The sequence below is a fragment of the Dinoponera quadriceps genome, unplaced genomic scaffold (genome assembly GCF_001313825.1).
Source record: "Dinoponera quadriceps isolate SergipeBrazil2010 unplaced genomic scaffold, ASM131382v1 scaffold586, whole genome shotgun sequence".
Classification (NCBI taxonomy): Eukaryota; Metazoa; Arthropoda; class Insecta; order Hymenoptera; family Formicidae; genus Dinoponera; species Dinoponera quadriceps.
This window is the reverse complement of record NW_014554764.1, coordinates 2,697,162-2,760,552: the sequence shown is the minus strand read 5'-3', so window position 1 is coordinate 2,760,552 and position 63,391 is coordinate 2,697,162. Positions and strand designations below refer to the sequence as shown.

At 42.4% G+C, this 63,391-nt stretch overlaps 1 protein-coding gene and 1 pseudogene across 1 annotated transcript; both read right to left on the bottom strand.

Annotated features, from left to right (window-relative positions):
- Positions 1-2,928: 2,928 nt before the first annotated feature.
- LOC106741667 (hemicentin-1-like) lies at positions 2,929-35,075 on the bottom strand. The gene is made up of 7 exons (XM_014613901.1): positions 34,988-35,075; positions 24,512-24,785; positions 8,702-8,886; positions 8,041-8,254; positions 5,388-5,574; positions 3,918-4,039; positions 2,929-3,284 (listed from the first exon to the last, which is right to left on the bottom strand). The coding sequence occupies exons 2-7, from the start codon at positions 24,663-24,665 to the stop codon at positions 3,148-3,150; spliced, it is 999 nt and encodes a 332-aa protein (XP_014469387.1). The 5' UTR covers positions 24,666-24,785; positions 34,988-35,075; the 3' UTR covers positions 2,929-3,147.
- Positions 35,076-58,480: 23,405 nt separating this feature from the next.
- The window catches only part of LOC106741563, a 6,142-nt pseudogene continuing 1,231 nt past the window's right edge, over positions 58,481-63,391 (bottom strand).

The following is a 63,391-nucleotide window of genomic DNA, read 5'->3' as shown; positions in this document are numbered from 1 at the left end:
GCAAACCACTATATGATTTGCTCACCATTAACATTTTGCATCTTCCTCCTTATAATGTTGGGTAAAAATTTCATTTATCATATCCAATGGTGATTTTAAATACTTCATTTTACAATTCACTTATGAAATTTTGTGAGTGAATTGAATCATATATTATATTAACACATATTTTGTAAATATTTTATAATATTTTATATTCTTCTATCCTTTTTTCATAAAAATATAAATTGTCATTATGTAAATCTCGATGAAAATTCTTTATTCCAATGTTTCTGTTTTTATGTGAATATAATCAATATTTTTCATGATAAATTATATAAACGTTTCAGTTTTTGCCAATGTTAGAAGCTCTTTAATTATAATGCAAGTTATGTTATTTAACGTATTTTTATTTATTATCCTTATGTTAACTAATACTTTACGAATATTTATGCACATTGGTAATTTTTCATGATATTGGAGAATATATATGTTATAATGTACAGAATATACACACATGTAATATGCAAAAGTATTTATACATACATAATTGAGAATTTTTTTTTTTTTTAAACGTTTTACTTATGAAATATTCGTTTCTAGACTTTTTACTTACCTGGTGACATGTTCCACATGTTATGGACATTACCTATAATAGGTAATGTCATGACTCCCGGTATACGATTGATAAGTCGACCCTTTCTTCCAAATTGGACAATATAATAATATAAAAGCGCGAGAAACAGGCATGTTAGTAGAAAAGCGATAATCATTGTTTGTTGAAATAATGACCGATTTGAAAATTCTTTTGTCCACCTTTTCGTTCTTGACTGCTACTGTACAATACGAGAAATAAAATAACTAATTAATGAGTGTATTAGAAGCGGTAAGCCGGATTCTGTATAAAAAAGTGACTGAATGAAGTAAACCATTTTCCTTTATACAATGTCCGGTCTTCCCTTTCTCATGCGTTTATTAGCTCAGACAAAATAATTAAATCCTTACTAACTATTGCGAATTTTACAAAATGATACATGACTTTTCTGTTCAGTTTCACTTGATCTACTTGCACACCATGGAAACTGAGATTAGTTTGGGACATCCTGTATATACAGGATGGCCCACGTAAAGTATTACAACCCAAAAACTCTAAAAATATTTGTTGTATCAAAAAGTTGTTTATGAGAAAGTTTCATGTATTCGAGGGATCTTTCTAACTGTATAAACCAAAATTCTCTTCCGTTTCCTCTGGAAAAGAAGCGAGAGATAGCTTCGTAATTTCAAATAGAATCTCCTATAAAATGTGACATATTTGGATTCTACGGGAAAAAACAAATAAACTTTATCGGGAACATTTTTTTGAAAAATGCTTCTATCAAAAGTTAACATAAACATTTTAACTTTAAAGTAGAGTATATTCAAGCTAATAACTAAAAAAGTATTATCTAAAGACTACGTTGAAACAAGTACCATTTATGTCAACGAATGTAGTCAATTATGACGATATATAATATTTAGAATAAATGAAAATGGGTCATTCCAAATGGACGTATATATAATTTCACAACTCACGAATATATAACATAAGAAAGCTGGAAAGGTCTCGCAGCAACTTTCGGCACGTGAATGTATCGTATTTGAAGATATTCGAAGATTGTAAATGCGCGCTTTTTACCCTTTCACTTTTCACATGTCTGATATTGAATACACATCGATTGAAACTGGTACAAACCAGCATCTTACTCATAGTCTTACATAAACTTATATCTTATATAAAGTCGCTGTTGCTACGTGGCCAAGGCTAAAGTACTGTCGATTGTTATAAAATGCGCAGTAGAAAGTGGCAAGCGTTAATCACTCACCGATAGTGCTATCTGTTTTGCTATAAGTCGGTACGGAGAGCCTTTAAGTTTCTGCGCAAGACACTTGTTCATTCTATGCCTAACTACAAAGAACTTCCATAACTTACTTGTTTGAGATTTTGCATGGAGAAGCGCTGCTTGCGGATTACAGTCACTAACAAAAAAATACGGTATATATATGTGTGTGTGTGTGTACGCGCACCGGGAACGGAGTTACGGTAATGTAACGTTGAGATCCATGCGCATCCACTTTAGATGCGTCCGACTCGCACACGGCCGATGTACTCTTCTTGGTAACTTGATAGACAGATTTTACGGCGCGCTCCGTTATTTATAATATTGATGATGATGGATATCGAGCTGAAACTTTTAACGCGGTATTAACTTTTAACAAGCCACTCGCTCGCTTCGAACTTTGTTCCGGACGGCAACAAGACTTTTATTAAATCGTCGGAAGTTCCTTCGAGCGATCCCTCAACGTAAAAGGGATCGTTTAAAAATACGACAACGTAGCGCCAACACACACCTTTGCACGACATCACTATTTTCTGTATAACACGTCACGCAGTATATCAATTCTTACAGTAATATTCTGTATAGAAATATCGTGAGAACTATATCTTTCGTTTCGACGAAGCCTTTTCTCACAATAAAAAATACACGTGCGTTTATACATTAGTAAAGATAATCGTAGTGTTCGTATTTTGCCAAAAACTGATAAAATAGAGATCTCGGATAGACTCGCGAGGAAATCTGAGTGAAATGGTTCTCTATTATTGGTACCTATATCCTGGTACGGTCAAACAGAGCTTACGAAGTTTGCGCAAACTTCGTGCACATCAGTCGGTAAAGGAAAATTCTCGCTTTGCAGGCAATTTTCCATCGGAATGCACACGCATAATTTTCACAGATATGAAAATCTTTTTTATTGTAAAAATGCGAACGCCATTGATACACAAGTGCAAAGTCGTTAAACGTTTATTGATTGCATTGTTAGTTAGACATCGGAGACTAATAAAACACAAATGCAATATTTATTTGAACATGGATAGTCATTTTATTTATAGCGTTGTAATACTGACATAAATTCATTCAGTGCTCACAGTGTTTCGTATGGTTCATAGTGACGTCGTTTATGAATGAAGGACGAATGAATCGAAAATTGTTATCTTGTATGATAATCGGCGAATCGCTTTGAAGTACGTTATCGCGCGGATATCGATAACGGTAATATCGGATCGACGTTGACGTGATACTCTCGCGTGCGATACATGAACGCACGAGCGCGACGATGAAAAATAAGTTTTCACAGGGAGTAATAACTTCGCCACATGTGAAGGAGGAAATTGACGGACACCGCGTAGAACTCGGCGAAACCCGCGTGATGATTGGCAGCGCGCGCCGCGTTCCACTGATCGTGATGAACTGCGGCTTGTTTTTCACCTGAGAAAAGAGACAAACCGACCAATAATTAATTAAACAATGTAAGCGAATGAGCATATAAAGAACGATGAAACAGATTCCATAAGCTTGTAAGAAAGATGTTTTACTTTTTAGGATCTTTTAGGATCATATTAATAGACGTTACTTGAAATGGCAATATGGCCGTATGGCATTTGAAGATGAATTTAAAATAGTCTTGCATATAACATCGGACTATGATCGATCTTATACATAACATTGGATTCTATTTGGTATCTGTCGCGAAATTTGCAAAATGGTACATGACTTTGATGCGTGATACGTCGCAAGAAGTCCACTTTGAAAGATTTACAACTCGCGCCAGAATTCCAGATAGAATTTTACCAGCGACGAGACAAAGGAGGAAAAATAAAATGAAGAAATGAGTTGAAGAAAATCGATATTACGTTTATAGGTGTACATATTTACACACGTGTATACGTACACGCGCGCAAAATCGACCGACGAAATCCGTTGCATCTCGAATTACAGGGTCATCTAAAGCGAGAGAAGGGGAGTCACGAATTTTACAGACAACACGCATTCCCAAACGTCGGAGTACATAACACCATTTATCCTCGCTAATTCCGTTGGGTGATTTTTTATTTAATTTACCATTTAGGACGTGAATGTGCACCGCGGTCGTGCTGAATTGGCTCACTGAGCACGTATATTCCCCGCTGTCAGTCTTTTTCGCTCGTTCGATGTGCAGCTTTGTTATCACGTCCTCGTTCGACCTGCAAAAAGCCGAGTCGCTGTATATTACGCAATATGTCGTCGCAAATGGTGTTCTTTCGCGCGCGTCGTCCGCAGTATCGGGTCCTTATATGTTACATTTTCACGAATATGGAATATGCAATTGCGCGTGAAAATACGTAAACTTCGGGCGGTCGAGTATGTATTTCGCAGCTGTCTCTTTACGTGTTTGTGCATTTGCAGGCGCATATGTGTAAGAAACGTAGAACGTGGAACAAAAATAGACAATTTTCCTGAAACATTTGGTTTGAGAGATTCAATTAATATTGATCATGTGTAAATGTTAAAATAACACATTTTACCCTTTAATATCGATTAATATATATTATGGATGTTGATTTTGTGGAATATTTTTGGTGATATATTTTATACATTAATATTTACAGACAAGTTGTGTGAAATATTTTCAGTAACGATCGTCGTTAAAAAATTTAGATGATAATACATGTAACGAAATACATGTATAGCTAAAGCATGGAAGTGATGTAACATGTAACGTAGACGGCTCAAGTTTCAGAATTTGAAATCCCATCCAATAGTAAGCATATCTTTCACATATAATATTGATTGAGTCGATTAAATAAATTTTTTTAGCGCAAAAATAATATTTGTTACATTTAACACACATATATGTATATTGTATAAATGTCAATTTAACATAAAATTTGCTTTCAAATAACATAAGAGTGTCATATAATTCTTATGTTAATTTTTGACATTATTTTTGGCATTCTTGTTACTTTTTAACATATTCACTTTACGTTAAATTAACACAAAAACATGGGTAGACTGTTTGCGACATGTGAAATGTGATAAATTCAATCAAATAATTTTTAATGTGTACGAGATAGGATAGGCTCGCTCAAATAAATCCTGATAGCAATAAGCGTGTGAAAAATTAGTTCAGAAAGTCGAAAGTGCGGAGAAACGATTATCGACTCGAGCTTTACTCCACTCATGTTTTTCACCGTATGTGAAATTACGAGGTTCATGTGAAAGAGACAATCCGGCCGGGCGTTGAAAAGAAAGATAAATCCTCAATTGCGCGCGCGTGTGTACGTTCCTCGGCATCTCAAGAAAGATCAATCGCGGCAGGTGCATTCCACAAAGCGTATCGAGGCTCGTCAACGCGTACACCCTCCGGGCTTCGACGGTAATGCCGGCGTTGCAGAGAATAAGAGCGACGCTATGTCGCCGCGCTTATGTGTAGACAACGCCCACGTAAACGTACACACACACTTACGGCGCGCGAGCACATGCAAATCGCGGCCGTACATCCATCGTCGGGAAGCTCTCTTCGATCCATCGCCGCTTACGATTTATGCTCACCCATTAACTTGATAAACGTTGACGTGATCCGGCAACATCTCACCATTTTTCCGCCAGACAGGATACGGTACCCTCGAGTCGGGACAGGATGGTCGGACGACGCACGATAGCTCGATACCGCTTCCGGTCTTGTAGTATCGGTCCCGCAGCTCATGTCTGGCCTCGTCGACGATTCTAATATCCGGCGCTGTAAAATCACAAATGTGTCGTATAAACCGATGAGAAAAGATACCTCTCTTCTTTTATTCTTCTCTATTTCTCTCTTATAAGGATGAGGGGCCCGATATCAAATCTCGACGACGAGCGCGGCGTAACGCACATTTTCGGCCGGAACTTTACTTGCAGCCGTTCTCTCTCCCTCTTTCCCTCCCTCTGTCGCTCCACATTTCGCGTTTACGTAGCCGACATTCGTAATTAAGCCGGTGTAAGAGAATAGTTTCCGTCGTGAAGTTGCCGAAAGCGCGCATACGGCGATATTGGCGCGTACAGGTATATTCGTTGACGCGAGGTAAGTCAGGTGAAATAAAGTTCCGCCGTAGCGAGCGCGCCGCTACGTGACGCAACTGCGGCTGACTTGTTTTCGAGAGCGCGGGACGCCGCAAGATTTTCTCGCAGTAATTGAATCGTCGACGAGGACGGAATTTAAATTCGCCACCGTTCCGGTTTTAGGCGCGACAGCGGCCGGCGCGCGCGATTCGCGACGTGCGCGCCCGCGCGGAATTACGACCACCGCGAGACGGAAAACGATGCGTGTCGCGACGCTGCCGGACTACGCATAAGCCCGGCAATCTGCGACTTGAAAAGCTCCGCCGGGTCGCATGCGTAAAACACGTAGATCTGAATTGCTTAAAGGGAAAAAATGTAACTAGGACGCTACTTTGACGGGATGAACCGCGATTTCTGTCATTTAATTTCATCTTTCCGCGTATAAAACGCGACGTATACATTAAGAAAAGAAGCAGTTGAATGCTGAAAAAAATCATAGTTACTTTCAGTCTCAATTATACTTTCTTTTTATGCTTTCAATCATAAAAATAGTAACAGCGATACGCAGGTACGATTTATCGATACTCTTGCCTGATGTCCGACTTTCAACGTTGATGATATCATGGCAAAACCGACTTATTATTCGATCGTGACGCGATGTCGGCGCAAATAAGTTAGCCGATTCTTGCCTGGACATATAAGAAGTATCGCCCGCGGAAAACAACACGCCGCATCCGGATTTGGCTAAGCGGAATTTATAATAAAAATTGAAGGCATAAGCCATGAGAAATTGACAAATCACAGTCGAATATCAGGAGAATCGATGCCGGTTGGGTGGGATATTTAATTTTCTAATGGCGGATGATAGAGTGAGGACCTGCAAAAGTGATAAATAGAAAGTCCACTTTCCGGAATTGCATGGAGTGAATCAGTTGACATAAAAAGTAATGTCACAAAATAATTTGTTCAGTGGACTGTGCTTGAAAAAATGTTTATTTAAGCAAAGTTTCGCCGATTCTATCATTTTTTTCTCAGTATACACACATACACATTCCGATTACGTCAAACGGACACGTACGTGACACACGAGAGATGGCTGTTAAATTAAATTAATAAAGAGATCAATGAGAAAAGTTTATATGAATCGATAAAAAAATTATAAAATAAATAGGTCAATTGAATGGATGAATTATAAAAAAAAACGCTAGAACGATTAATAAATCGTAAAATATGACCGAAAATATTTCTTTAGACACGTCACAAAATAATTACTCAAGAGTAATATTATTTATTCGGTCCGGGACTTTAATTTTGCCACGTTGACTAATGCTTGCACCGTCGCACTACATCGCCCGCGTGCGCAAGCGAGTCAGGTAATACATACCGCACTGTCCGCGATAACATCCGTAAATGTTTATTTCTCGTTACGCGGGTGTATCGCCAGATATTTCGCAAGAGCAGCGGCAGAACGCTGCGTTCCCGGTAAACGAGCGTAACTTCCGCCGCTGCTGAGGCCGTCGTCGCCATCTTTTGATGTAAGTCGTGGCTGATGAAGGTGGATGATGGATCGATGAGTCGCAGGTTTGTTCATTCGATAGAAGGCGCACCAAGCTATGCACAGTCGTCTGATTAAAGTTTATCATACTTTTGAAGAAATAGTAATAATAATGCGTGTAAAGTTGTCACTGACTATAGCAACGCTTACTAAAGAAATGGTTATCCTAACTTAATTTTTTCACTTCTTATGCGACTATAGTTACAAAAACGAAAAATTCCTTTTCAGTGTGTTAATCAGTCGACTGTACGATGACTAGAAAAGCTTATCGAGCAACTGGAACGAAATGGAGCTCACGGTTTATTGTACGACCGATAAAATTTTACAATATCCGCAAAACACGCAATTATCTCTTAAGCGGGGTCTACAATGAGAATTTAAGCTCTAAGAAATTCTCATTGTAGACCCGGCTTTAATCGCGTTTGTGCGCGATTAGGAGTCACATTCTGCGCGCATGTATTACCACTACGTTTTCCTCATTATAGGCGTAATGTTCTCGTATCGATCGAACCACTTTTCCATGTCCGTACGTATCTTCCTTTCCTGCCTAGCATATTTTTTCTCTTATTGTGCCTTTTTCTCTCGTTCCGTATCGTAAAAACACGGCATTACCCAGAACGGTGACGTTCGTGACCAGCATCCGCGGCGGGTGTGTGTTCACCTGGCAGACGTACACCCCGTGATCCTCTCTCCGCACGCTGGAGATGGCCAATCTCCAGTTGTTCGGATACTGAAATCTCACGCTGTACCTCGAGTCCGATATGTGAGTGGTATTATCGAGAGTCAGGAGAGATGCCCAGTCGGCGTTGCGTCGTAGCCACATGACCTGTGAGCCGCGAAAGTACCTGTCAATCTCGCAATCGCTGTGCCAAACACACTGCGTTGTGTATACCTTACCATTGTAACTACAGTTACTTGTACGATTTCCGATATTTGTGTATATATGTAAATCATGTAACTCTCAATTTAGGGAGTGGTAAAGCATACATGACGCTGACTGAACATTGTCACGTATAGAATGAGACAATAACTATTATCAACTTTGAAAAATAAACATTTTTTTACTAACGACTAAATAAAGATTAAACAAAGTTACATTTACAGGTATTCAACGTGACGGCCATTGATATCAATTCATGTTAGATTGATTTTTCTATCATTTCTCATATTTTAAAACTATTCAGGATGATAATAGTTATGAACTGCACGTACAGTCAAAAGTGAATGGTCGGAAGCTAACTGATCCGATATCACCGTGAGTGATTCATCGTACCTTCTTGCCGGAAAGCATGGCCACGCGACAGTCGAGGAGAGCTGTCGCGCCGAGATGCAACTGCACGTTCTGCGAGCCGTTGATACCCTGGCCGTCTGCATTCTCGAAGTACGGGTTCCAATCTGTGACACGGTGGTGCCGCAAACGCGGGACTCGCAAAGGAGGCAGATTGGCGGTTATCTCCTCTGTAACGTATCGGCAAACGAATTATCGGGACTCCGTTGCACGGTCCCGCGCTACACTTTTCTACATTTTCTATTTAGAGCGGATCGAGTGTGCGATTACCGTCTGAAGCGAGCGAGGTGGTGGTGGGGGCAGAGGGAAAAAAAGAGAAAAGAGGAAGAAGAAAAGATTCCCTCATCTCTTCCCTTCCGTTACGCACGACAGTTGTGTGAAATTATGAAAGTATTTTTTTCTCCCAACGAGAAACGGGACGGCGCGCGATAACATTAGCATTTTGAAACGTTTACGTTATCATTGGCGTGGCTCACTCTTACGAACCGATTGCCTTTTAACTGACGAGGGGGTTTGCATTGTTAGCCATGTAGGAAGCGCGGATAAAGATCCGATCTATGTTTCTCACGATACAATCTTGCCAAGATTTTCACGTAAGCCGCCGACATCCAGTTTGAATGGCGCGGCAGTAATGGGATTCTCGCGAAAACGCGAGATTCGTGTTGAAAAGCGCGAAAACCGGGAGCACGTCGTGTACATAAGTTTGAGTAAATTGCATGTACGCCCCGCTGATCGTTTTATGCATCTATCGTCTCTCGCGCGACTCTTTTGCTCCACGCCCGAGACAAACATATTACGCATTCAAATTTCAAATACCTGTAAGAATGGTGGCATGTATACTTTTTTCTTCACTCGATCGCGCCTTACCGTCGATGAAAGTGTTGCAGTTTCGAGAATTTCAATCCGGTAATTAGATAAATCGCGATATTTACATTTTGAAAAAGAATTAGCCATAGATGTTAAAATCTAATTGTGTCAGCCAAGACGTATTTTCGAAATAGGAACAGCTAATGTCGTTGCTACCGCAGCTAAATTTATTAACTGCTTGAGTTTAGGCACTACAGCAATATATAAAAAAATATTAACTAGAGCGTACAATAGTGTTAAAATTCATTTTATATAAAAGGAGTGGCTTCGGTCAAATTGGCTGAAATTGAAATATGTTTTTTTAGTTTAGGTGATGCTGATCAAAAGTTTCCTTGGGAAAAAGTCTTTTTTTGCTTTTTTTCAACGAAATCTGTTTTTAAGATGTTAGTATATTGAAAAACACTTAAGAATCAACTCAACTTATAACTACCATAAGATGTAGATATGCAAATGCGCATAGACCATTTTCACGCTGCTCGATCAATTACAATTGCCATCGATAACTAATATCGCATAGCAATAGCGTAAAGTTGGGGCAGTTGCTCGTATTCATCCTGTATGTATATATACAAAGAAATATCTAACACTATATAAGTATTAAGTCACTTTTTTGAGTGTATTTCTTCTGTTGACTTTATTCTTATACTAACCGGATGAGTTGTAGGAAGAAGTATTCAATTGTCGCGACAAAATTTTGCCCGCTATAACTTTCTACACGCTAATAAAAAAAGAAAATACCACAAATCCCTTGTATATATGACACGTTGTAAACTTTATTATCGGAATACACGTCTCGCCATCGTGAAATCTCTCAAAGTACAAGCTTAAAACGATATCGCGCGTGCATGCGCGCGCAAAATATCGTCCATACATCGCGTCTGATGAGATTATCGGATGTTTAGTTTTAATCACAATGAGAAAAGAGAATTTCATTTCGAGGATTACTCTTTCTCCTCTTTTTCCTTCTCCTTCTTCTCCCATTACTCTTCATCGTGACATATTTATTCCCGCGCGATATATGACACTTGTGAATTTACAACGCGTTTGTTTTAAAGCACGATTTTGTCACACTGCTTGTAAAATCACAAGAGCTCGCAGCATTCGGGAGGAAATGCAACTGTTTTAGAGTCAACGAGGGAAGCAATATCTCTTTTCGAGTAACGTAGGAAAGCCGAAGTTTGAAATAATCATGATTGTCGAACGAGAAACGCTCGAGCTCGAATTGGGAGCGAATATGCTTTAATTAAAAAATGGAAAGAATGGAATGATGACAAGGAACGTCGTAAAACAAACGATATTCGGCCAAATAACGGATATGAATATCCTCCTTTTCTCTCTCTCTCTCTCTCTCTGTCTCTTTATCTGTTACTTATTAAATGGCATTAGATATTCCAAATAGACGAATACTCGTGTTCAGTTCTTAAATGCGTTAAGGATCAGATAAAGGAGAAAAATTCCCTCTTTCTCTCTCTTTCTCTCTTTCTACCCGATCCCCTCCCCTTCGAAAACCGAGCAAACACAAAAGAATAAAGGGGTGCGAGATAAAGCTGCAGACGGTTAACCTTCTGACCCTTTATTTCGCAACGCTTGGTAACCGCACGGAGGTTTCGTCGCAGGTTGCGAAACACTCAGAAATTTTACGGATACTTGAAACACAAAAGGTACAATTATGCTGTAATGGTGAGCAGGTGGCTTCGCTGCAACGAACGACACGGCGTTGGAAAGTTGCGGGCCAAGGTACTTGCGGCGTATTTTATTCTGGCGACGTTTCCCCATCGCGCTTTATGTATTGTTTCATAGCTCACGTGAACTTAACATTTTCACAGAGAACACGTCCATTAAGGGCAGTAACGGGGGAAATATCGGTCACTCGAACACTATGTGCGAAAATTGCCCATCGTTGGATGAAGGTTAACACGTTGACTGCTGAGCTGATTTCCATTATATCTTTAGCGATTTAATCATCAATCTACCAGATGATTAATTTATTCTTTAAATGTAAATAAATAACAAGTAATAAATAACAGTAAATAAATATAATGCAGAGCACATGTAGCTCTTAATTCGTTTCATTGGCTTTTATTGGCCGTACACTTTGTACATGCAATTAATTATATTTTATATTTTATACACAGAGGAAAAAGATTTCTTTGGATTTAATATACGTGTTTGTTTGACTAACTCTAAACTATATCTTTTATCATTAAATCATGCAAAAGTTAGGCTTAGGTTGTGCTGTAAACTGACATATTTGAGTTTACAATGAACGAATCGAATGTGTTTTCTTGAAGAAAACAGAATTTTTGGTTCTAAGAATAAAATTTCCAAGTTATCGTCAATCAAAACGCATTTGGTTTGTTCATTGTCACGTTAATTCAATCAATCTATCTTCTCCATACAGCAATATCATAATGCCGGTCATCGGTGATCCCAACAGCATTCAATGTGTTAAGGAAAATGTGCGGTGTTTCAGTTTCTTCTTCCTGCGCGTAAAAATCCATCTATCATTTTCGCCTTCGAGAGCGATAATCGGCAGTTTGAGTCCCGCAAGGAACGAGAAGGATGCGAAATGAGCGATGCTCTGGAAAATTTCTTCTTGCAGCAAATCGCAAAAACATCGAAACGGCGTAACGCGACGTGGCACGACGATTTCTTACCGGCGAACCCTGAAAAATCACTTGGCGAAGAGTCTTTCGTGAACGACCTAACATGTATCCTGGCAAGAGCGCGTTACGGTACTTTCTTACGGTCCTGAAGTCCACCCGGGTCAATCCCTGATTTTCTTCATGGCTGTCGAAAGCCCGGATATCTGATACGAGCTTACGTGAAGAGGAGATTGTGCTATGATTTTATACAAGATACTCGCATCTCATTTAATCATTCATTTACTCTCAATAAAAGAAACGTCGGGCCGGTAAGAGCCGATCGTGGTTGTTAGTGCAAATATAAATTCAAATCATAGGTGAATGATGTGTTTGACAATGTGATAACGCACTTTTCGACTCAGCTACGGTTATTCTTTTTTTCTAATTTTACATATGTATAGGTCGTGTTTTGATTGATATATCGTTAAAATTTGAAGATCCCTAAAAAATAAATTTACGGACTGACTATCTTAATGCAACAGAAATATTTACAAATCGGATCGAAGTAAACTAAACACCATTTCCCGTCAACGTATCAAAGATGATAAATACAGAATCAACGTTGAATGAAAATAATAATTAAGAGGTAGGTAATAAGGATATTAATAATTAGGATACACGATAGTTTGACATGGAGAGACGTGATTCCCCTTCCATCACGTTTGTTTACATATATACATGTTCTGTGCTCTGTATGCACGCAGTCGATATTGCATACATTTGCAAATTACGATTATGATAAACGTTTCTTCGTTGTCACGCGTCTTCACAGTCAGAACTTCTACGGCTGATTTAATTTGTTCCAGTCGACGAAGGGAACTATCCATCCGTTATTGATTCGATTATGCGGAAGCGTTCAGGGAGAGGACTAAATGTCTTCGGCAACGTCGTCTCTACCTTTGTCTCTTTCAGTCTTCATGGCTCTCGCGCCTTAATCAAATGAGCGAATTAAGGGATCAGAGCTTAAAGAATGCTGTTTTAATCGCTCGCCCTTACCGAGTTTCACAGTTGTTCTGCGAAAGGAAATGACTCGATTCATCACAGGATCTTCAAATGAGTAGCGTCGTCATTATACATTTAATCGAATTATTATTACGTCGCGTGTACAGTTCGATTGATTAATTATGAAATTCTTGTAGCGCTTGCGATACACCGTTAATGGTCGAAGAGCGTTAAGCGGGAAATAATATTCGCTTAATGAGCGACTGCAAATAATTCGCTCGGGCTAATTTAACGTGTCTTTGTTAATTTGTGCGAAATATATTTTATTATCGATGTACGAATTATTATTATACTGTCGCGTGCATCGCGTATTTCGCGTATTTTGATGTCGCTCTGATACCACAAACGGAATTTATTTACGCATCTTTACGATTTTATTGTCATAGGCTCTCTGTGAAACGTCGGAAACGTCGGTTGAAATGTGGCGGAGATGTATCGATGGTCCGATGGATTAAGAGAACGCAGCAAATGTACATTTCGATGGCCGCGCAGTACTATCAATTTATTAATATTCGATCAAGGCAGCGTGAGATCGAGCTTAACGGAGTGGAGAATTAAATATCTCTCGCATAATACTTGCGATATTTTAGATTCCTCTCTCTTCTGTCTTTTCTTTCCCCTCCGATGATTTTCTTTCGTTCATCCGTACGCACGATTTTTAACCAGTACAAATAGTTGCCAAGTTGAAACACGAATAAAAAATTGTCACCGCAATGAAACGGTAAATTCGCAGAAGGGAATTGATGTTGATTCAGCAGTTGCACACGAAAGATACAAAAGTGTTTTCACTAATTCATAGCGTTGAAATCATATCATCGTGTATTGAAAAATTTATAAGCTGATTAATTCGCCGGAGGAGAAGAAAGAGAAGGAGACAAACGTCTCGTGCGCAAACGAACCTCTTTAGCAGGAATTAATGCAATATATAAGCATTGAACTTGTAACTGTCGATATCTTTTTCTCATCGAGCTATAAAGCATTCTTACGCGCTTATGATCGTCCATTCGCATCTGTGTTCTCATTTTCGTGCACCCGCTGCATCCCGCAGCCCCGGAGAGGAGGAGTCCTTTGTTTTTATTTCTGCCCTGCTCGCCTCGCCTGATCTCCAGACAATAACCACGTTGAAAAACGAGCGAATAGAAGGATTCCGATTGAATTGAGCTTTGAAATTGTTGCTGCGGGAGTCGCTGCGCAAAAGCCCCACCGTATGTACGCTGGTGTGCGGAGCATTCGCCGAAGCATCGTGCGATACTTGTTTCTGCCTTATATATTAAAACGTTTGAAAATCTCAGGACCCGCCGTCAGCTTGGTTATTCACGTGGTTTGAACTGAAGATCGCATTCCGACCGCCGATTTTAGCGGACTTCCTCCTTTTCTTCCTTTGCCTCCGATATTTCGTCGATTAATACATTCCATATGCGATATCGTACGTGCGGAAACAAATATTTCACCTGCTATTCGATGTGCGTTCGATTTAACGCGCACCGACGACGATTGCTCGAAATTTAGGTGGGCACAACAAGCGTGGTAGCGAGATAACGCGCGCGCGTGAATAGGGAGTAGTTCGCGGCGGAAAACGGCGAGCTTTTGCGAGAGAGAGAATCTGAGTGATTTACGTTCTCTTTTCCACGCGGGTGCGAGCACTTACGGGGAATAATTCGTGCCTTTTCGTTTTTAATTGTACCCGGGCGCGCTCTCGGCGGGGAAGGGGGGGAGGCGAAGTTCTAACAATTGGCGGTGCTTGCAAGTGCGTGGCCGCTCGCTCGCTTACTCGCGCAGCGCGCAATGCAACGGGTGTTAAGCCGGTTCGCTGAGATTTTAGTGCCACTAAAACGACTGCTGCGAGCGCGCGTTCCGCGTATAATCCGGTTCGTAAACGTGAATCGGCAGCTGCGCTGGTTGGAACGAATCGACGCTTCTGTGCGCCGAGCCGAGTTTACGTGTAAAAGCGGCGCGTTTTCCGCGGCCGCGTTCGATACGTGACGTTAATTATTTGTGACGTAATAAAAACGCATAAAATACAAACGAACGGATGGTGATCCTCTGGAATCTGGCCGCAGCCGGACGATACGGAGGAAGAGTGAGAGTGAGAGAGAGAGAGAGAGAGAGGGAGAAAAAAGGTGATTTTCTTCTTTGACGGTTCCCGGAAAATTTCGTGTTATCCAGTTGAAGTATTTTACGTGTCGTAATCGTTACGTCTGAAAATAAATTGCTCCACAGGGAGGCGGATGAGCGGGGTAGTCGGATAGGTAGCGTTGCGTTACGAGGTTTCCGGTAATTATAACATACGATAACGTCCGAGCCTTTGAGAGCACGATTTTAGTTATTTGTCGTGCGACCGCAGTTGACCACGGCTTAGCGACTGCGTTAAATTAACACTGCAATTACACAGCATCGCGCGTAATAGTCAACAAATATCGCAAATTACGGTAATACCGCTTTCCGCCGCTCTCCTTGCCACGTGTGACTCTTGAATTATGAAGCGCTCAAACTCAGGAGTCGAAGAATTCATTCAAACGTGCAATTTTAAAAGAGTTGGCTTGTGATAATACCGAATATATTGTAGATCGTGTTTAGATTAATGCTGTTAAAATTTGAAGAATTATTAAAAAATAAATTTACAGCCTCATTACTTTGACCCGAGTGACTCGCAACTTATATTATTCCAATTCGCCCTCAAGATCACGTTATGGTTCGTACGCACGCGCAAGATCGATTAGCCGTATTGTTAATTCACTGGCCGACTGATGCAATCGAAGAAAATCGTGAAAAGAGACGTCAATCGCTTTGTTCTCACGAGCCGATTGCGAAATGATTAACGATGCGAAACGGGGTGACGTTCAACACGACGGTACACGACGCAACAACGGTCGTCCATAGCGGTCGAGCTTGTTCGCAAGCACTTCTGCGTACAGCGAAGAAATTAACTTGCGAGATTGCGAAACGGTTCGCTGCATAGCAGCGAACGAGTGGGTGGCACCGTGTGCAAACAACATTAAAAAAGCATTATAGACTGCTCCACGTTCGAAGATACGGTAATACTTCGATGCATCATGGTGCGCTTTTGTGCACCGTTTCTATCTCCCTCTCTTTCCCTCTCCGCCTGTTTGTCGTTGTAAGTATCGAACTCTGTATGCGTCACAACGATAAAACTGATCCTTAAAATGCGCAAGATGCGCATAACTGCGACGTCTTACGAGGAGGAACGAGAAAGGTCGCACACGCGTTCCTGAGAGCGCGGTGTTAATTAAAAGCGCGTCCATTAGGCATTCGGTGGTTGGCGTGTAATGAAAAAAGTTCGAAATCACCATACGCTCAGCGTCCATTAACACTGATGAGAAGCGGTTAAAGCCATGAGCATAGAAAATCTGTCCCTTCCCGGTACGCTTTTCAGATCGAAGTATTTACGAAGATGTTTCACCGCCGATCCGCAGGCAATTCTTATCGATTATCGCGATACCTTCGCACGGATCTTCCCCGGGAGGGAAACTTGCTTGGCAGCCGTTAATTGCGACGAGGCTGTCTTAATTGGAACGCGGGTAACGAACAAACGAACGAGGGAGCGAGCAAACGCGTCGTTTAAAGTGACCGAATTTAAATTTTACAATTATCCGGGGGGAGAATCGGGTCCCCGAGCGGCGATCTCCGGGTTTCATCAGCGTTCGAATAATACGGATACGTGAGGCTCCCGTGAACCTGTGAGATAATAAGATCAGTGAAAACGTTTGGTGCCCGCGTTACTAATTTGACGCGCTTGTACCAACTCGTTTACGTGGCCCTATTTGCATGCTCTAAAAATTACCGTCATTCCCGCGTTTCGTCTCCGCTTCGAGACACCCCTCGTCAGTCGTCGGATAACCACATCGCGAGAGAATAATTTCTCGCGCTATGAGCTTAGTTTTCGTGAATGAATTTGACTTCTTCTTTTTCTCCTTTCTTCGAATGTATCCTCGTACAGAAGACTTCGTTAATGCAGTCCCATTTGCTTTAGTGACATCGAAAATCTCCAATCAGACGCGCCATTTCTGAATATTCATACATCATAATTGCCGTTTCGGCGCATCATTACCAATTTACCGATTAATCAATAGTCATGATGCATGAATATTTGAACATAATACACTAAGAGAGAAATCCCACAGAAATTATAATCATTTTTGGCCTCAGTTATGCCTTCTTCCGGTTTTAACTTAAAAAATGGTAATAGCAATATGCATGTGAAGTTATTATCATTGACACTATAATAACGCTTACTGGAAAAATGGTTTTACTGAATATAATTTTTTCACTTACATAATTATAAACATAAAAAATTTATTTTCCAGTGGTACGCCTGATTGGAAATTTGCGAATCGCCTAAAGAGTGGAACTACATTAATGGAATATTTTGTACATGTGTGACGCAGTGTATACAAAGTGAAGTGCTCCGAACGATACCTGATCTAAAGTATCACTCATCATTATCGATAACAATCGTTCGCAACTACCAATAGTTGTCCGGCTCATCGACTTCACCCGCGACGGTATCTCGTGAAAAAATACTCGTGCTATCCTTGTCGGAGGGTTTATTCAATAAAGGACCAGCGCAATAAAATAATAAGTGTTCGACCGTTTCACGTTTCTAATCAGATCATCGGAAGAACCATTGACCCTATTCATGTGAAAGGAAAGGCACGCGCGTACCACCAACCCATCATGCGTCTCGCATATACTTGGAGAAAAGAAGTCCATAATCCCTTCGGTCTGCCGCACTCTTTCTCCATCCCGTGTTCCTTTCCATCGCTCATGCGAATCCGAGGCACCAGCGCGCGAGCGGCCGTTTCGGCCGGGTTCCCCGACGATCGAGGTCACAGAGCACCAACGTAATAAATATACATCCAGAAGACCATTTGTTTCCGTACATTGCCTTATGGCAGAGATGCCACGGCATTGCCGAAGATGCTCCACCATCCGTCTTGTCGCTCGTTTTTCATCGGCCAGTTTCGCCGGCCCTGTTGATGCTTCCGCAATCCTCCCGTGTCGGGATGAGAGACGTTCGGACGGAGTTTCCCGAATACTTTGTGCTCAAGAACCGCCGCCCGTGAATCCAATTTGCGTAATAAGTCGGACGATCGTTCGGCCAGCCGTGAAACTCGCGTAAAGACCCTCCTCCGCGCATAGAAACGGAACTGCGTGCACGCTCTTGTTTTTTATACTATTTTATATGACCCATTTGCGTTGATCGCGCGTTTTTATATCGCTGCACATTTTATTTGGCTATTTTTTTGATTATCCATTCGGAAATTAAAGTTTTGTCGAATTTATTTGACAATGGACAAGCTGTGAGCTTTTTGCTTGAAGAAAACTGGATTTCCGGTTATGAGAACCGCATTAGTTCAAAAAGCAGAAATTCCGTTACCTTCGACCAAAACGCGTTTAGTTTGTTCATTGTCGGGTAAATTCAACCAAGATTTTCTTTCCGCATATCTATTTTCTTTTAAATCAAGCTTAATATCAGTTTTCAATTGTCACCTCTCCTATTACTTAGTTGGTTAAAATGTATATCATGACTATGTATTAATTGTACGATAAATGCTTAATAAGATAATAGTAATAATTATTAATTGTCATTATATATATTATTATTATTTTACGTCGATGTATTTGCCGCAATTCGTGATGTCGCATTTCCCGATATATTTTTTATTAGATTAAAAATGAACTAACGACGGTAAGTGAGACGGCACGCGAAAAATTCGGAGCGTGCTCGATCTTCCTCAATGAGAGAAGCCCGACTCGCTGCAAAACTACCGCGAATCGTCCCAAGTAAAACGTCGGTTACGCGCGACAAGATCTCGTGTCAGGGAACTTCGCGATACCAACAACCAGACTCTTCCTCCTCCTAGTCAGTCTTCCCTTCCTTCCTGCTTGCCTTCGTCACGAAGGATGCTGAAGTTGCGAAAGTTGTAATTGCGCTCTTAAGTAACGGAAGGATATGAGCTATCAGTCAGAGCGAAAACCAATATCACAAAAGTGCCTAGCGTGGTTGATTAAAGCGACAAGTGATCCGATTTGCAACGGCAACGAGTAGTCCCGGTGTGACCTCCATTCCCTTTCCCGAACCTGACGGAAGATACCCGCGGACAGGTGTAACGCCACGCCAATTCCGCCGCGACCGACGACACGCCGGCGACCCGCAACGACGAAACTTCGCGTGTAATCCACGCACGGCAACCTCCCGCCGCCTAACCGATGCGCGATATTAAACCCAACGTGGGCGCGTAATTCCTTCATCCTCGCCCTTCCCTCCCGCTCTCCTTTACAACATGCGTTTCACCCTCGTTCCTCCGGCCGCGTTACCTTGACGCGCAACGCGCTCAAGTATTTATGCAGTTTCATTTCTCTTATACAACTTGCACCGTCAGAATTAGCCGCTGTAATTGGATCGCCATTTCCGGGAACATCTCCCGCGTACGAATGTTATGGAAACGAACGGAAGGTGGAGCTAATTTTCGTGTAATTTAATTACCGTTTTATCCGCTGCGAGGTATCGCGTTTAAAATTGTCCGTCTCCTTCCGTCTTTCTTATTTCCCCCCTCCCCACTCTCTCTCTCTCTCTCTCTTTCTCTTTTTCGTTCATGCTCGCTGACTCTTTAGAAAAGATAGAATAGAATGTGGAATTTTTAATGTAAAACTCATTAACTTAAAATCACAAATAAGACACAATTAATTTTGCACGAAGTGTAAATATCAGACGGTATTTCCACTCACGGCTTCGTATTATCACTTTTGCAAAAATCATAGAAATCTTTCGATTGAAATTATAACTGAAATGATAAATATATATATATTTAGCGTTGGTAATTGTATAGACAAAAGCATGCCGCTCTTCTAATATATTGCGAAAAATAAGTATCAAATCACGTGAACGCCTTTCAAGAAGCGTCTCTATCGGTCGTGTAAAATATTTTCTTTCCCATCGGAAAATTTTCTTACATAGAATTTTTGCGCCGTGTGTATTTTCAATTTGATTGTCGGTACGACGAAAATATACTAATGGAGCTAATGAAGCTAATTGCGCGGCATAATGTACAGGTCAAATGTCAACACGGACGGATTCACTTCCTGCTATGTATTCCGAGCGTTCCGCGCGCACACGCTTCATTACAAATCAGAAGTTTGGTGCACCATAACTGTCTACTGCACGGTATCTCCCCCTACGTTGTTTCGTTTGATATCACAAATACTACAAAGGGATTCTCGTCAACAGTGCTGCTTTGGAACAATTGTTATGTTAATGTGACCGGAATATCCATCGATTCCTGTCTGTTCCGCTCCCGGAATTCGGGAGTATCGTTTAAAATACAAATCGCAATATGATATGCAAATCGAAATAAAATATTCTAAATTGTTTTCATAACCAACGTGAATGTCAATTGCCGTCGGAAGGATCGATTTTGCAAAGGTCTAATTTTTATAAATTATTCTCAAAAAGTAACTGCACTCGAATTTCATATTTTCTTTGCACATTAAAAAAGGTTGAGTAGTTTGAGAAAAAGTTACGGTATCTTTCGTATGTGCGCAAGATGAAAAATATTACGTCAGAATCGCAGAATGTCAGATCGGCTCGTTAAAACCTCGAGAATGTCGTTATTCACTTCGTTAAATCCGTGCGCCTTGTCAACGTGCATATTACGCACGGTTGATGTTTGACCCTTTACGTTGTTTGTTACAATGATCCGAGCCAAACGTGATACAACGTAAATGAGATCCAGTCGTTAACTACCCTCGTAACGGTGTGTGATAGCAATATCGACGCATTATTCAATTCCCGTTCAGGCTTCAAGCACGGATGTATAGTAAACCGCTATAGCAGACTGCCTGAATATTGACTAAAACTACTTAAATCATATCGACACGATGTAACACGTATTCTCTACATTTCCGTGTATGCCGAAAGATAACACGCGTTATGAAAATTGCTGGGATTTAACGAGTAATCGAGACATCAATCCGTTCGCGTATATGTGTCTGTATGTGTGTGTATGTGTATGTGTAAAGCTCGAAAAATGTGAAATTGTATAGCGCGACCATTCGAGTCGAAATTTTAGCCTTATGTTACCTTTAATTCTACAACAAAGTAGATGAAAATAGCAAAATGGATTCCATTTTTCAATTTCAATAATATAATTTACACCTACTTTGGCTCTGATGACGTCTATATCCGTTTTTATTGTTTGATGTGATGATTTTCGAGCAATGTTGTCACGGCGCTTTCGGATTACATCAACATCGTTTTAATTATCTGCGCTGATGTAAAAATATAATAAAAAAGAATACTACGGCACGCAGCACTTATTCGTTGCTGGGTGCCGTAGTATTCTTTTTTATTATATTTTTACATCAGCGCAGATATACACTACAACGTTGAATTAAAAGCGCGTGCGCTCGCGCGTACTCGCGCAGAATTTGTGGAAATTGATACACCCGAGCCGGTGCGTGAATCGTAATTTCCCGAAAAAGTTATTTCCCGAATCACGATATGGTGGTGGCATATGCCAGTGAGGTAGACGCGAAGATTTCATTTCCAATTCTCAGTGTGACGTTACGGCCCGAAGCCGTAAAATGCACAACGCGAATGGGCAATGGCAAACTTCGCAAATAGCCCCGGACAATATATACACGTGTGCAGCCAACACTTATGCGTCCACACACGCCGGAATGCCACTGTACTTGTGCAATCGAATGACAAGTCGCAAACGAGTTTTGAATTGAATATTTCATCGGTCGATCCAGACGACGGCTATCCGACCGCTACGCAACTTTCTCGTCTCTCGACAAAAGCGCCGATATCGCGCACGTACAAACTGATTCGCTTGATTCTTCCCGGGACGAGAATTTTGAGTTTTCGCGACACGACAGGAGACGACGGTGCGACGCGATGCGACTCGATTCCGCGACCGTTCCGCGGAAATTATTCTCGCTGCACGTTACATCGTTTACGGCGGCCGATCGTTACTGCATCGAGCAGCTTGTATTGACCATATTTATTCACTTATGCGTCCACGTTCGCGTGCGCGCCCGAATAAACATACATTGCGTGTGTGTTCGCGCACACGCGAAGATATCGGCCGATCGATTCGTTCATTAACCAAATCGCAATAATTACATTTCTAATTCGATACATTTCGGCGAGAGAAATTTACATCACGCCCGTCCACCTCGATCTGTCTAAACTGTCTCGCAGGAAGTGAAAAGGAACTATAAAAAATGCACGACAAATGGTGCAAAAGTGGTACAACTAAAAGTATTCCCCTTTTTCGCTCGCGACGAAGTAAAACCGGCCCGAGAACTTTTCTTCGTACACTTACAGACAGAGTTACGTCGACCTTAATGCAATGAAACCACGACGATGGCGTTGGAGGCGGCGGTGGTGGTAGCGGTGGTTTTTCCAAAATCCTTGATGAAATTGCATCGTATTACCGTAAATGCGGCTTTCGAGAAGCGATCTTACCGACGACCGGATTAGACTTTCATGAGGATTTCAGGACAGGAAACCGCACATGTCACTCCAAACCACTAGGTATAATGCAAACGCTATTACACAGGAAATAAAGAGAGAGACAGAGAGATCTTCGCACGAAAATGACTTTTTTCCGAATCTACAGGTCGATAAGACGAGAGCGAAAAGTCTGCAAGTACGTGCGCTATGCGTCGTAATATACTTTCCTCCGTGTGTCTTTGTAGAGAGTCGTAATTTATATCTCATTTATATACATGTAATACTTTTATTTACTTTACGTACACTTTAATATATCCTTCGCGCAGCGGGAATTGTTTGACGTTCCGCGATAATAAGCTTCGAGGTACAAAGAGCTCGAGCGACGTCACGACGAAATGACATAAGAAGACGTGTCTCGAGCGCAGCTCTGCGACTTTTTTCGCCGCACCCTCGTCGACGAGACTCGAAATTGCACTTGCATGAGGATCCTCAGCATATACGGCTGACTGCAGGGCGGCCGACACCACTCTTTAAAGCCTTAATCGGTTCGGCCGGATTGAAGTCCGAGCGCTGCTACGGAGCTGCTTCGAAACGGATGCGCGGATCTTTTCGCCAGATCCCTCTCTCTCTCTCTATCTATCTATCTATCTATCTATCTATTTCTTTCTCAGCGAAGAGGTCAGCCTGTAAATTTGCGTTGAAAGTAAATATCCGGACGAGCGAGCGAGCGGAATTGACGTTTGAATTGATATTCGATGGGAGAACCAACCCGCCGCTGAGCTTTTGAAGAATACGAAACGATTCCTATAAACGCGTAGCGAGACATGGCAAAAATGACAACGACGAGAGCCTCGCAAACGTAGCGGTGGTGCTGGCGGCAGTGCCGACGTCGAGACAGAGAAATGGAACAGACGACGCAATTAAAATTTCCAAGAACGCAAAGTACGCGCGCGCAAGAACAAAGAAAAAAGAAGAAGGGAAGAAAGAGAAAAAAAAAAGATCGTAAAATAATAGGAAAAACTAGCAATCTTCTAATCCTCTTAACGGCAATGTTCGTTGCGTCGCTTTAATTACTTGGAAAAAGCGGCGTGTCCTCCTCTCTTTTACGTCAGGGGGAAACGTCGCACGAGGACGCGTTTCTCGCGCGTCGAGGTACACCTTACACGAGGAAAAAAGAGAAAGAGGTCTGATCACCGTAGATCGCGGCACGTCGTAAAATTTTACAGGGCGTCGAAACTTGGATGCTCTCCTCCCGTGCCCTCGCTCGGGGCTCAGCGGTGAGCCGAGGTGCACACGGAAAGTCCGACTAACTTTCGCGCCAGACGAATCACTCTTACAGCTTCTGCAGTTTCCCGGCGACCCGGCGGCCGTACGTAGTGATCAACTTTAGAGAGCGGATAATTAAGCCGACCGAACTTCCTCTCTCCTTTCGATCCCTTTCGGATCTCGCGTTTATTATATTATTACAGCGGTATCGCGGAATTGTTGCGCGAATTCAAGTATCGTTTGTCCGTCAATACGCGTCCGTCGCGTCGGACTCACTTGTGCGTCTTAAGTTATGAAAGCGAAGGGGTTAATATTGCTGCCTGAACAACAATAAGTTATATTTTTTATTGATGGATTAATTTTTTCTCCTCAACGAATCGTTATGTTGGAAAGTGAAGTGCTCTGAACGGGTTAAGAGAATTTGTCGGGACTGTTCATTCAAGCGACGTCTCGCTCTCGACACGTTCGGCAAAAAAACATAATCGCGGTGTCTCTTTCGCGGATGGATATCTCGAGTCGTCTCGTGTAACGCACCTTGCAGTTGACTGATATTCCTGGTGATTTTGCGGCCGTTAACAAGCTGTTCGCGCAGGTGGGACCTGTCGCGATGCCGCTGATAATTGGCGATGACGATCGTGATCGTCGCCAGAACGAGGAGGAACCTCGACCCCCACGCTTGTCCCGTCATCGCCCGTCACCGTGTCTCGCATCCCCCGTAGTTTTTACGAATGCAGTCCAGGCGATCGTCGACGAGGTTGCGGTGCGGCCGCGCGCGATTCGCAAAGAAGGGCCCCGTGTTCTCCGTGTTCTGAAATCCAAACGTGAAGCTGAGGGACGTCGGACGTCCTTACCGAGGGCCCGAGTATTCGTTCCATGGATATATTAACCAGACACACACACATATACACACACCGATACGGTATCAGGGCATCGATAAATGAATATTACAGTGGTCTCATGCCGTGTAATCGGGAAGACAAATAAAACGGAGGAACTGCGAATTGGAAACAGGCGGGAATCGATAATCAAGGGAGTCCTCCCCCGAGCGGAGAGAGCGTCGCTTTGTTTCTTCCGCTTTTATTGTATATTTGTGCAATGCAAGATTGCTTCTCGCGTAATCCCTTTCCCCATTTATCCAGCGGCAGGATCGCGTATACGTAATGTATTCTCCGAGATTGACAATACACGTGGTCGAAACGGTCGATGCATCTCTCGGGAGTTTCACGAAACGATTACGCGCGATTTTGCAGTGTATTATACATTCATCTTTCTTCTTACGCGAATTTAACGAGGATCACGAGCGAGCGAACTGAAATCGGCCGGGTTACTTGCCGGGGTTGATGCCGCAGTGCGTACGTTGTTCTATATCGTTTTTGTTCATGTATATGCATCACGTAGTGCGGAGCGCGCGAATAAACAAAAACAAAAGTCACGTTGCGGACGCGCAACGTGGTGGTGGCGGAAAAGCTAAAATTCGAATGCACCGGAAACAGGCGCGAGAATTTAGTCGTCGCGCTCCCAAAATTTATTATTTTATTATCCCGATGCGCCCACCGGAGTGTCTTACTCTTCCTTTCCCGGATGCTTCTTTCTCTCCCTGCTGGTCCATATTCAGAGGAGAGGGATACAGGAGTGAGAAGAAAAGATCGCGCGCGCGGAAAACGCAATTCCGTTTCTTCGGTCTTTCCATAAGTTCCGGAAATGGAGCAGGAAGCAACCGGAGGAACTCCGTCCGAACTTTGCTTATATTGTTTCCGGAGGCGTCCGTGCGTCTAACAGAATCGACGCTCCGGAGTTTGACTCGTTAGGTCTCGGCATGTTTCCACCTTGCTCTCTTGACTCGTGGAATAATTATTAAAAAGCGGGACTCTGTGGAAAAACGACAATGAGAGAGAAAGAGAGAGAGAGAGAGAGGCAGTGACGAAAAGAACAAGGGAACAGAGGAAAGAAGAACGGAAGGAGAATTCGGTAGGAAGAAAGGTGAAGCGGCGAAAAGACGAGGGTAACGTCACTTCGTGCAATTGTAAGGGAACGGGCGAACGTGGCAGTGGTTATGAGAGAGATAAAGACAGAGAGAGAGAGAGAGAGAGAAGGAAAACGGAACTTTCGCAGTTTCCTCGGAAATGCAGCCAGCTACAGCCGGTCGCGGTCATAGAGCGAAAACCGCGATCTCACCGTGAAAGAGCACACCGAGGGGGTGTGAGTGAGAGAAAGAGAGAAGGTTGGGATGCCTTCGCGGTTTTCGTCCGGAAATATGCGCGCACGGATCCGCATACACGGCGGCGGCGGCCGGGCGTCGTTAGGCGGCCGGATTATTGCGTCCGAATAACAAAGTAAATGGATTTGCAATGCAAACCTTTGCCATTCTTGCGCGAACGATATTTCCGCGGCGATAAGAGCTTTTCTCTAGGAGCGAGCGCGCGCAGTCATCTCGGTCGCGGAAAATACCGTGCTCTTTTAATTGCCGCTCGAAATCGATCGTTTTATTCACGTTTGCGCGAGGAGGTATCGCGAGCTGGGGCTCGAATATTGCTAAGTTTACGGAACAGCGCGAGGTTAAAAAGCGGCAACAGCAGCAACAGCGCGACGGTATCTCACTGCGTGTATTCCGTGTTCTCGCGCGGGAATTTACGATACGTTATTTCGCGCGACACGCGTGAAAACACACGAACAGGAGAATTTTTATGGCGAAATTTGCATCGTTGTGCCATTCGACGTTTGCATACACACACACGATCGCACACGATGCACAATCGTTATCTTGTGTTTGTGTTGCACCCACGGGTCGAAATTTTGATGCTGCTTTAACGCATCCAAGCATAATTCCCGCCTAATAGATGGCCGAAAATTGAAATTGAATCTATTTCGCTATCTTGGCTGTTATCGCGTTGTAGAATTAAAGATTTAACATTGAGCGAAAATTTTTACTTGGGTCTCCACGGTAAAGCAATACGGTGCACAGAGAGAAAGAGAGGAAGGAGGAAGAACAAATGGCGTGACCGATGAGATATTTACGAATGCACACGTACGTGAAAAATAATTTATACGTGCGCGCAACAGCCAGAGAGATGCGCGCCGAGAGACGGTGCCAATGACAGTGGTATCGCAATACGTGCGGCTCCCGAAGATTTTCTCCGGAATAACGATACTGCTTTTCGGCTTTTGGGAGCAGCATACGGGATCCGTTACAACGCTCCGGGAAGTCGTTTCCCACCGATATTTATGACGCGACGAATCGCATGACCTACTGCTGAAATCGCAGTTGAAGTAGCTCGCTGCGTTTCTTGTAAAGAGCATTTTCACCGCGACGTTCGCCGCTTTTCTTGTCAGACTTTTCGGAAGACGTGCTCGCAATTATACGTGTGTGCTCGCTGGCGAGAAAATTGCACAAGGAAAATTCTTGAAATCTCCACCATCGTTCGTTTCCTTTCCTCCCTCCATCTCTCTCTCTCTCTCTCTCTCGCTTTCTCATTGTCATTCTTTTTCGATAATTATCTGCATTTTTTAGTTACTTTCTATAATTATACGTTGAATATATCACATTCCGAAGTATTTACCAAGTTAATTGGCTTTAAAACGTAGTTAATGGGCTCTGAAATGTCACTTTGCGACTCGCGTTGCACGAATTTAAATCTACCGCCTCTTAAACGTCGCGAACTGCAGTTAATAGGAGGACAAGACCATCATTTCGCTATAATGATGCAAGTTGTACATTACATTTGGAAAGGGTTTACACCGTGGATACACACACCGTTGATGCCGCGAACGCTTCCGCGCAAACTGTCCTCAACACTTTATGATGTGTTACGTCATATACAACGTGTCGCGTTGTCGCTATGTTTAACAATGAGGCTGGCCGGCACGAAGATCGCCGGATGTTATCGCGTTCGCGCACCGAGATAATTTAGACTAAAGCGCCCCGATTGTTAAAATAACGTCAAGCCCTCGCCGAGAGAGAGAGAGAGAGAGAAAGAGAGCCGCGAGAGAAGATCACAGGCTAAAGCTACCGGTATTTCTGCGTCGTAATGCCGCGTCGTGCAATGTAGGCCACATACCATGCGTTAACTTTAGACTAAAGAGAGAAATTTTTCCCCCTCAAATTAGTCGCCATTTCGCCTCGTAACGATAATACCTCTCTCTATCCAGGGCTGAAAAGTTAACAAGGAGCAAAAACGATAATAAAGAATACAGAGAACGAGGTACACGCGAGTATCGCGAGCAAAACGTGGATTTACGTAAATTTCAATTTGACAGAGGGATGCTTCTTCTCAAAGTCGTTCTTGTCAAACAACTTGATTCAGCGATGCATACATACGCAAATACACGTGAAACGGGAAACGAATAAGACGCAATTTGCCTAATTGAGCCGTACTCGTACGACTCGAACGAATGCATCTCCGATAACTCCATGTCTTTCTTCTTCTTCGTTCGATCATGCGCAGATTAACGGCAAAACAGTACACTGTTACAGCCAAATGTAAAATAATGTCCGGGAATTTGAGATGCGCGGGACGAGCGGTTGTTTCGTTCGTTTTATCGGCGTTCATTTTACATTCGCTCTTACGAGACTCGCTCGGAGGGATTCAAGTTCCACAAGGGTTCTCCAACTAGCAAAGGGACCCGGCTCTCTGCCGGTGCTCGTGGGAATTCAACTCGCGGCACGTCTCAAAATCGATCGATCATCCTCGTCGACTCGCCGGCGATGTCACGTTGTTGCAATCGGCCACCGATACCGGAAAAGGAGCCCCGATGAGAAACCGCGCAACAAACTTGAGGGGGAATGCAAGCGACAGCGACGGCGGGTGAGTTCTGTAATTATTAAACTTCGTTCCGAACCGCGAGGGTGAATCTCGAATATTTACAAGAAGAATCGCGTCTTTCGCCCATCGCGAGCATGAAACTTTCACGCTTTCATGTAGCGGCTCTTGAATAATCACGATCACTCAGCAGGTCTCGTGAACGAGACAGCCCGTAAGAACGCATGCGAAAAGTAAGTCGGCCCGAGACTTATCGATAAATCATCATAGGCATCGACGCTATCTGATTCCGTAATAAAAAAGGAGAGGGAAGAGAGAGAAAGGTAGGAAAGAGAAGGACAAGTAGAAGAGGAAGGATAAGAAGAGAGGAAAAAATTGAAACGCCAGATAGCATAAATGCCACGATCGATGGCAGTGCAGCGAGCGAAACGCGCTTCGAAGAAGGTCAGTGACGGAAGAGCGAAACGGCATTCGCGGACGGAAGGGAGGATACCGTTGCGACCAGATCGTATGTTACTTCGCTCTCGCAACTGACAATTAATTGCTATATATGTGTCTAATGGCGGTCCGCAAATGTCGCTACTTTGCGCGCGCATTTTCCGACAAAAGAACCATTCCTCAAGCGTCCACTTTATCATAAAGCTTTTTTCGAGAGGAGAAAAGGGGACAAAGTAGATAGATAGATAGATAGATTTTATCATTCTGAAGGTAAAATTCCCTAGAGTGTACAATGAATATATATGAATATTCAAATATGAGTTCATAATTAGTATATTGAAAGGAAAATAGTGCTGCATTCAAACAACTATTTGCTGAGGATTATTAGAGTAATCATTTTATTTGAAATATTTGACGTAAATATTACTTGAATGTAATACTTTTTTCAGTATGCTATTAGGGATGTGTATGATTTTAATATTCTTCTCTGAAGTCTTGAGAAAGCTATTTAAACGTCTCGGAAAAAATGATTACATATGATTATATAAAATTATATATGAGTTTTTCGTCCATATATGTGATTACGGTACATCACGAAATATTACAACACACATAATAATTTCAATGATATTCAGCCTGTGTTACAGCGTGATGCTATTAGCGAAACACTTAACAATTAACTTTTCATGTGCGGCAGGTAAACGTGTGCCGCCGGAGCTCGCGCTCCTTCTTTACACATACGTGCTCCTTTGTACTCTTTGGACCGTTTAACGTATTATTGCACATCTCGGAGGAGGAGGGGAAAAGTTATCGGGTAGAAATATATAGATATACAGTATAACGCAGAGATGTTTTACGCCGGTAGAGGAACGATGTGTATTCTCTCACTATTGTGCGAATAATTCGGCTATTGACGACGCGCTGAAAGCGTCCGCTGAAAATATTGTTGCGCAAACACCCGTTCAATCGTCGTAATTGTTTACTTCTTGACGCGTGCAATGCCGTTCGCGCAGCAAGGAAAGAAAAATAATTCAATCTCCGCTCACTGCGCGCGCGGCCACGCGGTAAGGGAAACTTCCGTCTTATGAAAGCCGCCGGAGATTTCTGCGCGCCAGACTCGTGAAATACACCGCCCGCGCTGTGGAACAATCGATCCCCCCGGCGAAAATACGGCGAAGACACGTTCCTCGTTGTCTCGACATCATTAATACGACATAGAAGCGATGGTCCCGAGTTTAAATTTGGATGCTGTTTTGATGTTTTTAAAGGATACTTTGCGCCTACCTAAGTGGTTTATGAATTAACAGAAATCCACTTTCACGATACCGACACTTGTCCTCGCTCCAAAATTTCAATTCGGGATAATAGCGATCTTTAAATTATACCAAATACAATGCACCACATTAAAAATTATTCACTTGGATACGCGTGATTTACGTAATTCGCGTAATCCGCGTAGTTCCTTGGTACGAATTAACCGCAGATTATCAATCGCGTGCAATTAGGGAGCGAGACTCGCGGCGGACATCGCGTGTCCGATTTACGACGCCGTGAATCGCCAGCGAAATCACGAGCAGGTGATAAACGGTACACGTGTATCCACACGAGTGCCCTCTCCGTAAGGCACATTATAAAATTTTGGAACTATGTTCTTTTTTGTCCCGATTCTTTTTTTCTTCGAAACTTTTAATTCGAAGCCGCGTTCTTCTCTGATCGCAAAAGTTAGTTGGATCAACGAATTTATCAGCGAATCGTATTATAGGTAATCCACTGTAGAGTCTCTGTGCTAAGAACATGATCCGAGGTATTAATAGTTCTTAGTTTGCAAGTATAGTTCCCCAATTTTGGCCAAAGTTAATGTTACTACGTGTGTCGGGGAAGCCGAGAGAGGAAGAGGACGACATTTTCGACTTCATGTTTCGATATCTCGCGCGTGGATCGCGATGAATTGATCGTAAGAGCACAAATAATTCGACGCGGTGGAATTCCCAGAAATTCCGTCGAAAAGAGAAGTATAAAAAATGGTATAAAAACGGAGGATATACGAAAGAAACAAAGAGTGGGAAAGCAAGAAAAAGGAGAAAAGGGAGGGAGAGAAAGAGAGAGAGAGAGAGAGAAGGAAAAACTGAGGAAAAATGTGCGCTATTCGCGCACTTCGTATTGGATTTAGCGTCGATCAGGATGTAAGCGCGCGAAGAAATAGCTATGATATTTATGCTTCACGACAAAAGAATTAGCGGATTGTGGAGCCAAAAATTTAACGTACATTCGCAGAGAGGAGGAGAGAGAGAGATACCTGGTCTATATAATGAGCGCGCGATCCTGCGATATTATCTACGTACGCGCGATAAAATCGAAATCTTTTCAACGGTGAAATAAATGGATTCTTCTCTTTTCTCTATTATTATTATTCTTTTCTGAATAAAATTCTTATCTCAATAATGACAATGAGCGAAAAAAATTTTCGAATTTTACTAGACAACTATAAAATAAAACGCGAATGCGATCCTCAGATTCGAAAATCGCAAATATCGTAGAAGAGGATATGTATGAAAATGTATAGCGTGATTAAAACGATACTTAAATCACTGAAAAATATTAAACCGTTGTCTCGAGATATTCAAATTAAATATAGTATGCCCGTCCTAAACCGGTTAACACAGAGCTCAAATTTAGACTCGGATCGTCTCGGTCAATTCGCGAATTTTCCGCGAAATATGCGCGACGTCCGGCAGCGAACTGTACGTAAATCGGTCGTGAGAGCGTCTAGAGAACAAACAGGAGCGTGGGAAGAACAATAGGTATCGCAGCTGCTGAAGCCGCTAATATGCAGCGCAGAGAGAAAGAGGGAGAGAGAGAGAAGAAGAGAAACGGTCGTAAGAATAGCAGAGAAAACGCAGTGGTGGGAAAGTAAGAAATCTCGCAGACGTCCCTCGCGTCCGCAATCGAATCAGCACCGCGAGACGCGGTTCCTCAGCCGACCTTTTGTTCGGGCGTAATTTATCAGAGAATACTTTAAAAGGTCGGCCGGGTCGATCCGTCGCCATTTAAAACAAGACCGAACATAGAGCCGGTTCCGTAGCCGGAGACTGCAACTTATTCGACGGTAACCCGGCTGAGTGTGTATATGTGTGTGGGTGAGTGGGTAAGTGAATGAATGTGTGAGTATGCCGGACGTTTAGCAAAGCTGGCACGTACTCCTTCTCCTTCGTAACACGTCGAATTTATTGCTGAGATCATCGGGTACACAAAGAGACCGTTACACGTGAACCATTATTCGGCGGGTATCGCCGGAGAAAAATGCTAAGCATCGTTGCTCTCCCCTCCCCCCCTCCTCCCGTTATTCGCGTTCCCAATTCCGCGGAGCGATGTCGGTGGAATTCGGCGCGGATACGCCCTTTTTCTTAATATATACGTGAATATTAACGCGCCGGAGAACTTTCTCCGACGTCCGTCGGGGAAAACTTCGCGAGCTCTGTAAATTTCCCGGCGAAATAATTGAAAGAGTTATGACGCGTCGTATTTACGAATACTTATGAATATTGCAGCCACATATACCCGCACCCCCCTCTCGAATTAGGGCGTCGTTTCTTAATCTAAGTAGGTAACAGTGCAACTTTGCGATGAGACTACGTCAACTTAACTTCCGCGAGAACTTCGCTTTCCTAAGCGCATTAATGCAGATTACTTGGAAGATGCTGACATCCTTGCAGTGATTTGAAAACCTATACCTAATCGGATGAGCCGGTGGACGAAGAAGTATGAGATGCTCGGAGTACGTCCAATGCTGTCAGTGGCTTCGCAACAGGATCAATCGATTGATTCGCGAATTCACGCAAAATTACGACAAGTTTGTTATTGCGACAATAATGATCATTTAATATTTTACTGATCGGAAACCAATATGTACTTTTTATTTGGATATTTAGAGACCTAATCTGTGCAACAAGAATAACCTGGGACCTGTCTTATTCATAGTATAAGTAAAAACTCATTGAGTTACAAAACGATCCCAGGTGATCGTTTACGTTACAAAATTCGTCAAGCATGGTAAGAGTTCGTATTAAGTTCGTATTGAATTTCAATATAAATTGCCGGCTGGCGACTAACAGCTTTTAAGTAGCCTCGCGGTGCTTTAATCATCGCGAAGCCGTCGCGATTTTCTATGGATTTATTTTAATGGCATTCGATTAATGAGCACGCCCGTGCATCCGCCAAATGATCCATAGGTCAAATTTTCATCCGTGCCGTTGCCGGGGTCGCGCCAGTTCGATGAATTTGAATTGTCGTCACCGTTGTTCTCATGGTTGTCGTTTAATATGGATCCTTTCACAGACGCGCGCACTTATGATGGAAATTGAACGGTCGGCTCAACCGATCCTCCGACCCTTGTACCGAATCATTTACATAGGAAGACGGATAGGAGGACGGATCGTTGATCGTGTCAACCGCGTTATTCGGACGCGGCATGTGAAATCGATTAAAGGAGGCCCGTGTGATGTTGGTTATCGGTAGTTATGCATCATTCAGGGGGGCGGAAAAAGCACGAAGTCAAGCCGCCGCGCGCGCGCGCATACCTCGAGCGGAGAATATACTGTGTGATGTCACAGTTGATCTTTATATTTTATTCAGTCCCGCGATTTAAACTAGTATAGTATGACTCTGGAACTAAATAAATTTCTAAATATATGTGTTGTTTCTCTTTCCCGTCGTAGATTTATGAAACGCGCTCTTCATAAAAAGGTCTATCTAAGCATCGTACGTGTAAGAGTGTGCGTGTGCGCGTGTATCTTCGAGTTTATTTATTTTTTATATAAATTTCCCCCATCGCGTCCGTTCCTTCTCCTATCTCTCTGTTCTCCCTCCCTCCCCACCCCTCGCTCTCTCTCTCATAGTTTAAGTACGTATTATGATACTGCGCTACTATGCGCTGCATTAAGTATTTAACATCCTTTATGCTTCGAGGTCTGTGCTATGTTCCATCAGTCGATAATTTTAGAGATATTACGCAGAAATCGAGAAGAAGTTTATATGCAAAGCAGAATAAAAGAGTAAAAAAAAGGGAAGAAGATTTTTAAGACGGCAAATACCGAGCAAGCAGCTTTCATTAGAAAGATCATTAGCATTCCGTCTATTGAACAACCGTAGAAGAGGAGAAAGAGAGAGAAGAGAAAAAAAGAGAAAAGGTCATTTTTCAAGCGAGGTTTTAAAAATACGATTTGTGACGTAGCAAAAGAAAATGGTCACGTTTCCCGCGTGCCTAACCGGAAATTAGGGATTCATGCGTGAGATTAATTCTTACTCGGAAATGTGACTGACAAATGCAACGCTATTATATTGCGATTCGAAATGTCTCGCTTTCCTTTTCTTTTCGTCCCTTTTCAGCTGACGCTCAGAAAACTAATTAACTAACGTGTAACAAGCCACACATAAGCAAAAGGAGATACTAATTAATCGTAACATACACGGCCAACGCTTTTATTGATTTCCACGTGAGCGTACGAGCATTGTTAATTACCGTAAAAATTCACACTGTCAGTAATAAATATTACTTTCTGTTTCCCGTCCCTCCTCTTTCTCTCTTTCTCTCTCTCTTTCTTTCCCGTTTTCCTAGTTCATATATTATATGAAATCTTCGAAAAGTTCATCAACTATTTACCACAAATCCGGAAAATAAAATTTTATTCCGTCAGAAGAAACGACGTATCAACTTATATACTCACAAACGTGGCCTTTTTCTTCTTTCTTTTCACCGACCACTTCCAAGTTAAATTTGCGATAAAGAATTCACTTGTCGGCTATTCTCATCACTTACCGTTATAAATCTGTCGGTTACTGCTTGTCACGAGCCCGTGTCAAGTGTTTTTTACGATGGTGAGACGAGAAGCGAAATTTGCGAGAGCGGAAAATATCACCCCCGGTTGGTACAGCACGGGCGGCTGCCGACTGACTGCTGCGGGCTTTGAAAGCTCCCGATTCTCTAGGCGACCTCTATAACTACACCACGTGCTTGTAGTGACCATGCACTGGCGCCCCCGTGATATGCCTACGAAACGAAGCCCTTTGACCCAAAAAGAAACTAAGCTCGTCAAAAAAAAAACACACATTGCAATCGATCCATATTCGACGAGTATATCAATCGAATCATGCGCGTTGCTAGACTGCACGTTCCTCCTCTACTCTGGCGAAGATATTGCATTCTTTTGGCCCTCTTTGACTTCGCTTTCTCCTGTAATCTTTCATAGGATTTGCACACACACACACACACACTCATGCGACTCTCCAACAATTTATCTCGAAAAATGGAAAATCATTTATGTTGCATCGTGCGGATTGTACGTATTGGGAGCCTGCGAAAGTTCGTCGGATTCTTTTTAATCATTTTTCTCTTAATAATGAATAACAAAACTGTACACACCATGTTCAATCAAAATGATACAGTTATCTGTCTTCTGTGTCGCCGTTGTTTACCATTTTCCACCACATTTCATCTCAAGTAATAGTTCGGTCCCACGTTTGTAAATTTACTCTCTCATCGTTCGAATCAGTGGAACCATCCATAATCAGATGAACTTTTGCAAGTTTCTAATACAAATTGTCTGAAACTGAACGAACGTTCTGGCCAAAATCAGGTATTTAACAGCAGCAACACAACAATAATACTAATAAAACATAATAATAGCTTTATTGATGAAAGAACCAAAAAAAGTAAGCAACAATATAAAGTGAATACAAAAAACGAAACCAATAGGCGAAGCAACAGCAAAATACGTGCTCCAACAACCTTACCTAAATAAACAATTTTCTTCTTAAAATTATGATGGGAAAAAAAGATTTTTAAAATTAATTCAATAACTAGTGTAAGTTACGCAACTGTACAACACGCTTTTCAATTACTATTTACACGTTGCTAGCTAATTTCGTTGGAAAGCTCCGTCTTACAGCGGGCGCTTGCGCGCAAAGGATGCAGAAATATTTTGCGTTATTACATCGTACGCCCAAGCTCCACTATAAATTGTGTTGTCTGCGATCCGCGTTTAATTGACGAACAAAACATAACGTTCCACATATCGTGAAATATGTGTATATACATTTACAATATTTCACAAATAACATTTTATAAATAACGAGGACGTGATGATTTTGCAACGAAGAAAATTGCACCGGTGACAATTATTTATTAGAGCGAGCACGCATGAATCGTGTATTATTACACGTACATACAAATTTACCAGACTCGATGATAAAAAATGATGACGTTGGTATTCACGTTCCACTTGCGCTTGTCAAATACGTCATGGAGGAAACGATTTCGCTGGTGACTTAATGCGCAACCAAGAACGAATATTCGACTCGCTCGTACAGACCTCAATCTGTGCTAATTCGTAATGGATTTTATCAATTCTAATTCCGCGATCCTATTACGTGGCGTGCACCTACGAGCGAGTGAGCGAGCGGGCGAGTTACGTTTCGCAATTCCCCGTTGCGTGTAATCTGTTCATTAGGGGGCTGTGTGCGCTGCTCGCTTCTTACTTCCAACATCCACGCGAGTGAAGCGCGCAGGAGCAAACTTGAGCGTAGTGTGTTCTGCGATTTCTTGAATAAGAACATAGATCTCTCCCCGAGAACAGCCGCCGTACGTTAGTTATTGACGCAAGTGATGCGCGAGAGAATCACGGTCTAAGAGGCTTCCGTCTGTTTTCACAATTTTCTTTCCAATTCACTTTGTTTTAACTCGATCAGAGATTCATTCAGAGTCAATATTTGGGCCCTACGTTAAACATTTAATTATGCAACACAATCGGAACTAAAATAACAAAGTAAATTCAATTTCAATTTTAATAATAAAATTTATTCCTATACTAAGATTGATTAAATATATCAGTAAAATATTTCGAAAATTCCCCTTTTCATTTCATAATCGGTAAGTGATCGTAAAATTAACGTGACGAAGTCATTAGAAAAGATAAGTTAAGAAGGAAAGTTACATGTCATTTTAATTTTACGCTTATTTACTCGCACATTTTTTTTCTGTGTATGCTAAGTTAGAGATGTCAATTTTGAATCTTTTTTTTTACATATTAAGCAACATTACAATTCATTTTCGTGTTTTTTTCACTATGAGAATTGTATTTATATAATTCTGCTCAGTCAATATAACGTAAACTGCAGGAAGAAGCCAGCATTTTCCTGGCAAAGTTTTCAAGTATAACATCCCTTTCGTTCAAAATTTGTCCTCTATTATCGCGCGATCTATGAAGCGAATCTCGAACGAGGGGGAAGTCGCGTACAAGTTCCAGGCACTTTGGGAAAACTTAACGCACAATTCGCCGTTTCAGAGCGCGTGCTCGAAATTTTGAACGTTTAACGGCGCGCGCGTCTGTATACAGTAGCAGCCGCGAAATGAAACGGCCGTTCGTCCTTTTTCGAAAATTACCCGCGTCGATCCTTTGCGGCGATTTGTCCTTATTCGTGACGTGGCGAATGTCCGGGACTCCGTGAGTATGGGACGGACGGCCGTTTCATTTCGAACCTACTTCATGCAAATTGATACCACGTGTAACCGCGCGAATTTAATATCTCGTGTTTGAAGTACACACGTGAATAAAACCACGCCGGCGGTTCGTGAATCGCGTTAACGTTGAGTACACACGACGAACCATTCTCGAAATTTGAATAATCGAATTCCTAGAATATCTCGTCGATGTAAAGAAGGAAGAAGGAGAGAAGGAGAGAGAGAGAGAGAAAGAGAGCGAGGAGCAATTTAGTAAATGTGAAAAATTTTTCGCGCAATCCGCGCTATCACTGAGATATCGCGTTCATATGAATATTACATTGTCTATTCCTCTTAATTAGGCATACGGCTCGGCTTGTGGCTGCGAAAGCAAATTATTCGCGTAATTATGATAGCGCCAAGTGTATATATCGGGTAGAAGATAGATCTTCTTTCACGTCACGTTCCCGACATAACGATAATTTAAACGCTTGCAGAGGCGACTCGGCGCGCGCGCGCGCACACAAGTCTAGTCATATTTTCCTCATTACGAAACTCGCGACTGAGTTTAAATTCAAAGGATACTCGCCAGTCAAGTGGATCAGGCGACGTCAAGTAGCGAGGCCGAATTGACGTGAACGATTCCGGCGATTTCATCAAAGTTGTCGAAGGGTAATAAAAAAGAAAATGTACTGAAGAGAGGTCACATAGCCGACTAATGCTGAAACGTATATTTATCTTTGGTTGACTTTAGAGATTTTAACAAAAATGGAAAAGAGAAGAAAGTAATGCTGATGTGTAAAACGGATTTAAGATGTCCAGAGCGGGAAAACCAACACAATTCTCAGTACCGATTGCAAAAGTGGAATATTTATTCAAATTGTCGTAACGCGAAATAAGAGCGAGAAAGAGGGAGAGAGAGACAGAGTTTGCGGCGATTCCTCGATGCGGTGGTTTCATGAAAATTAAACGGACTCTCTGTAAAATCCGAAGAAAACGGAATATGAAACGAGCTGGAGAGCGTTGTTTGCAAAATGACAAGGAGTTAAGCTGTATGTATATCAGATATCTGGTCGGACATTTTTCTCATTGTACACGTCCATTTTTGTATTATAACTGTTGGCTTTGAAAAAAATCGGCAACTTAATCTCATGAAACAGTAATATACATGGTAAACATATACACGGGATAAAAGATTAGCCGCAGTAGATGTTCATATGTTGCAACAAATTTAGCTATTGCAGCTAATCTTTTTCTTCTCGTGTACATTTATTATTACTGTTGCAATTAATATGATTAATTGCTGATTCTTTTTCAAAACCGATAGTCATAATACAAACATAATACGCCTATGCGCCGAAACACCCTAACCGGGAGCGGAAGGCATTACTAAAGTTCTGTATATAAAATATTCCACTTCGCACAATCTGGGCGAAGTCGCCTCGCCGTAGCGGCGATTACGGGAGGATTTTCCGACGCGTCGACACGGGATGAAGGACGAGACGACGACGCTCGTTCGACAGTCGACTTCGCGAGGGCACGAAGGGCCGACGATGCAGTGGCAAAAGACGGGGGAGCGGGGGAAAAATAATGAAAGCCCAGCGCGAACGCGCGCAGCATCGGATCCATATATACGTGCGCCGCTATAACTTAGAGCAAAAGGCAGTAGTTAGCAGCGGCAGTATTTCCCTGTCACTGGCAGTGACCCATATGGGCTGTTCATGTTGGATACGCGCACGTATAAACCCGCCATAAGCACTAGACGCGCGCGGCGGGCACGTGTACAGGAGAGGAGGAGGCCATACACGCGTTCTCTCTCTATTCGAATCCACGCGGTGCGGACGTCCGCCTGCACCGGATGAGAGGGAAGGCCCGGTCGCAACTGACGAAAGGTTATTCGATCGGATCGCGATTAGATGATCGTGCGAGCGAACCGCGCGGAGGCAAGTCGATGACGGCAACGGCTCGCATTAGGACTTTCGCACACAAATCGCTGCGAACGCAAGACGTCAATTTAACACTAACTCGGCACATTTAAGCATGTTTTTTTAAGTTTGTGTACACTGGAAGAAAATAGAACTGACGGTAAATCTAACCGCAAGCTTCTATTAAGCTACTTCTGTAATTAGGATTTGACTGAAATTCTAGTTGGCTTAGTCTGAATCCCAGTTGCACTTCTATCTTCTGTTAGACACAATCCTGAAGCAATATCCTGATTGATTCTTCAGCTTGAATTTACGTCTTACGTTTACAGTTCCGGCAATTTGTGTGCGAATGCACTTACCTTACATTTACAATGCATTACGCAATCGTGGTCACCTCGCTTTCACATACGATTCATTACGTCGTGATTACGCCACGATACACTTTTTTTTCCGGCGACGACACTCACGCATAATCACCGTTCATTTCAAATTTAAATCGCCCATCATTAATTGCGAGACCAGTCGTTCACGGACGCAGACTGCGCCGGCGCTGATTATGCGTTGAAAGGAAGAAATTAAATTGACAAAATCGGCGATCATCCTCGTTCAGAAAAATATCATATTCACTGAACAAATTATGCGCAACGATACTTTGTGTTGATAGACCAAACGTTGCTGACCAAATCAGTTAAATCAATTGATAACTTACTATAGCAACAATGCGATTTATCTAACGAGCTAAATATTGTGCCCGAAAAAAATTTGGTTCGTTTAAACAAAATTTCGTTGATTCCATCAACTTTATCTTTCAGCGTGCGCCGCAGGTTGACGATGGAACGACAACGATGACGACGAAAACGAAAAAGAGATAAAAGCAGAATGGAAAAAAAAAAGGGAAAACCATTCTCGCGCGGCGATCGAACATCACCAGCTCTATTCGAGCAATCGAAAGTGGTGACGTATTGAATCCGGTTTCTCGATGGAGGCATTAATAACAAACTCTCGCGCGCACATCAAAGCGGCGCTCGACAACGGATATTCTCCGGGTTAGAGCGGCGATAAAACGAACGTGGTCATCGAAATCGGATAATTTATCTATCCGCCGCGTAGTATTGACATAAAAAAGAGGGCGGTACGAAGGGAAGGAGGAGAAGGAAAAAGAACAATTTTCACGGTAAATGAGTTTCCGATGGATGCAAAATAAGAGAGAGAAAGAGAGAGAGAGAGAGAGAGACGCAGAAAAGAGACGCGATTGTGGTTTTGCGTTGTTTTGGAATAGAAACCATAGGACCGACCGCAATCGGTGGCGGCGTGCGCGACGTACGGTGAGTCGTTTGCCATTTGCAGCTGTCCCCGTGCTCTTTGAACTCTCTCTGGGCACCAGCGATACTTTTTGATCTATCATCTTCGCGGCGGATGAACGGTGAGGCACGTTGAAGGATTCGTACGAATAATGCATGATACGTCGAATATCTGAGAGCCTAAATACTGTTTCATTTAGTTATTATTCCTCTTTCGTTATTTATTATTTTGTCACTTACTCGTTTATTTATTATTCATTCGTTAGTTGCTCATTATTTTATCATTCGTTTATTTATTATTATTTATTACTTAGTTTATTTATTATTTGGTTATTATCATATTTTATTATTATTTGCCGTGCGTGCTCTCTGAGGATATATGAGATCACAGATCGATCCTGCTTAGAAGGGACGCCGCTTCGTTGAATTAGTTAGTCGGTGGCTCATCTCGCTCGCTATATACCTTCGATGTCGACATGCTCTCGGGATCGTATCGATATAATAGTGGGAAAATATTAATAACGATGAATTGGCTGCGAACGAAAGTATACACGGCGGTCATATTCCAATGAATGCGCTTGCGGTTTCGCGCTCGATTTCCGTCGGCTCTGATATGCAATTGGATTTCGCGTATTTGCCCGGCGAGTGTCTACGCTCGGGCACGTTAATTAGATGTGAGAGCTTCGTTAAAAACGTCATTTGCCTTGATAATTTGAAACGTGCGCTTGACATACGTGACAAACAATATGTATTTATTCTGGGGGGTTTCAGTACTACAATCGTATACTGACTGCACGATAGTCACCGCAAATAAATTACGAGTCAATGATTAATTAATTGATCAATCAATCCGGATCGTAGCTAATTTCTACGACGCCGCGCACGCCTGTCACCTGTCGCGATTTTTTTTCCGAATATTACGCGCGCGAATATTGCATATTGTAACTCGATCGAGAAAAACTGCGTGACATCGGGTCAGGAAAGCACTACAACGGCCTGTTTTGTTGCGTTGTAGAGATTCGTTTGCGTATTTCGAACTGTGTCTTCGTTCATTGTGCAGATCGAACGTTCGTTTTTACATATTCGAACGCATGTATTATTCTGCCCACAGCCGATTCATCAGTTACGAATGAAGATAATAAACTATTTAATCGACAACATGTATGACAGCATGAATGAGCCACAATAGGTATCGGTCGATTTTAACAACGTCCGATAACCGGCTAAAAGTGATTACTAAAATTCTCCTGCCATCTACACACGTTACAGTTGGAATAACTTAAATCACAAGATGGCGACAATTATTAAAGCAACTCGGAAAGCTTTCTTAATCGCTTTCGCGATCTGACATCCAAGAATGTAGAAATAATTAAGTCGTGACTTCCTTTTCTCTCGCGCGAACTCCTAAAAGTTAACGTGGTTAATGTGACACAAAATTGTGTTTTGAAAATGAAATCTTCTTCTGTAATCTTATATTTCCACAACATAATTAATCGATAAGTGCCTTCTTTATCAAACTGCGACTTTATCGTTTAATCGCGTCTAATGAATTAAGATAAGATACGAATTCTTTAAATGGAAGAATACAGTGATGGTTAGTGCAATCTTGTATCGCGAGCTTCCGAGCTTTACCGTAGTCGGTAAACGGACGGTATATATCCGACCGAACGAAAGAGAGCTTATCGAAACAGGATAAATGTTGCATAACAAAACCACACATGATAAAGCATTTTAATTCGGTGCGTGATTATTTCATCGTTGGATACTAATTAATTATTATTCTGAAATTCAACTCGTGATTATTTTATTTTATTTATTCAGTATCCGACAGCAAAAATGTAAATGTAGTATCGATCCGATTGTCTCAATATTATTCAAGGATGGAAAGTTCTACGCATTTTCTGATATTCCGTACGTTGGTAATTAAAATTGCCATACTACTAAAGTTCTAGATATCCATTGTATTACAACTAATTTAGATACTACGGCTAATTTTTTTCTTCCGTGAAATTAGTGATATTATTTGTTTTAACTCTAAGTATACAGACTTTTTTTTGCCTATTTTTTTTTTTCAATCGATAGAGAATCGATCAAAGAACAGGCCTATAATTTGTAAAAGTCGGTAGAATTAAGAAACTCCGAGATATACGGATTAAAAAAAGAAAAGCTCAGAATTATGAGAAAATCTTGAACAAAGTTGCCCGGGGACCCAGAGTGTATATCTAGGGTTAAATATAACGGCACTATTTTCGTATTTTATATCGCCACGTAAAATCAATAGTGGTTCTGGCGAACTTGTTTTCACACTGAAAAAAGAAAAGTAAGTATCATTCATATCGTATTTATTGTAATCATAAATTAAAAAATAGTGTTTTTTTAATTATAAACCTGCTGCGTAATGTAATAAAAATTTAATAATTTATCTTGCAATTTTTTAATTTTTATATCTTCATTAACGCCAAAATATGTGAGCTATTTTATAATTTAAACTAATTTAAACTAATTATATATTACTAATATATTACTAGGATTACTAATATTAATAACATAAACTAATAATAATTGCTCAGAGTGCAAAGAGGAAGAATAATAATTTTTCATTTCTAAGAGATTACAAGTGATTTATCCTTTCTCTTTACTTTGTGCTATATAATTTATAATATTTTACATAGTTTACATTGTCTATATAAAAAAAGTACAGATATCACATAGACGGTATATAAATTATCCATGTAGACGTAATCATAAAATATACAACTCTAGAAAGACAGAAACAGGAATTTAGCAAGATTTTGGCAAAAAATACTTCGTTATTCTTTCAATAATTAAATACTTACTATTTGTCGAACCGTGTCACGATATAGGTTACCAGACTACTCTTCTGCTCTTGCGCCCGATTTGTCTCTGCTTTTACTACTTGACACTTGACGGGGTGCATTAGTTTTGCGTTCGAAACGAGCGTATTAAGAACTAATGAACCTGAGCGTAAAATAATGGTGCTACATTGGCATTAATTAGGAGAAAATTCACATTCAACGAACGAAGTTCCGTCAGATCGCGGATAATCAATTTCAGTCGGGCTGGTTCAGTCACGATGACGTGTACCTTCCCGTCTACAAACAGTCATCGGCAAACGTTCATCGCCGATGGCCTGCTTAATTTTCGTCATTTGTATCAACATGCGACGAATTAGAATATGAAGGGAGAGATATAATTTTGAAACTGTGGCTTCGCTTTATATAAGTATATATATATATATATATATATTTACCTCCGGGATGATCTTATTGATCCTGTCGAGTCGTACGCTCAAGTCGATAATGCGTCAACACGCCTTTTTCAAACGCGGAAGATACGAGGAATTTAAGGAGCTCGGATGTCTCTCCAATATCCCGTCGTGTGAGGAAGAGATGAGGGAGAATACAGGATATTTCGGGCCGATAACTCGTTTTCTAATTTCCTGAATAAATTGAAGGAGAAATTTAGCGCGTCCATTATCTGGTAAAAAGTGAAATCCGATTGTCTACTTCATTTTATTGCAGCGCACTTATTTCCTTATCCCATTGGAAAACCACTAAAAACGGACCGCAAGAGAAGGAGAGAGAGAGAGAGAAACGTAAAGCGTAGTTTCTCGTAACGGAAGTTGCGTTGCCACGTAATAAGAAATGAAAAACTCCCGAGTACTGCGAAGAAACGCGACAAGAAGACCGATTTGCCTGTCTCTGTTTCCATGGAGGATCGCCGGCGAGGAGAAACGAGTGGACGCGACGAACGCGGTACAGCAGCAGGCGACGCAGTCCGCCCCGCGATTTGTGGTGTTTTTAACAAAATCAATGTGACCGAGTCTTCGAAGTCTCTGGACAACGGCCAGATCTTAATTTCGCCCGAAGGAGTACGACGCTCCCTTCTACACCGCGGCGAATTCGCCGGAGCTTTTACTCATGGCGGTATAAAAAGCGCAGGACCACCGCCAAAGTGATCGGCGACAGATTCGTGCGGGGGAAAATTGTGCGAGACACGAGAACGAGATCTATCGATCTTCCTCCTCACGAGGATAAAACGACGAAGCGCGAAGCGAATCGAGCGTCGCGTCGCGCGTATACTGCGATCGGCGCGCGTTTAGCCCGTCCCGTTATTATCGAGATAATCTTTTCCTGTTTGACGAGGCGATAAATTCACGGCACGGGAAATTTAACGTTCGCCGAGAGCCACAAGCCCGGAGTGCCACGTAGTATCGTGAGCGAGTCAAGTTCCACCGGCGCGCCTCAGGTCCTTGGAAACAGCTTCGGTATAATAAGAAATTCGAGGCTGAGTAATGTCCAGTTATATTTCTTGGACTTCACGACGGCCAAAACTCTTTTAACCTATCTCCTCACTCTTCCTCAGTTTCCTCTTCCTTTTCCCTCGTTTTTTCTTTCGCGCACTCTTTCTCTCTCTCTCTCTCTCTCTCTCTCTTTCTCTGTCGAGCACTCGAGTGTTTCTGGGCAGTCTTGTAACGCTTGATGGATTGTCAAATCTTCAATTCGTGAACTACCGCTTAATCTTAATTTTCGCGAAAATTGATAATGTCACGGGCGCGCAAACTGAAACGGCACACTTTTAAACGTTCCAAAGAGAAGGCTGAGATGCAAGTCTCGTGCAATTGGCGTTTAATTATTAACTTTGGAATACTCGACCGCGAAAAGAAACTGTCTTGCATCTCAATCTCTTAGAGAGAGATTTAATTTTTAAGGCACCTTTCCAATTTTTCTCTTCACCTTTAGAAAAGTCTTATCGCGGCAATCTCAGAAGTAACATATTTCGTCTTATTATTCTCCGTCGAGGGCTTCAACTCGAAATGAAGACTGGCTTTCTTCGGCAGTGGCATAAAAAATGCCTCGACTTTTTCGAAGCGATATAAACATCTCTGTTATTAGCGTCAAACGCGCGTGCTGGTCACATATTACAGTAAAAGCGACTTTTTCGCACAGTTTTCACAGTTCGCGACTCCAAGTTAAAGAAAAAAAAAGGTAAAAGAGGGAGATCAGAAAGAAAATATGATTCGTCGCATGGGAGACGCGCAAAACTGTCGTTATCCGATCGACCGCAAGAAAGATGAATGAAGAAAATAATACAGAAATATTTTCCGCGAAATGTATGAGTTGTATTATGACACCGCGACATCGAGGAGGAGATATCGCGAACGGCGAAACCCCGGACCTTCGCAGAACACGAGATATCGAAATATCTGCACAACCTCCGGAGACTTCATTTCGCAAACGTACGATTGCGTAAAATCCGGCGGAATCTTTTCCCTTCTGTATCTCGATTTCTCGAAAAATATACGGTGATTGAGAGAGGCGGGACGTTTTTAAACTACACGTAATATACGAAAGTAGTACCGCGTGTATTAATCCTCGACATTTCGTATCTGTTTAAATCTGTAATTACTCGATGACCCAATGTTTTGTGAAATCCTCTCTTCTGATCTCGACGGACCTCTCGTTTGCTCAGCAACCATAGTGATTTCCTTTATTTAACCGGCATCGACCTATTAATAACTTTTATACTATAATAACTTTTTTCCCCGGTCGAAATTTCAGTTCTACATTAACTGAGCCAATCCATCAAATTTGGAGAATTATTAAAGAATTTCTCTCGAGATGTAACATTGTGTATATATATATATATTCGAAAAACGTCGAATTTTCTTTTTTATTCCTCCAGGAGACCGTTAATCAACGCGTTCCAGTGTGATAGTCAGGTTCGCTGATGTCTTACTCGTATTATCGAATTTACCTTAACGATAAACACGAAACTATTTTATCCCCCGCTCAGCTAAATGTCCGTCAAATGCCCTATTTGTCTCGGCGATCCTTTCGCGGCTGTAGTAACTCGCAGGCAAGCGCCGCTAGGCAAAACCGCAGTACTCTTCGCATTTTCGAGACCCCGCGACGTAAACCGCGACGCGTAGAGTCGCGCTGTAATTCAAGCAAAGTTCCCTAATTAATCAGGCCCCAATTAGTTTAAGTAACGAAGGTCCGACGTTCGCAGCGGTACGAGCGTGCGCGCACAGTGTGGCGGTGTGCGCGTGTAACTCGCACGGGAGAGGGAGCGCATCCCCGTGAGAAGGGGAAAAGAAAGGGAAACATTGAGCAGTTGAGCAGTGAGTCACGTCGAAGTCGATCGGCAAACGAGAGAGAGTTGCCTGATTTCCCTCGGAATTACGTTCCGCGTCCCAGTTCCAGAGCTCGCTCGCGGTAGTGCAACGACGACAAAGAAGGAACGGGAAATTAGCTGTCTCCTCCGTGCTACACCTCGTGCCGATGACGAAGTCTGTCCTGTACCCGCGAACGCGCCTTCGCATTAATTGACGAATGCGGCTCATCTTTCCGAGGGGATCGCTAATCGATGATTACACTCGAATATCTCGACTCGCGTGATAAGTTCCGTCAACTTCCGACTTTTTCCAACTTGACAGGAGCAAGTTAATGAGTAGTTGAAGAGGTCTACCACTAGGGACATTACAGCAGGCAGGCATAATTTGATGTACCTTAGCATGAGCTGATCAACGCGTTAGAAGAAAATGTAGAGACGCAACGCATCACGTCCACCGATATAATATGCACGAAATAGAAGGCTCTCTGCGAAACATCCAGATTATTAGGAACATAGCAGTTGAGAGGCATCGTTGCAACCGTGGACAGCGCTGTAAAATGGTCATTTAATTTGTCCAGATCAAAGGGCGGACGGTCACCAGCGCGAGAATGCAAGTCTACACAGTCCCCTACAGACTCCCCCCAGAGTTGCGCCGGAGTAATCGATTCGAATCTAGCACGATAGTATATTATTCGAGAAATTTAGACTAGAAAGTTAGACTTTTTTGATATATCAGACAACCTATAAAGTGGAAATTCTTCTAGCAATTTTCAACTATTTCAATTCCTTGTTTAAGAGTATTACTGTCCCTTTTTATACTGAAAATGAATCTAATGGCTTAACTGATGCGGATAAGCCGAAAATTTTCTTTCGCAATAATTCTTAAACAAGTGTAGGGTGAATAGCCTAAGTAAAGGAAGACAAGTGATACCATTAAAGTCGGTTCCGAATCATTTCTGAAAAAAAGAGGGGGGGAGAGAGAGAAGGGAAAGGAAATTTTTATTATGCGTTATCGTATGCCATCGTGCCCACGCGTATGTACATATGTATGTCCCGTCTCGCGCAATCACGAATCGAGCGAACTGCAACAATTTATACGAGTCAGAATTTAACTGCTGCGCTTGTCAGCAAGTCTTACGTGGAAACATTGCCTTGGGATATTTTCCAGCTACCAAGCCGTCATGAGAAATAGTACGGGCGAAACGGAAAATGTTGCAGTTGCTATCGCGTTATAAAATGAAACGTATGGCTCTGTCGTTTCATTCCTGCCGGAAAAAAACGGCGAAATAAAAAACAATGTGATAATCCGAGGTGGGCGCGCTCGTGCTAATTGGCAGATCCGAACAATAATGAAAAAAAGCGAATCTCAGTGCGTACCGCACGCATATCTTTTTTACACGTATATGTGAGCTTTCTTCCAATCGTGATTGAACCTCGGACTTTCAGACTCGGAGAATGTACAAAATATAATAAACTCCGTCATGGAGATTCAAACTTTCGATCAAATATAAGATAAACCTGTAATATATGAATAAAACAAAAGTTAATCGAATTAACCTGCCTTGCGTGACAACAATTTCAATAATATTTACCGTATGATTCCCAATATATTGAATTATAAATTTGTACAGTATAAGAATATATGTAGAAACCTTACAACAACTTTGTTTTAATTTGGCATTTATATATATAATATAGAAATTTTAAAACACTATGATTTTTAAAAACTAAAAACTATAATAATATAATAAACATATAAGCGTATTTTAGTGGAAATTTAGCGTATGTATTCTCCGACGCGTCCGATAATTCGTACATGTAAGAAAAACATGGACGCGCCATGCGGGTAGGATAAAGCGAGTCACCAACTACGACAATCTCCTCCTCCTCGTCTCCGACACGTACCCTTAACGTGAAATTCGCAAAACGTCCGAGATACCTCGAGATAATCTGATACTGAGAGAGGTCGTATTGAAAATCTCACTTAACTCGACATACCCGCATAATTTCTACAAAAGAAAAGAAAGCAGAGGGAGAAAAAAACCGGCCGCTAGATGATAGCCATCCCGAGATGATAGCGCGCGCGGGAATATTTTCCTCCGGAGTCAAGAGCGCGTGTCTGCATACGAATGATTTTTTTCTTTTGGTTGCTTATCGACAATCGCCGTTATTACCATGCCCGGTCTTATCTGCTCCCGCGTGGCTCGGCCCTGGGACACATACGGAATTATTTTCAGGACTCACGACGCCTTCCCGTGCACACTGCTGCCGCCTCTATCGGGACGGGACGAAACGAGTTCTTATTCGATAACAATTTCCCTGTCAATCACACCTGGCTTTGTTTTATCGGAACTTCTTCCCGCGCGACGAGAATCAACCGTTGACTGTGCACGATCGAGAGTTACTATTATGCCGGCGTACAATGACGTTACTGTCTTCTTGCTAAAATCTCATTTTGATAAATCCGACATCTTCTCCGCCTGGAAAATCGGAAAGATTTTTACAGGCCGTACGAACGTGTTCGCTGCTCGATGAATCGCTGGACTCTCAGCAACGTGCGAGTTGTGCAATCAAAGAAGTTGTTCTTCTCTCTCTCTCTCTCTCTCTCTCTCTCTTTCTTTCATTATAGGATAACGGCGAACTACATTAACGATATTAACACAGACAGGTTTAAAATAAAATTTATTTGTGAATTAAAACGATATGAAGTCGTCGTTCCCGATTTTTACCTATTTCTCTCCCTCCCCCTCTCCGTCCCACATACCGCAAAAGTAAAATACTTAGACTGATAACGAGTCTTATTTAAAAGCTTGGCGCGGAAGTTCGACAGAAGTCAGAACTTCCTTATCGAGATAGAATTTATTCAATCTTGAAAGCACTCGAGAAGGCTATCGATCCATCGCATTCAGCAATTGTTTATTTTACTGGCTGGCGAGAAAAGAGAAGGAGGGTGGATGACCGTCAATCGGGCGGGAGGGAGGATGGGAGAAGTAAGATCTCGAAAGTTAACCAATCGCGTTTCCCGACCGATGAAACTTCCCGCGAAGTCCCATGAAGTCCCGATAGTAACGTGGAGGAACTTACGTTTGTTTCCAATTAGAAAATAATCGAATCGATCGGTCGCGTTTTCACGAGCTCTTACATATTCGCTTAGCCAAGTCTCATCGTCGAGGCTGGAGGGTAACTAAACGCTCGATGAAGACGACGGTGCGCAACGACGACGTCGATCGTCCGATCGGGGCATGCTCGGTCATAAGTCCCGCACCGCTGGCAGAATGAAGTACCGAAATCGTAACGTGAAGTAAAACAATGCCCACAGAGTATTGTATATGTACGGTTTCCGTTCGTTAGTTAGTTGGCTTATCGAGCTGTTGCCTGCTTATCGAACTGTTGCCTTCGGTGGCCATATCCTGACATTTTTACGAGCAACTGGGCGAGCGCAATTTTCCGAGCTTATAAACCCTGGTCTAATACAGACTGCGGTTTGCAGAACGGAGGTGAAAGAGGACTCGGAATAATTCCGAGTGGGATTTGCTCACTCGAAGGAATCCATTTAAGTTTTATCAAATTAGTGAAACATATAGTCCCCCCACCCTCTCTCTCTCTCGCTCTCTCGCAGGCTCTATTCCTCCTTTTCGAGTAAAATGTGTCCCGCGCACGGTCTGATGTAATAAGTTTGCATTCGACATAGCTTTGATTACTTATGGAATATTATACATTTTCGCGAGGGTAAGCCAAGAGAGAAGTAGAGAAAGACAGAGACAAAATGAAAAAGAGAAAGAAAGAAAGAGAGAGAGAGAGAGAGAGAGAGAGAGGAAGAGATATATATATGTAGTAAACTTTAATAATTTCCACAGAGTCATTACAAGTAGGATGCGCTTATTTAATTGCTCCTGGGGAAGTTTCCGCGTCTGTAACGTTGTAACGGTGACTGCATGAAATTGCTTACATTCTGAGACGACTTTATATTCCACGTAATGCTCGCTTCAGATTCACCACCTTACCGGTGACAATCTGAGAAACCCAACCCTCCGCCAATAACGCGAGATTTAAAACTCTGGAATCGACTCAGACCGTCGTAAATTTATCGATGCAGTTCCATGTTTTAGTTCGATTCACACGATTAAGTTCTTTCGGACCGGCGATGTAATAATATGTATTCAGAATCCAGGCGTGATGAACGAACGGGAATTCGTCATTTTTCGTCGTGCACGTTCGTTATAAAAACTTGCATCGCAACAAAGACTCTCTCAGCGACATAATGATCGTGCGATCGCCAATAAATAAATGCATTTCCTCGTTATTATTTCTTTCCCGTCATGATGAATAATTTAAAGTGCGTGTTTATTCGCGATTACAAGCATACGCACGCAGACGCACACGCGCGAACAGCCGGCTAATAATTATTATTTAAAATTGTTGAACTGGATGTAATTTAACATAAACGATTTTTAACATAAACGATTTTTAACTTTTTCATACATGTATAAAACCATCCAGAAATATGAAAAAAACATTATTTTAACGGGACACGGCTAAAATAAAAAAGGCAGACACGATATTAAAGCGGAATAGAACGCGCGGGAACGGTGAAGTCGTGAAGCCGTGAAGCGTTCGTTACGCGAACGATAAGTTAAAAATAGTAAGACGAAATTTCCGTATTATTTCACATCGAAGCGTTTTTATCGGAAAGTTTAAAACCCTCTCGCAGCGAACGACCGTTCGCCTCGCGAATTCCCTTCGCGTTAAGAATCGCGGACACGCCCGAGGATCGAACGTAGAAAATTTTCCGAACGCTCAAACGCGGCTCTCGTCGACCACCCGAGTCATCGATAATTCGTCGGCGATTGATTCTTCAACGTTTCTAATATGTATGACGACGACGACGATGTTACATCGAGATGATTTCTAGTATTAATTAGAACCCCGACTCCGCGCGCTCGCGATTCTCGTGTCTCCTTTGTTTTTCCTCTCACTCTCTCTCTCTCTCTCTCTCTCTCTCTCTCTCATTGATTGAAAAAAAACTCGTGTTCAATTCACCGGAAATTTATAGACACCAGGTTTGCCTCGGCAAAGAGTGATCCCGTCGCCATCGCATCACCAGAAATCCCGCTCTCTCATCCCTTATTCACCTGCGGTCGAGCGTACTCTTTCTCGGAGGTTGAAGCATGTATAGCCACGAGGGGGTAGTTCCTTGGAATATCACATGAACGACCGTGAAGGCGCCTAGAAAAGCGGCGGTAGCCGGCGCGCGGTTATTACGTGCGCTGGAAGCAAATGAGAAACTATCGCTGCACCTCCAAATCGGATTCTCATTAAAGTCCTAGTTTCAGCGGAAATCGCATTTTATTGGATCTTTGATTGACGAGATTACCGTCGGAACGCGCCGATATCAGAGCGCGATCTAATCGCCCTCGACCAATCATGACGACACTTTCAACGAAATATATATATATATATATATTCCTGCCCCTGTGCGGTCTAATAAATTTTTTTTATTTCAGTACTTTTAAGTATCCATTCTCCAAACCGTAACAGCGATCATTCGCATTCACCGTTTGCTCATTGTTTATTCGCTCAGCATATATCAACTTTTAAATGACGATAATATCTGCGCGGATCCGAAGTATCGCTGTTGTGGAAGAAACAAACGCCCACTGTTCATTTGTTAATCGAGATGCAGTAAATTCTTCTACTTTCCACAGGGGCGCACGTGTTTACGAATTCGGACCAGTCTCCGTCGCTATAAAGCTCGTCGGGAAAAAATATAACGCGAACTATTTAATTAAAATACCACGCCATTAAATCCACCTGTAAGTCGATGGCCATACTTTTATTCTATTAAGTCCGGAAACTTATTTCGAACTCATTAAAAACCTATTAACACTTCCGCGGTTTAGCGCTTGTCCGAAAAGTTCCTGCGGCCGCTCAATTTGCGAGGCGCTTGAGAACAATGCGACGCGCGATATATTAAATAACGAGACGTCGTCGCCGGTTCTTTGCGTGCCGTTGACTTTTAGTTAGATAAGTAATCACCTACCATCGCCGTAACCGATGACGAAAGAATAAATTACTCTCTTCGCTGCAATGCGCCATTATTTCGCTGGGATGGTAAAAATTAATCGTCTTAGCCATCGAGCTGTGCAACGAAAAGGGCGAGCAGTCCGATGCAGCGCGCAAACGCACCCATGCTTATAAGCAAATTAGCTCTCTAATTATCATGTCCGAATTAACTCGAGGAAAAGAAAAAGGAAAAGGAAAAGAGGGAGAAAGCTACTGTCATCGATGCGCCAATGCGATGCTCGCGTATATGTTTCATTCCTTGATCGGGAAGTCCCAACTTCGTTATTTCTCTCGTTAAGGGAATCATTTCAAGGATCGAATTAGCGTCTTTTGATTCCGAATTATCAGAATTGTTTTCGCCTCATCCTCAATTATCGATCTATGAATGCGTGCCAACCTGTCATGAATATCGCGCCATTGATGCGTTAATCGTGAAACAATAGTTTTTGATATACTCTAGGACGTGAAACTCTGTTTTCTTTTTTCGATAAAATTATATTTCAATCATTCAGCGTACCGTAAAGTTTTTTATCGCAATAAAAACTGTCAATCCACAGCCACTTCGCTGGTTTCGAAAATAAAAAAACTGTTGGATTTCACGTTGGTAAGAAATCTGATAGGTTATACATTTTATACAAGCGCTTATTCCTATTATATGTATATAATGTCGTATTATAAACAATATAGTATATTCAGGACCATTTGTTCGATTATAATTGGAGTAAAATGTGGGGAAAAATGGCATACATAAAAACAGCAATTTCTTTCTCTCTTTCTCTCTCCCTCTCTCTCTCCCTCCCTCTCTCTCTCTCTTTCTCTCTCTCTCATTCTTTCCATCCTTTCTTTCTTTTATTCTGTACAAAAAGTGCAAAAAAACTCTCATGTAAAAAGCCGACACAGATTCACGTCGATGCGGTTCATTCCGGACCGTCGTATGAATTAAAATGTGTATTTGGAATCTATAAATGCCGGATTAAATTATGACGCGGTTTTATTGATATCGCCCAATATTCCCCAACAATAAGCGTAAAGCTGATAAATTGCGCTTTAAATAATATCGAGTGCCGGGTGAAACAATGAAAATTCGCAAATGAATGTTTTATGGGTTATAGGCAAATTTAATATCATATCACGCGCAGAGCCTCACTACATAAAATAGCTAACGCCGTGAAACGATATTGATCGAGCGCGTAAATAACGCGCATACAAATATGCCGATTCGCGAGTTTATAGTATCGCGAGTTAACGCGTTAACATGCGACTCGAAACCGAAGAGATAATTCTACGCGCGAAAATGCATAAATATGCATCGAAAGTTATATTTTCCTTGCTCGTATGAGCCCTGCGCGAAAGCTCGTCGTGGACGCCCTTCCTCTCTTCTCCGTGCGGATCGGTAATGTGCTCATAATTAACTTAGCCACAGTTCCGTACGATTGTTCTATACAAACGTCTAAACGAACATCTAATGTCGTTATATTTACAGATTCTATTTGTACAGCGCGTTTGTCCATGCGAGCACCTGGAAATATGTTCGTTGACACCGGCCGAAACGAAAATTCCTCTCATCACTCTGATTAAAAATTGCTTATTGTTCTCGATTCGTCGGAACAACGGCGATGGTGAGGCCACATTCCGTGTTTGTTTCTTTTTTCTTTCTATTCACGGGAATACATTTGTAACTCGAGCAGCAACAAAAATCGTGCGCACACACCGTATAAATGTACTGGTCATACTTAGCCACACCGGAGGCATCGATCAGAACGATTCGCGATCCGTTGGCTCGTAAAGCGTATAGAGTTCATATATTTCGTTGTCTCGAAGCGAGGGCGAAGGAGGCACGAAAACGAGAGAATGAGAACGAGCGAAAGAGAGAGAAAGAAGCAGAGAAAGGTAGCGGCGGAGGGAGAGAGCGCTTTTCGTGTTACGACATCCAGCTGCAGTCTAAGAAAAATGACCCGTCTCGTAGTTTCTCCCTCTCGTAACGAAAAATCCGTCCCCTGCGATATATCAGATCGCGTCGCGTCTAAAATCGATGGTGCAACTTTTGTCCAATAACGCGATACGTAAACGTCCGTATACACACGGCCAGCGAGAGAGAGAGAGAAAGAGCCAGAGTAGATAGATATATTTGCGTGATATCGTGGTATTCCAGCCCTCCCTCTCCTCTCTCTCTCTGTTCTTTCGACTGCGATCTCTACGCTAGACCAGTCAGCAACATTATTCTTCCGTGGATTGCCGATGCGTTACAAAAGTGGCTCTTTGTCGTAACCAGAACCGGCGCGAATGCCCGGCATCGCGCCCGTGCGAGGAACATTACACGAGATCGAGATGGGAAAAGAAGCGGTCCATGGAGCGAGATTTCGGCTTTCCGGTTCTCGTTCGCCAAATCGCCACGCCGAAGAAGCTCGGCGCATACAGGCGAGCGCATGTATTATATATACATGGACGGAAGACGGAAGGAGAGATTCGACCTTTCGGAATCTCTCGCACCGCGCGAAAATAATTGCGCAGCATTAAACGGGAGGCGCATCGCGGTTTTATCTTTATTCGCGCCATCATTCCGGTCGACGAGTCAAATTTCACGGCCAGCTGTCGGCTCCGCTGTCGCCATAAAAAGAATTTCATCCCCTAATACAATAATGTTTCCTTTTACGGGGCGGCTTTTACGGGTTTAAAAACTTAAGGACCACGTAAGGAATAATAATAGTGTTGTAGGTGGCAATATCGTATGGAATACGACGACGGTTACGTGTGCGAACGTCAGTATGTTGGAAGGAAGAGGGCAACCCTGCGGGACCACTACACGCGAGGAAAAACCTATAATATGGCGCACACATCATGCTTTTTTCTCTCTCTCTCTCTCTCTCTCTCTATCTCGCTCGTCCTATCCCTCTTTTTTTCCTATTGCGTCGTATAACGTTCGGAAGGGAAAATGATATAGGTTAAAAGTACGTGAGCGAAATATTTTACGCGCGTCCCCGCGGCCAGTCGGAAATACGGAGTATCGTTCCGTGAGTTCCTATTCTCGAATGAAACCTACAGACTCCAGGCGAGGGAAAAAGATCGACTCTGCAAGCTATGTCGCGCGTTTTTACAAAGACACCGTCGATATATATATAGCCTGATATCAGGAACCGTGTGCATGATATTCGACGAAAAATATATATGAGATTGCGCTCGGGTAGTCGTTAGAAGGGTGGCGAGAACAGATAGGTAAATTAGCGCTCGAGAGACAGCGAATATCATCGCGCGCAATTAATTCGATGAGCGCTTCTTCCTGCAACGCGGAACTTTCTTCTAGCCGGACTCGACCGATCGACTCGACCGGTCCGTTATTTACCGCAATGTAATTTTGAAACGTCGATATGCAGCTATAGGCGCGTCGCGAAACGAGTCGGAGACGTCGAATCTGCGACGTGTATAAAGCTTACGATCTCTAATGAGCGTCATTCGAGGCGCATCTCGAGGGGAGATGCGAGCGAATTACGCGAATAAGGGATTTTCAATGAATCCATAAAAATAAGAGAACGGTAACAAAGGTATAGCATACACGTGCGTGCGCGCACACACACACACACAAACAAAACGAACATGAGCGCGAACGATGAAAGAGTAAAAATGCGTGTCATATTTTTACGATTCTACGTAATGTGTGAGGCATATGGTACTGTGGCGGCTGTCGTTCCTTTGCAACTCTCTCGCTTCCTTACATTACACCGGCTCCCACTTCTCTCTCGCTCCCTTTTTCGACTTCGACGTTTCCGGTATTCCGGTCACGCGCCGAAATCACCAGGTGATAAAAACTTGAATGTGGGACGGGTGCAATGACTTCTGAGACGTTGCGATGGTTAGAGAACCTTTTCGGAGTAATAAAAGTGCAGAAAAGGAGAGGAGCGGAAGAGAGATTCAAATTTCAGGAAAATGAAAGTAGCGGAGCATAAGCATTTTTCGCGACACTTCCAGAGTCGAAATTTTGATCCTACTTTGACCCTGCAAGTTCCGTCGAATTTTGAAGACCTTATGCGGCCTGTGTAATTCAGCTCCGATGCTACAAATGGTACAATCGATGTTATTTTCTCCGTATCATATTGTCCTTAAATTTCCTTTCAGAATTATATGATATTCCGTGGCGCATGCTAATCCTCGGGTCACGATCTCATTTTCCGGGCATCCACTCTCGTCCCTTTGCCTGCAGGGTTCTCGAAGGCGGCCTCTGGAGCATCCTCTCGTCTCTGACAGCCTCCGAGGGCCTTTGGGACATTCCTCGCGAAACTAGCCTCGCAGCGGGCGCACCCTTTCCGAAAAGACAGCAGCCGGCGATCCCGGCGGTCTTTTTTCAAGGTCAGACTCAGATTCAGTAGCCCGGAAGCTGCAAAAAAGACGTGCCGTTTTTATTTGCCACTCCGATGGCCAAAATCGACCTGTGTTATTCATTATCCTTTCTATACGCAAAGTCTCGCGATACAATCAAATTCAATTTCGAGCTTTATTTAAAATTAAATTCGAATAAACCCTTGGTTCCCGCCGTCGTTAATAGCCCACAATAAATTTATTTCAATTTTCATTTATTTACAAATTAACAAATCCATTTCTACATGCTGCGCCGCGAACGATTTTTCGGCGAGCGCACCGCTTCGTCGTTCCAAGTTCCTCCAGCAGCGGACAACACGAATCGGTGATACTCCGAAAATACGGTGCAATAATTCGTTTCCTCATGCACAGTTTATATCACTCATACTCCTTATTCACGGCGCCTCTTTGTCGGAGCAACTCCGCAAGACGGCTCGACTGTCGACGAACTCCCATGCTCACTTTAATGAGCTTACCTCCAAAAGCCCCCGACGCACGTCTGAGCGTCGATACTTCCCTTAAAGTCGAGAACTAACTTCCCGTAGTAGGCCGAACTCTCGAATCATTTTCAACTTCGCCGGGCTGGCTGTCTCCAGTCGCGTAAAATAGCTGGCATTTGTCACCATCACGGAACACCTGGGTGAGAAAGAGAAAGTCTCGGAAGAAATGTAATCGGGGGAAATGGGCGGAAGCTCGCGTAAACGTGCACCCCCCTCCGTAACACGAGGGTTTCGACGAAACCAGTTTTATCGGGATTTGTGCAAAACGAAATATAATGAAATAAGATCTGTTCGCACGCGCGCGAAGTAATAATAAATAGATAATTGCCCATTGATATTCGGATTACGCAACGAGTAACGTCAAGAACGTGGAGAACTTTCGTAAATTTTCCTCCGGGAGATCGTTCAGCGAATCCAAAAAAAAATACGATCATATATCACAGCCGTAGCGAGTGTTTAAAGCGCGAAAGCACCTTGATAACTTTGCGAGCGATTTTTGCGCGTGCAAATGAAAGCGAGTTTTCAGGGGATCAGATATTAAATTTGTTTACTAACGGATATCCGATAGCATCCCATGATTCTCTGTATATCGATCAGGACGCGTCGGTTCGCCTCTTTAATGCCAAAGAAAACGCGTATCCGTAATAACTTGGGCAACGGCTGCTCATTCAGCTTTGCTGAAACTTTGTTCCGCGTTCTTTTCGCAGAGAGAATTCCGTGACCTCCTTCGAAGGGAAACAACCGGTTGTCCTGAAAGGAATAAGTGCTCCGCTGTAATTCAATTTGATCATAATTCGTTTTTTTTCCCGATGTAACCTGATGTAACCATATTATCATAAAATATTTACCGGCTCTCGTTGCATCGAGATTGACACAAGCGTCCGGTCATTCATTCTCGTTTCTCAACTTTTCCCCTTCATCGCGTTTAGTATCGTTTAGCGAAGAAATAAAAAAAGACACACATATATACACGCAAAAAAGTTCCCCTTGAAAGAGGAGAAAGATGAAAAGGAAGAAAGAAATGTTTATTTTTCTACTGAATATAATGCCGAGCACAATGAACGGCAGAATAAGTTGAGGAACGTTCGCGTTTCTCATTGTGGGAAGAAGAGAATCAGGGAAGCTTGTTGAAAGAAATATCTACTGATAAAATTAATGAAATTATGATCGCTTTTTTTCTATCGAGTCACGTGCAAAACAGCGCGATATTTAATCAATGCGATATAATAATTTATTAACGCATGAAATAATACTGCATTTCTCTCTCTCTCTCTATATATATATATATATATATTTTGTTAGATATCCAACTCTCTCGCTTCCTTACATTGTCACGATTATCTAACCCAGCACTGACACGATATTTCCTTTGATCCCAACTCCGGTTCCACTGGCACAAATGTAATCAAGCGACGAAGTTCCGGTCGACGTGAAATTGGATACTGGATCATACCCGTCCCGTCGCCGAAGACGGCTGCCACCTCTTGTTCGCGTCTAACCGATCAATGAAGGTACTCGCAGGCTGTCAGATCGCGATTCATCGCAAAAATTCTGTATTGACTTCTCGCTGGAAACTCGAGCTTCTTGCAATATCGTTGGTGTTTGCAGCGGAACCTCGCCTCTGAGTTGGCGACTTTTGCTTCCTTCCCTCCTATTTTTTTTGTCTACTTCTTCTTCTTCTTCGTTACTTCTAATGTCTTCGTCGCATTCGGAAAGAACGTCGCCGTCGCGTTCATCCGCGCTGATCCGCGCAATGATAACGCGTAATGCCGTCGCTTTTAACCTCGAATAGATTCTCGAGGAATATCGATGATCGTGAGAACCATCCACGGGGCCGCTTCACCGGACTCGTCGAACTCGAAAGTCGATATTGATCTTCCGTCGCAAGCGGCACATTTCTTCGGGAGAACCGCGTCGTCGGCACGAATCTAACAATAGCGCGTAATTTTCTTAATATAAAAAAACAAGCACAGCGAAATACTAACCGGACCTGGAAAAAAATAGAGACGCGACGGAAAAGTTTCGATTTACCGCCACGGCATCTCGTCCTATGCTCACATCCTACTTCTGCATCATAGTTTACACATATAAATATAAGATCAAAACCGTTATAATTAGAGCTATTGTAATCCTATTATTTTCAATCTTATGAGTCACGTATAAGACTGAAGATCGTGTAATCTTTCGTCTAGGGTCAGCATACACGCCGACTGTATATCATATGTTTTTAATCGTGATTGCGGGAAAAAATGACGCCAAGTCATGTGATTCAGATAGCCAATTACCGATGTTTTTAATTACGCTTTTCTATTTATTCCTGAGACTAGTCGGCCTCTTCTTCTGCTTCGTCGTCAAGCGACGAGTGTTGAATCAAAGAGAAAACGACAAGAGCACGTGAAAATCGAAGCGTTAGCCTTGTCGTTTTATCGCTGAAATTATATCTACGTTATCGAACACGCGTCCCCCAAGTGCACGTGCCTTTGATTACCTTCAGATTAACTCGGACCCTCATTGAAACTTCGTAATGACCTCTTCTCGATATGCTGACACGAAGATCGTCGGGCGTCGATAAAGTACATGTAACTGCCGACTGATCGTTCAACGTAGTAGCGTAGTCCTTATGCGGAAAGTCAACAAGATCGAGACAAAGTCGGTCGATCCCCTCGTCGTCGGTTTGACTCGGTGGTTGATGCGCGATATTGTCATTGGATCCTCGCGAGGAATTCACCGTCCTATATGAAATCTTTAATTCTACACCATAGTAGGAGCTAAGATGACAAAATAGGTTCAATTTCGCTTTAGAGAAAAAATGTTGCCGTAACATATATATAACGTTGTATCGTTTGAGAAATATCCTTATTGCATCGCATATGTATGACGCTGGTAGCAAAAGGTGTTAATTAATATAGTTCATGTTTGCATGCATGTTAATGTAGTGCATAAAATATATTAAACAGGCAAATCGAGTCCTTTATATAATGCGTCACACACATGTGATGCTGGTAGCGAACGCGTTAACGAACTGCCCGAATTCCTTGTAGCGGAATCTCGCTCGAAACGAGTGAGAATTCACTCGAAGCGACAGTGAGAGCACTGCCATTCGGAATCGCGAGAGTGAGTGTTTCACCCAAGCTCGAAGTGGATTCTGACTCTATACGAGTGGATGTTTCAATCGATTAGAGTGAACTTGTTCCCGCGACGGGAGGAATACGTACTCTTAAATTTCGAGTGGAATTATTCACTCGGCGATTCGCGGAACGGAAGAATCGCTCTGTACGACGAGTGAAAAATCATTTGAATTCGAGTGACTCGGTTGTCACTGTCTCTGATTCCCTCTCTCGATTTTACTCCAATAAATTCACAGGGATGCGCATCGAATGTCATACTTACCGATAGATTGATTATACGCGCGACCTACGTCTCGAACTCGAACGAGGATGCAACGAGGGAAAGAGAATAAAGACAAGAGTAAAAAGACACTTTTATATACACGAGCGCGTATTTATTTTCTACCCGACGCGACGTGAAACTTCGCGGAACTTTTCTCTTTGTGAAATCATGAAAGAAACGTTACAGCGAGATAACAGGATTTTACATTGAACGCTTTTAAGAAACTTTTTACTCTTTACAAGGGAAAAGAGAAGATTCTCCCTTTCCCTCTCCCTTTATATATATATACATATATATCTCTCTTTCCCGCATCTCTAACTCTAATCTTCAATGGATCATCCTTCGAATTTACGTGCGCACGTGTAATTTGTTGGAAACCTATTTTACTATTCCGCAGGAGATCGGTGAAGCCGAGAGCGTACCAGGAAAGGTGACGAGCAGTTCTCCGTTGAAACGGAATAACATATCAATACCGTCAGCACGACGTGTGAATATCTCGTTGACCTCGTAGTCGGACGCGATCCTGACGAGCAATCGATCGTGTTCACTTACGACCAGATCGTTCAGCACCTCGTAGCGCCAACCGTCGTAATTCACCACCGAGTACCGTAACACTTCACCGACGCCAAATACCCCTGTTATTAATGAATCGTCTCTCCGTTGCTCTAAGACAAAGCGTTTAGACGTAACTCGCGGGGGAATTAAACGCCGCCTCTGTTAGTCGGACGCGCGAGCGTGAGTCTAGCGGGATCCTCCGTGGAAGGAATTAACACGATTTTGCCGCGCGACTCACAGTCGAAATGATAAATTAAGAAGCGGATAATATATATATATACTTGTAATAGAGTTGTGACAAACTTATATTTATATCGGTTCTGCTCTTAAATGGAATCAGATTATCGCCACTGAAAAACAGTGAAATCTTCATTACATTAGCCAAAATTAAATGAGGTGTAAGGAGTGAAAATATTTTCATTGAAAATTAATGAGAGCACTCAATGACATCGAAGAAATCAATTAATACATCAACATACATACATACAATTCCATAGCAACCTATTTTTGACAAAATAGTAAAAAAAATATATATATATATATAAACAACATGGACGGGAATTTAATGGAAAGGGATTTCGAAAATATTGAACCAAATGAATTACTGAAATCACGATCGAAAGGAAACTTAACAGTTATTCGTTTCCCAGCGGAGGTTTGCGTGCGATTTCGCAACGAGTGGACGTCCACGATCGATTCGTTGGTGCACGCCGACTCCACGAGCCGTTTCTCCTTACGCTCGAGCGTCGCCGATTGCGCAGAATTACTCTTTCTGGCCGTGAGCTCGGCTACAAAAGAATCATCGCGATTTACCTGAATGAATTCTCATTCGGCGCGCGCTCCACGCGGGGCTGACCCGTATTTTCGTGTATATACTTTTTACAGCCTTCCGCCGGACAACGCGAGCAGATTCGGATTCGCGCGACTTATCGAAGTCCGTGCACGTCACAATGACGCCGTTGGGACGGAAAATGACGATGGTATTGTCGGCCCGATGCTTTAGGACGATCCCGCTTCTGAGAAAGTTCCGATGGATTTCACGAGCTGCACCTGCGCGCATGGGACATTTCGAGACGTACGATTGCCGAATGCAAAATGGATTTTTGCCACCGTCTTCGATAGTTCTATCAATAATCCCGGAGACCACCAAGCATGAAAATCGAAAGCCAAAGTCGAGATAATTATCGAGCTCCCTGTATATATATTATATGTTTTCATCACAAGAAATTTATTTTATATCTTTCCTTTTAGCTCTTGTAAGACTTCCTAAAGTTTCGGTTTCGGTTTTCGACCGAAAATTGAACAAAAACGAATGTTCGTTTTCAGTTCCAGTCGAAAGTGGAAAAGATAATTTCAATCGGTCACTAATTCTAGTCTGTCTTCTTCGAGAGTACGCCTTCAGGCCGACGAGTTTAATCTTTTTGACAGCTGACCAATCAAACCTTTTCAATAACGCTTCTCTCTATTTCCGCGACTCTAGTCAGTACGATCGTCTTATGCGTC

What these genes read in the sequence shown, in the direction of transcription:
- LOC106741667 (XM_014613901.1), bottom strand. Translation starts at nt 24,665, where the DNA reads ATGACGGGACAAGCGTGGGGGTCGAGGTTCCTCCTCGTTCTGGCGACG. An exon ending in CACGAACGTCACCGTTCTGG is followed by an intron (nt 5,575 to 8,040) that starts GTAATGCCGTGT and finishes GTGATTTTACAG; the next exon opens with CGCCGGATATTAGAATCGTC. An exon ending in GCACATTCACGTCCTAAATG is followed by an intron (nt 3,285 to 3,917) that starts GTAAATTAAATA and finishes CTCTTTTCTCAG; the next exon opens with GTGAAAAACAAGCCGCAGTT.